Source organism: Glycine soja, chromosome 11, assembly GCF_004193775.1.
Source record: "Glycine soja cultivar W05 chromosome 11, ASM419377v2, whole genome shotgun sequence".
NCBI lineage: Eukaryota > Viridiplantae > Streptophyta > Magnoliopsida > Fabales > Fabaceae > Glycine > Glycine soja.
In genome coordinates this window covers 6886229-6947176 of record NC_041012.1, presented here as the reverse complement: position 1 = coordinate 6947176, position 60948 = coordinate 6886229, and the positions used below count along the sequence as shown (strand labels likewise).

At 32.9% G+C, this 60948-nt stretch overlaps 9 protein-coding genes and 2 pseudogenes across 9 annotated transcripts in view; 6 read left to right on the top strand and 5 right to left on the bottom strand.

Moving 5' to 3' along the window:
* The first annotated feature begins 6713 nt into the window (after positions 1-6713).
* LOC114375279 (probable BOI-related E3 ubiquitin-protein ligase 3) lies at positions 6714-8839 on the top strand. Its single transcript, XM_028333058.1, has 2 exons — positions 6714-7809; positions 7905-8839. Exons 1-2 carry the CDS (start codon positions 7519-7521, stop codon positions 8475-8477), a joined length of 864 nt encoding a protein of 287 aa, XP_028188859.1. The 5' UTR covers positions 6714-7518; the 3' UTR covers positions 8478-8839.
* A 4514-nt stretch (positions 8840-13353) lies between these two features.
* On the top strand, positions 13354-17859 carry LOC114373879 (probable CDP-diacylglycerol--inositol 3-phosphatidyltransferase 2). Its single transcript, XM_028331441.1, has 11 exons — positions 13354-13572; positions 14146-14274; positions 14651-14735; positions 14834-14883; positions 15886-15925; positions 16048-16092; positions 16179-16244; positions 16364-16478; positions 16571-16627; positions 16724-16822; positions 17436-17859. The coding sequence occupies exons 2-11, from the start codon at positions 14208-14210 to the stop codon at positions 17493-17495; spliced, it is 684 nt and encodes a 227-aa protein (XP_028187242.1). The 5' UTR covers positions 13354-13572; positions 14146-14207; the 3' UTR covers positions 17496-17859.
* Positions 17860-18870: 1011 nt separating this feature from the next.
* On the top strand, positions 18871-26467 carry LOC114376816 (arabinosyltransferase XEG113-like). Its single transcript, XM_028335102.1, has 13 exons — positions 18871-19198; positions 19512-19808; positions 19943-20148; positions 20522-20627; positions 21043-21299; positions 21475-21610; positions 22028-22122; positions 22220-22273; positions 22911-23024; positions 24576-24674; positions 24773-24892; positions 25704-25790; positions 25896-26467. The coding sequence occupies exons 1-13, from the start codon at positions 19054-19056 to the stop codon at positions 26061-26063; spliced, it is 1884 nt and encodes a 627-aa protein (XP_028190903.1). The 5' UTR covers positions 18871-19053; the 3' UTR covers positions 26064-26467.
* A 229-nt stretch (positions 26468-26696) lies between these two features.
* On the top strand, positions 26697-29251 carry LOC114375716 (annotated as a pseudogene).
* Positions 29065-30030, top strand: LOC114376850 (annotated as a pseudogene).
* Positions 30031-31685: 1655 nt separating this feature from the next.
* LOC114375577 (ABC transporter E family member 2) lies at positions 31686-36953 on the bottom strand. The gene is made up of 12 exons (XM_028333402.1): positions 36703-36953; positions 36521-36606; positions 36338-36435; positions 36134-36251; positions 35958-36047; positions 34355-34659; positions 34045-34240; positions 33481-33666; positions 33125-33397; positions 32507-32752; positions 32257-32394; positions 31686-32175 (listed from the first exon to the last, which is right to left on the bottom strand). Exons 1-11 carry the CDS (start codon positions 36803-36805, stop codon positions 32275-32277), a joined length of 1821 nt encoding a protein of 606 aa, XP_028189203.1. The 5' UTR covers positions 36806-36953; the 3' UTR covers positions 31686-32175; positions 32257-32274.
* Positions 36954-40239: 3286 nt separating this feature from the next.
* LOC114376608 (glycine-rich protein A3-like) lies at positions 40240-42294 on the bottom strand. The gene is made up of 3 exons (XM_028334794.1): positions 42144-42294; positions 41334-41653; positions 40240-40818 (listed from the first exon to the last, which is right to left on the bottom strand). The coding sequence occupies exons 2-3, from the start codon at positions 41614-41616 to the stop codon at positions 40571-40573; spliced, it is 531 nt and encodes a 176-aa protein (XP_028190595.1). The 5' UTR covers positions 41617-41653; positions 42144-42294; the 3' UTR covers positions 40240-40570.
* A 2950-nt stretch (positions 42295-45244) lies between these two features.
* Positions 45245-48574, bottom strand: LOC114376059 (F-box protein SKIP31-like). Its single transcript, XM_028333973.1, has 9 exons — positions 48256-48574; positions 47889-48098; positions 47646-47719; positions 47172-47247; positions 46816-46926; positions 46252-46426; positions 46011-46132; positions 45803-45863; positions 45245-45704 (listed from the first exon to the last, which is right to left on the bottom strand). The coding sequence occupies exons 1-9, from the start codon at positions 48331-48333 to the stop codon at positions 45634-45636; spliced, it is 978 nt and encodes a 325-aa protein (XP_028189774.1). The 5' UTR covers positions 48334-48574; the 3' UTR covers positions 45245-45633.
* Positions 48575-50164: 1590 nt separating this feature from the next.
* Positions 50165-51250, bottom strand: LOC114376058. The gene is made up of 2 exons (XM_028333972.1): positions 50964-51250; positions 50165-50849 (listed from the first exon to the last, which is right to left on the bottom strand). Exons 1-2 carry the CDS (start codon positions 51147-51149, stop codon positions 50634-50636), a joined length of 402 nt encoding a protein of 133 aa, XP_028189773.1. The 5' UTR covers positions 51150-51250; the 3' UTR covers positions 50165-50633.
* Positions 51251-53053: 1803 nt separating this feature from the next.
* On the top strand, positions 53054-54959 carry LOC114374371 (upstream activation factor subunit UAF30-like). The gene is made up of 2 exons (XM_028332009.1): positions 53054-53429; positions 54532-54959. Exons 1-2 carry the CDS (start codon positions 53157-53159, stop codon positions 54655-54657), a joined length of 399 nt encoding a protein of 132 aa, XP_028187810.1. The 5' UTR covers positions 53054-53156; the 3' UTR covers positions 54658-54959.
* Positions 54960-55829: 870 nt separating this feature from the next.
* LOC114377296 (uncharacterized zinc finger CCHC domain-containing protein At4g19190-like) overlaps positions 55830-60948 on the bottom strand; it is a 6573-nt gene continuing 1454 nt past the window's right edge. Inside the window, exons 5-7 of the mRNA XM_028335742.1 lie at positions 60815-60948; positions 57161-57278; positions 55830-57070 (exon numbers count right to left, since the gene is read on the bottom strand). The exon at positions 60815-60948 is cut by the window's right edge and continues 68 nt beyond it. Coding sequence (XP_028191543.1) covers positions 56109-57070; positions 57161-57278; positions 60815-60948 — 1214 coding nt within the window. The 3' untranslated portion in view covers positions 55830-56108. The remainder of the gene's footprint in view (positions 57071-57160; positions 57279-60814) is intronic.

The window sequence follows — 60948 nt, the reverse complement described above, 5'->3', positions numbered from 1 at the left end:
TAATGGACCCTTCAACACATCTCACGAGTCCTTTCTTTGCGAACTCCTTTCTCTCAAATCTCCCTCCCTCTCTTGCTCCCGTTCATTGCCAATGACATTGTCATCGAGGAAACTTAGATCTAGAATGATGGGATGATGGTGGAACTCTTGAAGCGCAGATTTGGACGAAGCCCATATTTGTTGAAGAGAGACGGTGATGTCCCCTTTCCAACCCACAAAAAACCTCAACACCAAGGAGCTCTACACCGTCAAAAGAGCTGATCAATTATGTAAATATGCATTTTTCCCGAACATAGCTTGATAGAGTAATATAAATTGTAAACTTTTAGTTCTTCAACTCGTCATGTTCATACAACATGCCACCATCACTGATATGCCTCATCATATCTATTGTAATCAGATACTCATTTACTTAAAATTAAAATTGCCCAGACTCTAACATTCAAAAGTTAGACACTTAGCATCATGGTTGGTGGGTCAAGTATGGGAATTCAAAAGTGAAAATCAAGTATAATGAAGCCTTGTTTCTTCGACATGGCTACATATTCTCACATAATCACTTTCTCTTCCTTTAATTTCTCCTATTGCATGTTTGGTCTTCACTACAATCATCTGTATATAGTGTGAGCTTTAGGCATAAATATCTGAAAAATTTAACTTCTATATAACTCATAAAAAATTTTAACTTTTGGGTATGCCAAGATTTGTTCTCAACAGTCATAGCAATGTCCTTGTTTGTTTTCCTTTAGAGAGGCTAAAGCTAGGCCAAGGATGCTAAGGGCCACACTAGGGATTCTTGATTTTGTTGTCTTATATGTTTTGTGTCAATCTGTTTGACATTTCCACAAACATATGTTTTTATGACAAGTGTTGAAAAAGTTACTTAGCTATTGTTTTGGCCCTTGGAGAAGGATACATCATATATGTCGTGACACATACCACCTTTATTTAAGTTGCTAAGAAAGTTTTAAGGAAGCTAATCTGGCTATATTGTGGCTTCTTGTCAAGTTAATTTATATGCAAAGGTTTAATATCAAATATTTTCTAGTATCAGGTAATCATGGGTTTTTTATTTTAAGGTTGTCTTCTATTCTAATATAGTGGAGAGGAATGCTCAGCTGCTTCCACAAATAGATGTTTTTATGACCAGTGTTGAAGAAGTTCCCTCTAGTGCAAAGCCTCAACTTAGACAAATTCAAAAACTCCCCAAGAAAATCATTGCATCATTACCTCAACAAGAGGTTTGTTTTTCTTTATGCTTTTCCCTTTTGTTGAGTGCTCATTGCTGTAAATTTTCTTTGACTTCATAACAAATGTATCCCAAGGGAACAAGGAAGAAGCCTCCCTCTTTGACATGTTTTGGTTATTGCTTGTCGTTGTTATATTTGTGCCAATATTTAAGAAAATCCTTGGAAGAAAAATAATTTAGGTGTGTTTCGTTAGTGTTGAATTGAACATAGTTTATCAAGTATAACAAAGTTGAGTAGGGCTATAGATGATTTAGTTTGAACGAGTTGGCACCAAACTACACATATTTTGGTGTAATGAAACTTTGACGCGAAGATACCGAGTGAAGTATTTAAACATTGGAGGAAATATTGTATTTTGATTGGTGTAATGAAACTAAACATATGTGTATTTGATTCTAATATATTTTTTGTGACTCTAATTTTCCTCTATTATGGTTTTGATCCCTATACTTTTAAAGTTTGGGTTTTATTGTCATAACTTTATTTATTTTAAACAATTATATACTACTCGATTGAAATATGCAACTTTATAACTTGATATAATTTGGTTTCAGACTTGTCTGTAAAAAAATAAAACATCACTTTTAAAAAAAACGTTTTAAAAAATATCATTTCTACAACGATTTTTACAAAAATTATCTTTAAATTCTCATATTTTTAATGAAAAATAACATTTGTTAAGATGATTCTTTTAAAAAATCATGGTTTTTGGAAAAATCGTTTTCAAATTCTCAATTTTTTAAAACAAAAAAATATATAATAAAATGATTTTTAAGAAAATCGATGTAGAAACAAGAATTTTAAAACGATTTAAAAATTGTCATGAAAAATATTGACTTTTGATAACATCATATTCATAGACGGTTAAAAACCATCATGGAAAGCCACAAAAGTGTCTTTTAAAACTTTTTTTTAATAGTGTCCGTTTTTTTTTTATAAGATAACATTAATTGTGTGTGACTAAATGAGCAAATGCTAATTATCCTAGCTACAACTCTTAGAAGCAGCCAGCACCCATGCACATAATAAGGTATATAACCTTTAGTTAATTAGTTTGCTCGGTAGGGAACGGCGAAGTTCTTTCATAAAATAGATGTCGTAGATAGTTTTGATTTTAACTTCCAAATTCTTAACCTATATATAGACTTAAAGATTAATTGCTCCATGTTTAAACCAGAACAAATGGCTATGTAAGCTAGCTTTTTTTAATTACAGAGCTAGTTGACTCTTTGCATGTTTGTGCATTTTGTGCAACAACGTGACTCGCTAAGTGGCTAGCTATTTTCATTCGTTAATTCCATAAACATTAATGCTATGGAGCCTTACAAATTGGGACTTGCTAGCTAAAAGTTGTGCTCTGACTTCTCATTTCAACTCGCAACGTTTAATTAATTTACCTTCACGGCAATGTGATACTAGTATATAGGAGTATATTAATAATATTAATGCATGGTAGAATCACACTACTCTATATATAAAGAATTACCTTGATTCCACGACAATTCCCCATGTTTAATGATTGTTCGAAATCAAAGTCTTAAAGTTAAAAATTACGACGCTGAACGAATATTTTTTTTTTTTTGAATTAGCTAGCTAGGGGATTGAAACTGCCCTTTACGGCACAAGTTCCACCTTATACATAGCTAGCTTTGTTCAAGGTTCAAAAACAAAACAAAAGACAATTGTAGTTAAGAAGTTACCCCCAAAGACTTTTTGCATCAAATACGAGATATGGGGCTAACATATTGGAATGAACATATCCACATCTTTAATGAGTTAAACGAAAGAAAACAAAGCAAAGCAAGGCAAACCCCATTACCCACAAGAGCAAGCGAAAGATACGGGCCTTCCTTGAGAATATTATTGGCATGGCACGATAACAAATATATATATATATATATATATATATATATAAACCCACATAATGTGGGAGGGACTTTACTTACCCTTGGTCTCATTTGCACAAGTACCGCCCAAGATGGATCATGTGGGTGGCCAGCACGTGGGTCCAATGCCACACCTTAATATTCAATTATCATTTATTCATCTATGAATAATAATCATTCAGTTCATTGTCCGTGCTTTCTCCATCTGTCTCGCTTTACATCCAAAACAAATTAATGTTTACAAAAGAAACGAATTAGAAAAGAAAATTAATAAAATCCAACCAACAGTTGATGACTTTTTCTCCAACACCGAGATTTCTTTGTGTGTGCGTGCATGTGTCTATTCAAAATGGTGTTGGCTTGACATATAAACTACTTTAATGTTTCCGTGATTTGGGATTCCACCGGACGACGCGTCAATAACAACGTTGTGGCCTGTGGGTCATGGTCATGGCTTCCATGGAGATGTTTACATCTGTGGCTCCAAGAAGATAGGTCCAAAGTTCAAAACATCCTATTTGGATATTCACTATGCCTGACACCGATATGTTCGTTCTTTTGTAAAGAATAAAAAAAAAACCAGTTACATCATCCCTTTTGCCTTAATTGCATTAAATTATCTCTTCTATATTTTATTTTATTTTTTTATTTCTGTCCCATCATATATATATATTTTATCTCATGTTTTTCTTTTCTTTACCTCAGTTTTAATTATAAAAATTATAGATAATATAAGTACAAATAGAATTTATCGTAAATAAATATGTGTATGCGGATACATATTGATAACTAACTCTTGCACTATTTTGTTTACTTGAGCTCTTTAAGTTAATGAAATCCTTAATTAACTATGGTCTCTGCTTGACTCTCAAACAACGTTGTATTACCACCTGCATATGTAACACAAGTGACTTACGTGTTCGATCATTCGGCTTTAATTTGGCTTCTTCTTTTTTTTGCTTTTGATGGACGGTAAGGTCTATGAATATTGAATACACGCTTTCAATCACACAACAGTCACGACTATTTGGATGGGAGGAGCGTTTGCAAATTTTATTTTAGGTGAATTAAATAAGTTCAACAATTTATATTTTAAAAAGTTATTATTTTTTGCTGTGCATCAAAACTTCAGCTATGGGAGATTAACTTTGTAAGGCATGAAATATCATAAAGTGAGTTTTGTCTCTTTTAAATAAAGTCTTCACACACTAATCGCATTTTGATTGATAAGTAAAAAATTTAAATTTCAAAAACAAAATTTTATACTAAAATTTAAAAATAGTTTTACTTTCATAGTCAAATTTCTAACGTTTGATAATTTGATTAGACAAAATCACGCTTGCAATATATAAACGTAATCCAGACATACAATTAGGAAGCAATCTATCATTTAAGTAGGTTATTGTGTTTGCAAAACCACATTGTCATGATAAGCAATCTATCATTAAGGTAGCTAGACATTTTACTTTCAGAGTTAGGAGACTGTTCTTATTTCAAGCTCAACCAACGGAAAAGGTGAACCCCAATTAACGCCATTTGGTGATATCGCGCTAAAATTATTTGCAGAACCTTATCCTTTACTTTTTCAATCAAAGAATAATAATAATAATAATAATAATAATAATAATAATAATATGGTTTGTTATGAGTTTTTTTTATAATTAAATTTATGATATTTAAATTCTAATATAGATTATATTGCCTTATCTACCATCCAACTTTTTGGGTGGGAAGGGGGTGGAGGAGATGCCACAATCTAAGTGTATATTTGCTAAGAATTGTCTAGAAATAAATCCTTCAACATTCAAATTTCACATAATTAAATCACGTGTAGCTTTGTTTCTCTCTTTTTTTTTTTTTACTTCTTGATAGTATATTTGGATAGAAGGAAAATGATGAAGAAAGAAAATATGGATAATGATGCATTTCTTTGGCTTAATTAAAGAAAAAAAATATAAAAAAGGGAAGAGAAATTGTCACTTATAAAAACAAATTAATATTCGAATGTTTTCTATATATATTTTCATTTTCGTCCTTGTCGTTAAAAAAAAAAAAAAACTTAGTGCTATTAACACAAATGATGTTGCATTGCCATAGCATTGACGTGTATTTCACTTTAACCTTTTTAATGTATATACTTTCATTATTTTTACATTTTTTCCCCATACTTACACATTCTTTAGGTTTTGATCCTACAATTAGAAATTACTTTATATGGGCAATTTTTATTTTTTTTAATAGAAGTGTCAAAACAAGTTGGATTGTACATTTTCACTCACAAACTTATTAACCTAATACAAATTGGGTTGACTCATTCGTTGATCTGTTCAACGTATCAACTTTATTTTTTTTCTTAAACTACATTTGATATTTATGCTTTTTATCATCATCTTTTAAGTATTTTCTTGATTTAGTAGTTTCATAACATTTTTTCATTTATAATTACATTTCATCACAAAATTTAACAACATAGTTTCACAATTGTGTTGATAATGATATTATTTACTAGCTCAAATTATACTCAAATAGGATTAAAATATGAAAAAAAACAGAGAATGTTAACAAATGTTTTTTAAATATGTTCTCAAATGGTCTAGTTCATGTCAATGAGAACTGCTTCACATGTTAAACGGGATATACTTGCAAAAATTTTAACACTCAAGGTAGTATGTAAGAATTGTATGTACCTCTTGAAGCTTGCGATGGTATATTTATAGAGAAGTAAATTATGTGTTAGACAATTCTTCATCATCACTTGGTCATATCTGTTTAATCACACATCTTATACATAATATTTGTACCTGTAGTGGTTGCATGATTTAAAAAATTAATGACCATGTAAATATTCGTATTTTGAGAATCGACAGTCGGCTGTTGAGTAACCCCACTCGAGATTATTTCAAAACATAATATAAAATCAGGTAATTAAAAAATATTTTAAAAAATGTTGCTTATAAGTATATGTTACTATAATTTTTAATAAATATTTATTAATTCCTAAAAAAGAGTTATTAGCAAAAACTGAAAATTTATTTCCCTCACAATGAACATTCGTTTGCAAAAGGAAAAAAAGTTTAAATAAGCACATTATTAATGTACAAATTCCACTCAATTTTTTTATTTACAGAAATTCCACTCACTAAATAGAAGACAAAATTTCTATCTTCATCCGGAAATTGATTGCCGGAGGCCACGCAGCAGTACCCACTAAAACAAGCAAGCTCAAAAATATTATTTATTAAAAAAATGTAAAATTTTCAACACTAAAATAAAATGAATTGTCTGTTGCACAAAATCTAAACTTTGACCAACTTATAAACTAAATTATCTTTTTTTTTTTTAATTTGTTACTTCCTAGTTCCTTCTTTTTTTCACAAATCAGTAGTATCATATTTTTAGCATGTAAAAACTAATTGCACCCAACCAATAAACATTTCCTATCTATCTAAAAATTCTCATATCAACGCAATATTAACGAGTAACAAATGTGAGAAAAGACAGCTAGGAATCCGGAAAGAGGGTTTAGTAACGTAGAAATACGACCAACCAAAAGAAAATTGAACCTGACCATGCTTTCAATCCATTCATTTTCAAATCTCTCTCTCTCTCTCTCTCTCTCTCTCTCTCTCTCTCTCTCTGAGTATTATAGTGTTGTTCAATAAAAACTGACCCTTTCACAGGTTCCTGTGACTTTCTCACTTGCCACCTACTTGAAAAATTCGAATTCAATTCCTTTATTCAAAGCAGAACAAACGCCTCTGAAATCTCTGACCCGATAGATTAGTCACAAAATATGCATGTGGTACGTTGTTGCTTACCACATCTCGCACCTATTTCTTAAATGCTTATAGGACAGGTAAGAACTAAGAACAAAGTTAAAAAAGAAGAAAAAGCAAAAGAGAGAAAAAACTCCACGACACCCTATAACTAATCTAATAGCCTCTCTCTGATCTCCTTTCAGTTACTTTTTTCTGCTCCATCAAAATCTATTCATTAATTGAGCCTCATTATTATTTATTATTTATAATATAAAATGTAAGCTTGAACTGTTAATTTATTCCTATCCTGAAGTTTCTTGACTACTTTTTTCTGTTCCAGCAATTTTGTTTTTATTCAAAGCAGTTTTATTATTAAGTAGTATATATATTTGCTCACCACCACTGGCCACAAACAATTAGCATATCTGTCTACACTACTTGCCATGCCCTATATCTCGCCGTGGAAACGTGGAAAAAGAAAAACTATTTTCAGCATTCAACTTCCAGCAAATATATATAATTTCATTACCAGCATGTGTTACTGAAGGAGATTTAAGGGAAAAGAGGTTCAGGTTCTGATCATTTTGGAAGATTAGCTTTGGTTTGAAAGATTGTGCTAAGATTATGTCCATTCAAGCTCAGTGGTATCCAAATAATAATTCTGCTTCTCCATTCTGCAACAATGGTTATTGCGCTGGTGGGCTTATTGACTCCCATATCAATTTCCAAGCGAAAAATCATTTTCAACAGCAACAACAGCTATCAGAACAGCATTTGAGAGAGTTATATAATGGGAGTCAAGGAATTGTTGATCCAAATCTTCATGTTTATAATTCAGAAGCCGTGAATTCTCCTGTGTTTGCTGTTCAGCTTGAGAAGCAATGGGAAGAGATTGATCAGTACATGAAATCCGAGGTTAGATGTAGTATTTTTTATATTTTGATTATGAGTTAGGATTGTAATTATTATTCACTGCGTATTCTGATAGATTATTAATTTTTGATGGGTAGGATGAGAAATTGAGATATATGATAGGAGAGCATGGGAAACAACAAGTGATAGCATTGTTGAAAAAACTGGAATCTCGTTCACTCAATGTCTTAAGGGAAAAAGATGAAGAAATTGCGCAAGCTATAAAGAAAAGGGTAGAGTTGGAAGACTATTTAAGGAAGCTAGAGGCAGAAAATATGAAGTGGCAAAAAGTGGCCCAAGAGAAGGAAATCATGGCATTGTCCCTCTATAAAACATTGGAGGAAATGACAGAAAGTGGAAATTTTTTGAACAACGGGGTGGTGCCAAATGATGCAGTGTCCTTTTGTGGCGAAACTGGGGGAAAAGAAGAAGAGATGGGAGAAGAAGCAACATCAGAGAAAGAGAAAAAACGTATAGAATGTTGTGGTGAGTTTGAACAGAATACGAGAGGAAGAGGAGTAATGGTTTGTAAAAGCTGTCATTCTAGGAGCTCGAGCTTTCTGTTTCTCCCATGCAGACACCTTTCTTGCTGCAAAGTTTGCAACGCTTTCCTCGAGGCTTGCCCCGTTTGCAGAACACCAAAGAAGGCTACCATTGAGTTGAGACTTTGATTTTCTAGTTCTATAGGCTGATCATATGAGACTACAGGCTTTCATTTTCTAGGCTGATTGATTGATATTCCCGGGAAAAAAATAGTAAATACTAGTAGAACAGATCATAGAGATTGCTTAGCTGTGATGGTTGGATGGATCTGCTGAGATAATACACATCAAGATAGATTTATGGAAATTACTCATTTTCACTGGGTTCAATGTTTCTAGACTTAACTATAGTTTTTTTTATGAAGTTTTCATTCTAAATTTCTAATGCCTGGTTTACTTTTCTTAGGCCCTTTATGTATTTAGATCTAATTTGTTCTTGAAAAGACAATCCAGACCAATACAAGAAAATTTGCTAAATACAATATGTTTTAGACTTCGTCTAGCTTTTGCTTTTAAATTTTCTGTTTTTATATGCGGTCAATTAGTGATTTTTGTTTTTCCCTAGCTACTTAGCTTCCAAATATACTTTCGCTTTAGACTTGGTCTAAATTTTTGCTTTTAAATTCATCCACGACCATGTATAAACTTGATTGTTTCTCTGGCAAATCTGTAATCGAACAGCTTTATAGTCCTAATTTAGTTCCCTTATGTGGTTAATATATATAGGTTACTACTATTTGTGAAATGTGATGACAGCAGCACTTTTCTCAAAGAATGGTTTGCAATTTGGGCCAGTGATAGTGGACATTGATTGGTGATTAGTATAGTCCATTCATCTTTGGGAGATCGATACCATTGATATTTTGTACTGATGATGGCTGCACATATAATATAGACTTGGTTTGTGAATAGATTGAGTGAAAGAAAACTGTCCCATTTTCCAGTTATTATTATTATTATTTTTATTTCATTTTTCAAATCTGATCTGATCAGTAGTTTGAAAAATTAAAAAGTTAAACCATGTGAACTGAAAACAAATGTATTGACACTTGAGTTTTATTTATTAAAACATGTTCTGTTTTGATAAGCTTTTAGGGGGGAAAAATGCTTCTTTTAAGTGTACGTTTGTTTCCGCCTTCATTTTCACGTCAAATTTGGAAGACGACGCAGAAGCAAGGCATTTGTTGATTCCATAGATATCCAAAATGTATGATACGTTACCAAATATGTCTTTCATTGTTTGGAACTCTATAAATAAGAATGGAAATAAGGGAAGAAGAGATTGTTGTGGATCGCATCTGAAAAAGATTCTATCTTTTCTTGGAAACACAAGGGAGGATGAAGTGTATGTATCGATTGAAAGACAAAAAATACTCTTAATTATTTCATAATTTTTCATTTAGGATATTTATGCAATTCTTACAAACATTTTTTTTCACTCTATACAACTAAGATGAAAGAAAGATTTTTAGCCTACTAGGAAAACCCTCGAGTACCTCCAAAAGTGCATTTGTTGTAGAAGTTACAAAGTAGGAGGTTCTTTAGGAAACGTACATTAGAAGTAAGTTCGAGATCAAAGTTACACAAGAGTTGCTTGAGAAAACATACATTAATACCTAAACATTGATTTTGTTTTTTTTTTTTTTGACTTTTTTTACTATTTGTTTTTTTTTTTTTGGAAAATTAATTAAAAAGAGTATTTTTTTTAAATTAATTCTCTTTTAAATACAAGTCATAAAAGTAGTTACCCTTTTTTTTGCTTTAGTAACGGTGGCATGGCATTTCTGCCATTGCATACCAACATTCATTATCTTCTTAATTGTTTATCGGTCTTAATTTCATAATACATTATCTCTTGATACGGTTAAACGATAGTTTATTGATAATATTATCTAACTTATTCAAAATAAGAAAGAAGTTGAATAATTTTATTCTAAAATATTGGTGAAATTCTGTATACACTTAAATATGGTTGAAACAATATTTTTAATTGCAGTGGTTATTTAGGATGTTGTTTAATTTCATTTTTATTTGATTAAGTTAGCCAGCCTCTTATAATATATAAAATCAAACTTGTGGATTTCAACACTTTATTTAATTGTCATTGTTTTTGTTGTTGTGTTTACACCGCATAAATGATATTATTAATTTATCACTTTTGCTTTTAGCCATATTAGCATTTTAGGTTCTGATTCATCTTCATACTTTCCATACTGAGCCATTCCCTTTTGCGATTTGCCTTGCACCATTGTCACTAACTTAAAAAGAATATAGCTAGATCTACAACAACAAAGAGGTGCTTCAAAATGGTTTTCTTAATTGTGTATTGTGTATACCCTGATTGTTTCTATAATCATAGAACTTTATAGTCCAAATTTAATTTCCATACATGGTTAATAGGCTAGTAGGCCACTACTATTTCCGAATTGTGATGGCAGCACAACACTTTTTACTTCTCTCAAAGAATTGTTTGTAAGTTCGGTTGGTGATGGTGAACATGAACAGTGTAGTCTATTAATCATACCATTGATATTTTATAGGGAGTTGCTATTGACTCCAAAACTATTGTCAATGATCCCTTCTAAATGGTTGTTTCTTTCTAAAAATGTCTTTCGCATGAAAATATGTTTCTATTGTATAATTACATGCAAAATCCACAACAAAAACATATTTTTGCTATAGTACAAGGGTTGCGAACAAAATATAAAATAAAAACATGTTTTTATTATTGATTTTGTACGTGAAAACTTGTTTTCGTTTTATATTTTGTATGTAACCAGTACAATTGAGTATTGAATTTTGCAAGTACTACAACGAAAATATATTCACATTGTTGTATAGGAAGTTTGTATAAAATATAAAATAAAAACATGTTTTTGCATACAAAATCCAAAATAAAACATATTTTCGTTGTAAAGTTTGTACGTACCCCTTGTACTACATCGGGATCACAATTTTGTGTGTCTTCAACACAACGAAATCATGAATATATTAAAAAGCAGAGAGAGAGGAGTGGTAAGGTTTGAATTGAGGGGTAAAAAAGTCTTTTTCATGAATTTTAAAAATTTATTGGGACCCATAACAATGGTTGTAGGGACAAATAACAACCTCCATTTTACATTTATGATGTTATTGTCATTGTGTGTGCATATAGACTTGAAAGTGTCCAAGATAGTTGGTTTGTAAATAGATGGAACGATCCAATTAACTCTCGTTAGATTGACTAAAATTTCCTCAAAAATATATTGAGTAAAACTCTAATTTTTCAGTTATTAATATTATTATTATTATTGTTATTTCATTTTTTAAATCTGTTTTGATTAATATTTTGAAATTTAAGTTAACCTATGTGAACCGTAAACAAATACATTGACACCTTAGTTTTATTATTAGTACATGTTCTGTTTTGATAAGTTTTTGATTCAGGAGAATAATTGGAGAAAAAGAGAGATTAATTAACTTTTTAATTTTTTATAACTTAAATAACTTTTTAACTATTAATTTGATGTGGCTGAATGGTTAAGTTTTATTGGGTTTAGTGTAAAAAAAATTACACATACAATCCATATTTAAATTTCTCTAACTTTTATTAATAAACAATTTATAATAGAGGTAATCATACTTAAATATGGTTAGGGATGTACCTGGGTTGATTTAGGTGGAATTTGCTTAAACTCATAATTCAATTTAATCAAATTTGAATGGGTTGGTTTGAGTCGATTTTTTAAGAAAAAATAAAACTCAACCCAAATCAAATAGTTAGTAAACGATTTGAGTTGAATTGAGTCAATGAATCAAAATATTTTAATTTTTCAGTTATTTTTAAAAATTTCATATTTTTTATAACCCATATATATTACTTATAATTGTACATGTAGTCAAACACTAAAAAAAAGTCTAAGGGAAGAGTTGTTGTCATGTTCATCATATAGACTAACAAATTATGTTAAACATGATTTAAAAATTGAAATATAATAAATAAATACCACACCACAAAACTTACAAAGTCAAAAACTAAAATTATTATATCATAATTTAAAAATGTCAATGTTTTCAAATGAGTGAAACTGAGTGAGAAAGAGGACTTTCTCTTAATTAAAATAGTATTTTTTTAATATATAATAGTAATAATAATAATAATAACAGTAATAATATAAATTAACTGTATATGTGTGGGATCATCGAATCGACAAGTTCAAATATTAAAATCTGTGATCCAATAAAAAACTCAACCAATTTAATTGATTGAGTTCGAGTCTAATTCAAATAAAAAAAATTATCCAACCAATTTATTTTAGTTGGATGAATGACTCTTAATTTAATCATTATGACTTTTAAAATAAGGTAAACAAACTTCTTTACTGTTCAAACAAATAAGGTAAAAAATAAGGTCGGCACTCAACACAATCGAACTTAACGAATAAGATAAACTTTTTTTTTTTTTACATAAGCAGCGTGCAAAAGTTGATTAAAAAAAATCCAAATTGAATCAATTCCGAAACTTTAAACAATTTGGCTTCTAAACCAAATCTGAGAATTCCTTTTGAAAATCAGTTCGGTATCAAATTAATTTTAAAAAATGGATTCAAAATCATTATGATTTTAAAAATTGATTCGGCACTTAAGTGAAAATTAATAAATTAAAAGTAAAAACATGATGAGCATGAAGATGAAGGAGCTAACAGCACAAGCTACAAACCACGACAAAAGATACGGCAGAAACATTAATTAATAACGGGAATTTTCTTTTGATGAACATTAATTAATTAATAACTCAAAAAAAAAGTGAAAGTTGTATTACACATTTACACTTCACGACTTATAAATAAATAAAGTTGAAAAGCAAATGTAGTATTATACTTTATGACTTTATTTTAAAAAATGAAAAAAGTTATATACTTGTTAGAATGTTCTTACATTTTTTTTTATAAAAAAATAGAAGTTCTCATTGTAAGACTTAGGCTTATTCTGAATAAATTTTCAAAATGCAACCCCGTTGTAATTACAATTTTAAGTTAAAAAAAAAAGAAGCCCTTATACTCTTTTTGTTGTTGTCTTTGAACGTATACTACGCTAACTTCTCTTTCCCGAATCTTTTCCAATCTCCCTTCGCCGATCCTTCGCGCGTTCCGCCACCACCTCCGCCGTTCTCAGCTCCCCGCTTCCGGAAAATTATGTATAGTGTTTTCTTGGCTGCTTCATAGTCCTCCCTCCCTTGCCACCGGTATCGCAAATTTTTCTCTCTTTCAATTCCCTCCCCTGTATTTCACTTTTAGCTTATAGCATTGGAGAATAATCGATTTCCTTCCAATTTATTGCGTGTTAGGGCTCAGCGTTGTCAATGCAATGCACTTGTACAACGAACTTTCGATTTTGTGACTTGTAGATTCGAATTAGGAACTCTTTTGATTTGGCATCGATTTCTGATTTGACTTTTTGCTGCTAATTAAATTCACAACATAAAAAAAATAATAAAGATTGAACTAATAATTAGGTTGCCAGTAACTGCTATTTGGAAGGTTAACTTATTGCGGAGAGGAGAATTAGTATTTTTTATTTGCTTGTTTCTGCAGGAAAGAATATATACTAAGGAACTTCATTATCAGATGATTTTTAGTTTTTATTATTTGTGTATCTGGATGAATAGTTAGTTTAGGTTAGGTAGATCATTGCGACTTAATGCACCTTCCATTATGGTTATGCTTATATGTGCATGGCGTGGGATGGGATGGGAGTATCTGTGAGCACGTGGCTTTATAGATTTGGATGAATTTCTTACTGGAAACTATGTATGCAGGTGAATATTTGATTGGCAATCCTGTCCTTATTAGTCAAGTTTTAGAATACAAAGAAGCTTCAATGGCCAAGAAACCAGGACCAAGATCCAGTAAATTGTCAGTGTACCTTTACATTCCTAATATAATTGGTGGGTATTTGGTTATACTGGTGGATTTTTTTACTTAGTTCTTGCATATTGCAGAAGCAATGGTGTGTTCTAATACTTAATCTGTTGCTAAGAATAATGGGATATAACTCTGATTTAGGACAGATGAACAGAGTGATACAGAAAATTTATCCCGGCACATTTTTTTTTTGAGGAGAACGTGGGGCTTTGGTACTCTTTATTTGATTATACCATGTGTTAGCAACTATTGTTTTAAACAAATGGATGTTTAATATTGTAATTAGAGTAACACTGTTTATTATTGGATTGTTCAACTTCAAGAGATTTTACTCAACTTCTGGCTCAGTTTTCTGTGAATACATTGTCTTAACTCCTGACCATGTCCATGGTGATGCAGGATACATCCGGGTTCTTTTAAACTGTTTTGCCTTCTCCCAATGTTTATCAAACAAAATCTTATTCTCTATTCTGTATTTTTTAAGGTGGGATACCATTTTATGGGCTTTCTTTGGTATTGAGCTTTTTCGTCATTTATGTTTATGGAATGTGGGACATAATTTGGCTGAATTTGTTTTGCCAGCTTTGTATGTGATGCTGTTGATGGCTGGTGTGCCCGCAAATTTAATCAAGGTATAAACTTTTTTTGTTGATGTCAGATCACAATACATTTATCTGTTATGGTTTTCTTATTGAATTCACTTATAATGTCATTGTCAATGCTCAACTAAGAAAATCCTTGACCACAATTTGTCTATGTCCACAATGGACACTATTGCATTTGCAATTTTGCATACAACACACTAACCTTCTTGGGCAAAAGTTGGTCAATAAATTGAGGGATAACTAATTAACTATGTTTTGACTCCCTTGTGGTTTATAGCATTCTGATTATGATCTGCGTTAATTTTTTTTGTACCCTTAGCTTCCTTCTGTTTTGTGAGAACAGGTAAAGTTTGGTTTTTTGCTGACTCTTTTACCAATTATTGAGTCCTTCAAAATCATCTGGAACTTTAAATCTGGAAAATCAGTTTGAAACTGAGGGAATGCCAATATATGACAGCTATAATTTGCTTAGATATTTCTTTGAGACACATTTACAGTATGAATTTGAGGTAATACTGATTTTCACACAATCCTAAGGTTTATGCTCTATGAACAAATATAGGTATTTTTCTACTACTTTTCACTTAACTATGGGTTATTTAGCAGCAAATTTAGATGAAAACATAAAGCATCCACCAAATGTGGATTCATCTTGTGCTGATTGCCAAGGTTAAGGATGTTTTGGTTTGTTCCCGTGATAGCATTTTGTTGACTGTTTGACTTTCACACTTTTTAATAAAACACTTTGTAGGCCATAAGCAAGTATTAGACAAGAAGATAGAAGGATAATATGGCATATAGGCTAAAGAGGGTTGGCTTAATTGGTATGATCACACAGCATTTGTGAAAAGGTTGGGTGCAAATTTTCTGCCAAGCTCGTAGCATGCCCTAAATGGAATTGGGATAATTACCCATCTCCCTAAAATCCTAAATTATTTATTTTTATTTTGAAAAGACAATTATTCTGTATAATAAATAAATATATTAATCTAGCACTTTTTATTTTGTATTGTTATTTTTTTGATTCAGTGTCAACCTTTGGAGCTGTGCTGGACATGGTAACAGACAGGTTATTCTCTGCCCTCTTTATGCTTGCAGATCAAAGGAAATGTGATGATTGATGCTGTTATAACTTCTTTATGTTGTTCAATTCTTGTGTGCTTTGAATTAATGTGGCTTCCTTAATACCAGAATTAGCACTGCTTGTCTACTTGTAGTCCTTTCCCAACTGTACAAGTAAGATATTTTCCCTTTTAAGTTGTATTTCAGTCACCGTAATTTTAAGCATGTTCAACTGACTTTTGGGTTGAACTTGTGTAAAGGCCTGGCCTTAGCTTCTTGTCATTGCTCGCTTTAGATATTGCCAGCCACTGGCTGCAAATGTACAGGTAATGCATGTCAACTCTGTTTTCTCTTCCCTGACTCTAATTGTATAATTCTGCAGTTACTGGTTTTAGTCTTGATGGAGAGTTCATATTTGGATTTTTTTTTTTACATTAAAATGCAGCACATTCTTGACGGGAAAGACTAGTCATAAAGATGTAAAAGACAGCAGCAGCTGGCTTTTCAGGGCATACTATGGAAATAGGATGTTTATGGCTTACTGCTGTGTCTCATGTGAGGCAAGTGTAATGCCATCTTAATCCTGTTTACTTAATCCTGTTTTATCCTTTCTTTAGGTTCTTTACTTAATCCTGTTTTATCCTTTCTATAGGTTCTTTACTTAATCCTGTTTTATCTTGCCGAGAATCAAACAGAGAAACTGGTTGACGTAAGTGCTCCCTACAGCCTACTGCTGTTAGATTATCTAAGATGTTTTCATTTGCTGTGATCATCATAGTTTCTCAATTTCTTTTTCTATTTCCAGGTTATATCAAGTAATTTACAAAAGATATCATTCCTTTCTCTTCTAATGGGTACTAGTTTATTTGGATGGGCAGTCAAGCAAATTATAAATGTTATCCAGGTTCGTATGTGATATATATATTCTGGATTTTTTTGAGGTGCTATATATATTTAGATTTTGACCACCCTACTCCATAACGAAAAGATGAGGAAGAAAAAACAATTAAAAAGAAGCAACACATTAGAGAAGAAAAGAAAATCTATTCAAAATCATGTGCATTCTAGTTTGCTTTTTCGGTTTAATTATCACAAACCAATCTTTTTCCCAAACAAAAAAAGAAGAAAAGAAATTCACTTGCGATCAAGTTTTTATATTTTAAGTCAGCACAAAACTTCATAAACTGTATTTTATTTAGTACAGTTTTAAAAATGTATTATACTGCAGATGGTGATTAGTTATGTCTAAGGATTGTATTAGACAGTTAAAATGTGGATTAAGATTCAGCACAATCAGTAACTAGCAGGTTCTGTGGTGCCTCAATGCACTCTTACTTGATTTTGAATATATTGACTCTTTATCAATAACTTAATATTATGACTTGGGAATTGAAAAGAGTTGTCTTTACATTCTTGCTATATAAAGAGAGTCTTGGAATAAGAACTGATTATTCATGTGTTTATCTGATGTTTTTTATTAATAATTAGTTGTTCATTAAATACACTTGTGATTTTAGATGAAGACAGCAGCAGATGCGTGTGTGCTTTATGACATCGAAAAAGAACACAAGAACTGATGTTTCTTCCACGACCAGGATCCCCTTGTCTTTGTTTTTCAGTACCATGTGCGCTCAAAGATTAATATGAATTATCCCAGATGGCAATTGGGCTTGAATTGTTCAGTTTTCTATAATTTGTAATGAAAGAAAAATAACATACTGAACTGAAGAATCTACCTTTCTATATAGCAAAAAGATTCTGTAGCGCAAGGTTCAGTTCTTTTTTGTTTAGCCATTGTTAATCACACTGCGACGCTAAGAAAGATTTGTTCAGTTTTGAAATTGCAAATCCTTTTATAGGATTGGCTGATCGTGTACTTACTGCTTGTACTTGCATGCGTTTGATGAATTGACACGATGTCATGCCATATGTTCTAATTCTAATATGTTTTGTTGCTAATTTCCGGTAGTCCGCCATAGATGTCTGTGAATCTTATTCCCTGAATATAATAGGTGATAGATTAGTTGGGTTGGATAATGCTTGAGCAAGATAACTAGTACACAAGATTCACATAGAAAAGTTATATCCTATTTTTTTTTAATATTTAGATTAATACAAATAGATATCGTAATAATCAATCAATTGAATAACATTTTATTAAGGTAAAAATATGTTTGGGTATCGTGTAAAAGTTGAAAAATATCAATTTAGTCATAATAATTTTTTTTATTTAGTCTCTGTAAAAATAAAATATTTTTGTTAATCACGTATAAAAACATCTAATGGAGTTACCTTCGAGCTGCATACTTGTATATGCTCCTGCTTTCTGGCTACACTGCGCTTCATCAGTTTTACTTAGGGTGTATTTGATTTAAAGAAATTTTTTTTTTGAGTTAAAATAAAGTACAAAATTTGTCTTGGATATTATTTCTGTCTCAAAACAAATACACCCTAAATGAAAACATACGATATAATAATATTATACACCTTTTGAAATATACGGGTTTCCAACTCGACCTTTACAAGAAAACCCGTGGAAGAGCGATATGATACAATAATATTACACCTTTAGAAAAGCAATGACTAATTTTTCATCCTGCGTGCATAACATACATCAGTAACAATACTACTGCATGAGTTCCAAAGCATAATGCAATGCATATGCGTAAACGGAATATTGGAAAAATTAATCGAAATCTTCAAATGAAACAGCAAGATAGTTATGGGCTTGACGGCAGAATTTTGTAAGAGAAGTAAATAAATAAATTTCAAATATTTAAATATTTATAAAAAAATAAAATATTTTAGTTATTAAAATTTATCCCAACACATCAAAAAAATTTATACTATGGATAAAAATCATTATATTTTACTAAAAAAAATTAAAATAATTATTTTCATGACTTTTAACAGCGTTTGTTTGTTTTATTTTTTTATTCCCACTCGCACTCACAGTGTTTGTTACAGAGTAGTTGAGATTCATTCTGGCAGAGTATTTTCTCAATGTTCATGTTGAACTGAACAGGGATGAATTGAGGGTTGACCTTTCATCACAGCACAACACAATAAGAGAGTGAAATTGGAAAAATGCCAATCTGAAAGGACTCTCTCTCTCTCTGATTTGTTCTTCGTTCGATGGCGTGTGAGGAAGTGGCTCATTCGAGGCCTCTGTTCCTCACGATCTACACTATTGTCATCGTTGGCATCGTCTTTTCCTCACTCTACGTCTTCTCCGCCATTCGCCACCCCTCCGCCATTCCTTCTACTTGGTCCCTTTCAAGTACCCTTTTTCCACACTCTCATTCATTCATACTTGTATTGCTTCCCTAAAAATCACACCTTTTCTCTTACTTCCCTTGAATGTCAAATACTCTTTTGGGAGAAGATATATAATGTTTGAGCATTTGACATTGGTTTCACTTTTGTTCGTGTGTCTTTTAATGCCTTGTTATTTGTTAATGGTGCCTTTTGTTTGTTACACTTTTCAATTCATTGAGCTGCTTCATGTTTTTTTTTTTCTTTTTGACCCTTTATTTTGTTTCATAGTATGTGGTTGTGATTTCAAACCTTAAAAAACTGCGCGTGTCTTTCAGATGAGGATGTTCGTCTTACAGAACAAACACTCAACGGTTCTCAGTCGGAAACTGTGCATATTGTGCCTTCTGTTCCTCAGGAGGCACGAAAAATGAGGACAAGGCCTATTTTGAGTGTTCCTCCACGCAATAAAAAGATGCCATCTTTGAATGCATTCAGATTGACCAAAGAATTGGTTCAGCAAAGGGTGAAAGATAATATTATAATTTTGACCTTTGGTAACTATGCGTTTATGGACTTTATTCTGACTTGGGTTGAACAGTTGAATGATCTGGGAGTTTCTAATTATCTTGTTGGTGAGTCTCACGATTTAAGCCTTCTATTTTTCTCTATCATGTGCTTTTGTTGAGTTTTGTAATTGCCATTGTTAGAGATGCGTATCTGGTAGTGTACAGTTGACTAAAAAGGGTTCTGAAAATCTACCTTTTAGGTGCAATGGATATCAAGTTATTGGAGGCGCTTTATTGGAAAGGGATACCGGTTTTTGACATGGGCAGCCATATGAGTACAGATGATGTTGGCTGGGGTTCTCCAACATTTCATAAAATGGGGAGAGAAAAAGTTCTTCTGATCAACTTGATATTGCCTTTTGGTTATGAGCTATTGATGTGTGACACTGACATGGTTTGGTTGAAGGTACCTTTCTCCATTTCTCAATACAAGTTTAGTTTTTATTTTTAAGGGTGATTCATATGCTAGCTTTGTTTTTATGAATCATCCAAATTTTAAAAGGAGCTGTAAAATATGTAGTGATTAGGGTGTTCCCTTTTTTACTTTCTTTTGTCATTTATGTTGTAGTAGTTTCTTTTCCAGCTTGCTAATTCTCTGTTATTATCTTGCTCTCACTTTTGTTGGTGCCACTAACAAGACTTTTTATCTGTTTTGTTCCGTGTGCATAGTCATCTTTTATACTCATCTTTAAGGAAATCGCCAAGCATATTATATGATTGTTCTTCTGAGATATATTTTATTCATAAAACTTATATGCAATTATGTGATTGTGGAGCAGAACCCACTTCCATATCTTGCTCGTTATCCCGAAGCAGATGTTTTAACATCCAGTGATCAAGTTGTTCCAACAGTGGTTGATGATAGTCTGGAAATTTGGCAAGAAGGTGAATATGTCTTGGAAATGATCCGTATATGAATGATAGAGAAGCTTTTATATGAACTCTGTTTTCAGGCATTATTTTAGAATATCCTGTCACTCTTTAGCTATGGCTTTACATTAGAAGCTAGCAAAGCACTTTCAAATATGCAAACTTTGTCCAAGAGTCTGAAGTTTTTATTATATTATGTGTCTTCTCTCTATTTAGAAAAGAAAGATAATCTTATTGAACTTCAGGCATATTCTTTAGCATATCAAATTAAATACCACACTTTGAAGCTGTTTTCTTCCTTATTTTTGTTTTGAATCTCAATGCTCTTTTTCACTTCTTTATCTTTATCTCTCATTTTGTATAGCATCACAATTTCTTAGCTTTAATGGAAGAGATACTTATTGATGATTGTGTCTATCACCTTGTATAGTTGGTGCTGCTTACAACATAGGAATTTTCCATTGGAGACCTACAGAGTCTGCGAAAAAATTAGCAAAGGAATGGAAGGAACTGCTTCTAGCTGATGATAAGATATGGGATCAGAATGGTTTTAATGATATTGTACACAGACAATTAGGACCGTCAGTTGATGAGGACAGTGGACTTGTTTATGCTTATGATGGAAATCTAAAGCTGGGAATTTTGCCTTCGAGCATCTTCTGTAGTGGACATACATATTTTGTCCAGGTAGGATCTAGTTAACAATTACAAATTCCTTCTTTTCTGATTTTATACAATATCTACTTTCTGTTTTCTTTTACACAATTAACTGTCCAAGTGAATCTCGCTTGGACCCTGTGATGTAGAGAAACAAACTGTGTGCCAGTTTTTCCTAAGAATGTACTTGCATTCATGATTGTAGGCAATGTATCAGCAACTCAGATTGGAGCCATATGCAGTGCACACAACATTTCAATATGCAGGCACTGAAGGAAAGCGCCACCGACTGCGAGAAGCCATGGTTTTCCGTGATCCACCTGAATACTATAATCCTCCTGGTAATTAGTTATTTCTTGCTCAATTTTGGTTATCATGTAATTTGCTTCATATTCTTGTTCAATGCATGTGTGAACACACTAATTCCATTATCTGTCTTGTCTTAGTATAAAATTGTCAATCTAATGCAAAAACAGGGTTTTTTTTTTTGCTTCGAGTCAAACATGCTTTTAGGAACGAAATTCTGCTAGAAAACATCCTAAAAATAATTTTAGGAGCAAACTAAAGTTTGAGATTTCAAACACTGTGCTAGTGTGCTTGGAAGACCCAAATATAGATCCCAACAAGCATACAAGCTAGCATCATACATTTATACCTTTATGCTGAAAACCCAAAGTTAGCATTTAATTTTTCAATGCATTATTTTTATTATCTGCCTATGATTGATATGTTGACTCCTTGAAAGGAACTTTTTGCAGGGGGCTTCTTGTCATTTAAGCCATCTATTCCAAAAAGCTTGTTGCTAAGTGGGAATCATACCATTGAATCGCATTTTAGACTTGTTAATTACCAAGTATGCATGTATCGACCTGATCCTTTTCACTTCTGCATTTGAAACAGAAACTATGATGTTACATCTTCTAATTTATGTTGTACATGAATTTTTCCAGATAAAACAGATTAGGACAGCACTTGCAATTGCTTCCCTTTTGAACAGGACACTGGTGAGAACTATTTTCTGGGATCATAATGTTGAATTGCAAATATCTCATATCAGTAATCTCAAGCACTGTTAATTAACTTTTCTTATGAGTCCTGTAAATTATAAACCATTAGCAACTACATGAAATTTGCAATGAACTTCTATTTTTTGGCTCAATATTACCCATTAAGCTTGTTTGACAGTCCCTTAATACTTAATAATTCCTTTGCATTCTCTCCTCTTTAATATTGATGTAATTGATTTTTTACTAATCAATTCAATTGAAAGAACTAGCATACTTTCACTGCTCATTTCTCCCCCCGCCCCCCTCCCTATCATTCTCACCCTTTTCATAAATAAGATTCCATTAAAAAAGGCCAAAAGGCTATCGGTGTGGAAAAAGTATGCATGGAATTGACTTTCCCATGATTAAAGTTGCGAGCAGTCCTACCATCTAAAATAAAAAATGTAATAAAAACAATCTTTACAGCCTAACATGCTGCTATGGTTGATATATCTGTCAACTTTCTTTTAAACCTGGGGCATTTGATACAGCTGGTTTGGTGATTAAGATTGACGGTTTCTCCTTTGTAGTTCATTTTCACTTCATAAATTATATAATTTGATCATAACTCAGTTCTTTATGTGTATATGTTTAGGTCATGCCTCCACTATGGTGCAGAATTGATAGGTTATGGTTTCCCCATCCTGGTGTTTTGGACGGGTCTATAACTAGACAACCTTTTCTCTGTCCTTTGGATCATGTATTTGAGGTACTTCTAGTTTGACCAAGAAGTTCCCAAATTGTTATTATTGTTCACTTATTCTTTAGATCGACTGGATTGATGAATAACAGCCTTAGAAATTTTGATGTCAAGTACTTAGTCCTCTCCAAAGCTTTTGAAATTGATGTTTTACATATTCACGTGAACTAACTGTGATGGTAGTACTTGCTTTAGATGTGAGAAAATGAAAATTGTAAAGCAAGCAGTAATGTTCTTAGTATTGGGGACAATGGGTTTCAAAAGGCATTAAAGCCATATTAAATGTCAATTTCTTACAGATTTTTGTCCCTGTGATTTTTCCTCCATGCTTATCCAAACTTGTGAACCAAACAAGGGTTTTCTCATCAAAATTTCTCCTTTTCTCTCCAATCAAATAGTATGTTAAACTTTTGGATTTCAATTTGTGGGATGACAAAAGAAAAAAATTAGTTCATATATATGTAAATAAAAGGTTTTTCGTTATAATTGTAGTTGTAGTAATGAAAGAAATATTGAACAAAAATGGGAAAATCTAAGTCAATGATAAAGTTATAACGAAGAAGTATTTTAATGGTATTTGTATTTCATAACTTTGAAAAAAGGTAAATGTAATTTTTGGCTTGAAAAACTTGTCAACATGTTTCTAACAGCAGCCCTCAAAAATCACAATTAAATTTGAGAAGCTGCTTACAGAGAATGGTCAGACACTTAAATATTACTCTATAATAAGCACTTTTCACCGAGTAAAAGCAACATACGTCTCTCAAAAAGTCAAACTAAGTTGCTATGCCAGAACCCCTGCCCCACACATTAGATTTCAAAGTTCTTTTGGTTTATTAGATCAGTAATATTTTACATTTATCACTATATATATAGACGACAATTTCAATTTTTTCAATGGTTCAAACATTTTATGTTTTGCTGCTTCAATAATTTATTAGTTCTACCTCCAGAGAAACATAGACACCAAGTTTGGTTGTGTGCTAATGGTTTGTCATAATTATCAGTTACTGCTATTTGATACAGAATCAAAAGGAAATGACCTTTGATGTGAATAGTTGTGATCAAATATGCCCTTATAATTTTAAGAAGCGCAAGGGATCTGGAGTCAGCTTGAAGAGTGGACATGAGTTTTCATTTACACTGTATTGCTCACCACTTCTAGTCCATAATATACATGACTACTTAGGTGTTTGATTCTGGTTCAAACATGTCCTGTTGATGATCCACATAAAATCAAATAAGGAAATTCTATGCTTTATTTTATTCAATTAATTGATTTTTTTTGTATGGTTTTAAAGTTTTGGGCTTTCACTAATTCTGATTTAATCTGTTTTCATGAATTAGATGTAGACATTAAGTATTGGATACTGAGATAAAAGCCCTGCAGATTAGTACTACAGAATATCAAACCTTTTTAATTCCCCGTGCACATTAGATTACAATATTTAATGTAACCTCTTCCCTATCTTTTATTCGTCTCTGCCTCTCCCCTGTTTACATAATAAAAAAACATTTTGTCAGTCTTATGCTCAGCTATGGAAATGTACTCTATTGCAGGTAAATGTCATGTTGAAAGAACTCCCAGAGGAAGAGTTTGGCTCTGGAGTAGATATTAGGGAGTACTCAATACTTGATAATCCCTCCCTCCCCTCAGAGGTGAATAAATTTCATTTCCATCCACATTTGAAATTGTGAATTCTCCTTTCTTGTTGTATCTCATTCACTAAACTTATGCCCGGGGTCTTGACTTTCAGGTGAAGATGTCATGGCTTGATGTTCAGCTCTGTAAGGATGGAACCCAAGATTGTTTTGCATCAAATAATACCACTGTTGGGGGAGTACTCAAATTTCCAAGGCATAGCAATGAAGAAACGGTATTTCAAACTTGATGCATTTAATGGTTATTTCAGCTCTAGACTTTTAAGTTCTTCTAAATCTATACCCTATAAAGTACATTGGTATGACTATGACAATCTTTGTGTGTCAGATCTTTTTTGGTTGTACCAAGTCTATTTCATTAACTTGCATTAAGGTTAAGGATTAGGAGCTGGTTGGAAACCTCACCTAGAAAACATGGTTGATTGGTGGGGAAAATTTTTTAGTGGCCAAGTTGTCATGTATTACTGCGAACCTGAAATCTAATTCTGGGTCCTAGAAGAAATGATACTGGAAGTAAGAAAATCTTACTTTGGGTCAAAAGTTATTTTAGTATCTTCTGTACCAATTACCCAAAATGACTTTTGGATGAATATTCCCAAACATAAAACTCATTCTTCTTTCAAAAGTAATTCCTTAAAATTACCCTCAAGTGAAGACTTTTTTTCTACACCAATTACCCAAACATGTAAGATGATTGGTCTCTTGCGTGGGCAGTTTTTTTTTTTTTTTTCGTGGAAGATGAAGACCATTGTTCTAAGAATTGCAGAATGGGGAATTCTTTTCGTGTAGGCAGTAACCACCCTTACCAGTCTCATGCCATCAAAATTGAGCCCTTCCTTTATCAGATAATCATAATGTCATTGTTTTTTTTCTTCATGTTTTTATCATATAATTTCATGGTTGTTTACAACTATTTTTTGGTTGAGGAATGGATGAGGGATAGACAAAGAACTACAAATAGACTATGCACAATTTTCAGTGTTTTATTTAAAATATGTTGAATCTGGTTGGTTTCTACATTTGCAGTACATGAAAGTATTTTTATCATTCAAGGATATAAAAGTCATTCAGTTCTCTTCAATGCAAGATGCTTTCTCAGGTTTCAGTGACAAGGCAAGGACTAGTACACTCATTTCTTTTGAAGTTTCACTTTTTGTGTGTAAAAAACGCAAATAAATCCACGTTTATCATGTCCTGATCTATGCATTATTTTATCAGGAAAGGGAAGATAGATTCAGAAAACGTGTTAAACGGTACACGGGTATATGGTGCTGCGTGCTGGATCACACTCCTGGCCACATTTATTACGATATGTACTGGGATGAGAAACCTGAATGGAAGCCAATCCCTCCTCAAACTTCTGCAGATGATCATCCACCTTGGTGAGGCCAACTTCAGGATCATGTTTGTTAAAACGCTATGGACAGGAGATACGTGGAAGAGATTTATTAATGATGGTTTGGTTTCCAACTAATTGTCAAGACCAAGATGTATACTTTCGGAAGTAAAGAATATGTATCCACATTGAGGATGTTGTTGGAGACATGAGACAATATGGTTCATGTGTAACAATGGGAAGAACATGCTTTGTATCAAGTTTCCAACATTGCAAATTGGAGAAATTGAAGCTGACATTTTCCTAGATAAGGATGCAGTTTTTGAACGCTGATGTCTCAGTTGATATTGAATTGCGCTTGTAATTAAAAATAAATAAATAAATACCGAAGACATTCGAATGTACCACTCCTCTCTTTTATTGCAAACAGGAAATTAGATGTTGCCTTTTCTAATTTTGGTCATCTAATTAGCTTTAACTGTTGGGAATAATGGCTTAAAAAAAAAAGTTGGGAATAAATTCCTAAAACTCCCTAATTAAAAATGTTACTAAAATGCAAAACTCAATTAGCACTATATTCTCAAAATACATTGGCTAACTTGACAGTTTAAAACAAAGTTTTTATTTTTGGGTACAAAAACAAAAGTATTTGTAGCACCTAACTATATTTATAGACAGTTGCTTGCATCACACTTAAGAAGAGCGATTGAACTAGTTTCATCTCTAGTGACATGTGACTAGACCAAGACAACAAAGTCATGAACGCAAAAATATTCGAGTTTAGCAACGTTCAAACACCGCTACAATCTTCTTTCCTATGAATAAAATAGAGTAATTACGTAGGAGCTATTCTGCCGCTATGCACAGCCATCGAAATTGCAAAGTTCAAAAATTCGTGTTCGTCAGCGCAAGGCGGGGTTTTTCGTAGCTACAATCAAGAATGAAGTGAAAATGAGGACATTGGTAGTTTTCCGATTGCCGCTGAAGCACGTTGCAAGATTGGCCAATGAAAATTTAGCCTTGTTTGGACCAAGAATGTCACCATTATCCCATTTAATTTATAACCAGAACTACCAAAACGAGAACTTCAGCATTGTTAAGCGACACAGGGTTTCCATATACACTCCTCCCATATTATGCAGCGTCATTCAGCTGTTTGAGGAAATGCCATAAAGACATCTACTTGTGAGAGATATCCATTTTGAGCTTGTTGATTACATCAAATTGTGCCTCAAAAAAACCCAAAATTGTGACTGCTACTGTTTCCCATTGTGCAGCCTTAAGGATAGGTGCTCTAGCTCCCCTCCCCACTTCAACATCTCTACTCACTGATTATTCCAAGGGTTTGTTTGACGAGATTTACAATAGAGATGTGCTTGATTGGAATGCTATTGTTTCAGTATCTCTTGAAAATAACTGCTATAAAACAGCAATTGACTTAAAGAAAATGATCAAGGCCCAAACTGGGTTTGATTCCACTACTCTATTGCTTATGGTTTCAGCTTCGTTTCATGTGAAAAACTTTGATCAAGGACAGGAAATTCATTGTATGAGCATAAAATCTGGGATGCTTGTGGATATCAGTTTAGGCAAATGCTCTTATTGACATGTATGCTAAATGTGGTGATCTAAGCTCTTCTGACTCTATATGAAGAGATGGAATGTAAAGATATAGTTTCATGGAACTCAATTATGAGAGGAAGTCTTTACAATAGTGTTCCAAAGAAAGCATTGTATTACTTCAAAAGGAAGACTTCTTCTGAAGAAACAGCAGATCATGTCAGTCTATCTTGCGCCATTTCAGCATCTACAAGTTTGGGAGAGCTGGCTTTTGGTCAGTCCATTCATGGGCTGGGAATCAAGCTAGGCTACAAGTCACATATTTCAGTTGCCAACTCTCTCATTTCATTATATTCACAATGTGAATACCTCAAGGCTGCTGAAACAGTATTCAGAGAAATAGCACTTAAAGATATTGTTTCCTGGAATGCAATGATGGAAGGATTTGCTTCAAATGGAAAGGTTAATGAAGTGTTTGATCCTCTGGTTCAAAAGCAAAAGGTAGGGTTTTTCCAGCCTGATATAGTGACATTAACTACCATACTTCCACTTTGTGCAGAAATGATGCATCCCAGAGAAGGAAGAACTATCCATAGATTCGCAATTCGAAGACAGATGGTATTTGATCATGTTATGTTACTGAATAGCCAGATAGAAATGTATTCAAAGTGCAACCTTGTGGAGAAAGCAGAGCTCTTGTTCAATTCTACCACTGAGAAAGACTCGGTCTCATGGAATGCAATGATATCTGGCTATTCCCATAACAGGTATTCTGATGAAACTCAAAAATTGTTCAGAGAGATGCTACGTTGGGGTCCAAATTGCAGCTCATCAACTTTTTTTGCTATTTTCATCCGGCAACTCCCTTAATATTTATACTATCCATCTTGGAAAATCAGTTCACTGCTGGCAGTTGAAATCTGGATTTTTGAACCTCGTTCTTTTAATAAATACTCTCATGCACATGCATATCAATTATGGGGACCTTACAGCCAGTTTCTCAATTTTGCATGAGAATTATGCTTTAGCAGATATAGCTTCATGAAACACTAATTGCGGGGTGTGTGCGATGTAACCATTTTAGAGAGGCTCTAGAGACTTTCAAGTTGATGAGACGGGAACCTCCTCTAAACTATGACTCTATAACCCTTGTTAGTGTCTTGTCTGCCTGTGCAAACCTGGAACTATTCAACCTAGGAAAGTCTCTCCACGGCCTTGCACTTAAGTCTCCTTTGGGATCAGAACTCGTTAATTACAATGTATGACAGATGCAGGGACATCAATAGTACCAAAGTAGTGTTTAAATTCTTCTCTACTCCCAACCTGTGCTCATGGGATTGCATGATCTCAGCTTTATCTCATAATAGAGAAAGTAGAGAAGCACTGAAATTATTCCGCGATTGATAGTGGGCCGCAGACCAACAGGCCCATTAGGATTACCTCCAAGCCATATTGGATGAAAGATTTTTACCAGAAGTGAATTGGGCCTTTATGTCCAGTTACTTTGGGCTTTCGTTTTTATTTGTTTTTATTTCCCTAAAGTTATCCACTGATTGGATATATATGTGTTTGTATTGTGAGATAGGCAATGAATGAATTATTTACGTTTCTTTTCTTTATCAGTAGCTTAGTTAGTGTAGTCTTTGATTGGGCTTACCCTTGCTATCTATAGCTCTCTATCAGCGATCTTCAGTTCGAACCAAATGAGATCAGCATCATAGGTGTTCTCTCAACTTGCACTCAAATTGGTGTCCTAAGACATGGAAAACAAGTCCATGCCCATGTGTTCAGGACTGGCATTCAACATAATTCTTTCATATCAGCAGCTCTTATAGATTTGTATAGCAACTGTGGAAGATAGGACACTGCCCTCCATGTATTCAGACATGCCAAGGAGAAGTCAGAATCAGCTTGGAATTCTATGATTTCTGCATATGGATACCATGGAAAGGGTGAGAAAGCAATCAAACTCTTCCATGAAATGTGTGAGTCAGGAGCAATGGTGAGCAAAAGCACTTTTGTTAGCCTTTTATCAGCATGCAGCCATTCAGGACTTGTGAACCAAGGTATTAGGTACTATGAGTGTTGTTGGAGAAATATGGAGTACAACCTGAGACTGAACACCAAGTTTATGTGGTTGGCATGCTAGGAAAATCAGGTAGATTGGATGAGGCTTATGAGTTTGCTAAGGGGTGTGACAGCGCAGGTGTATGGGGAACTCTCCTAAGTGCATGCAACTACCATCTCAAGTTAGGGAAACAAATTGCTCAACGTCTCTTTCAACTTGAACCTCAAAATGTTGGATATTACATATCATTGTCAAATATGTATGTTGCTGCAGGAAGTTGGAAAGATGCTACCGAGTTGAGACAATCTATCCAGGACTTGGGTTTAAGAAAAACCGCAGGTTATAGCCTTGTAGAGATGTTGGTTTGTGATTAAAAAAAAAAGAGTTGTTGTTTTCTATAGAGAAAGCTATTCCACTTCAAGTTCAAGGAGTAAATAGTTTATTTACAGATTGCAACTTTTAAAGAACAAAATTTAGGTAGGTAGTTTTACTTTTATTGCGTAAGTTGTCGAGACGAAAGATCAATTTTAATTAGAGAATAAAATTAAAAAAAAAAAAAAAGCTATGAAACTACATGTAAGTTGCCTTTGATGAAAATCTTTATCCAACATGGTACAGAAATATAATGATACATGACAAAAAATAGTACATACATGTAAATAATTTTTATATCATCAAGCAATCATAAATGATAATTTTGTTGGCTTTGACAATCTTAAAAATAATCTCTAGCATTATTTGTGATGTATTGGTTGAAAGTAAAAATCATACATCTCATCGCATGAACCATTCTTTTTTCTATTAACAACTGTTAAATTTTTCAAATAATTCACATCTGACAGACAAAAAAATCAAGCCGAGCCATGATCACCAGAAAAAGACATCTTGGGTTACTCCAAAGTCCAAACAAAATAATATTGCAGTGAGAACCGCAATAATCCAACATTACGGATAAGCAATTGCCTCATGCACCCCAAATGTTTTAAAACTCTGATTTTACCATCCCTTTATTGCAGAATGGTCATTTCACAAGTGTATTGATATTTCGAAATAGTTATTCGAGAATATGATTATATTTTAGAATAGCTATTTTTAAATAAGTTTTCTGAATTACCTGTAAACATTCAGAATAATTATTCCAAAATAGGTTGGCAAATTTTCTTTTTCTTGATTTTCGATTTGAGGATGTTTCGTATTGAGAAAGATGGGTTTTGTGACGAAGGAAAGACATGATGGTGAAAGGTGTAACTTGAATACATAGCTGCAATAGGTTTCCCTCTCTTCCTCCATGGTTCTATTCACATACATGGATGATGAATTCAATGGGGTTGGGTTCGATAAAGGCAGACAGAACCAATAAAGCCATCATTCACATGGTTGCTTTGAGTTGGTGTCTGAAACTAATTTGGAGAAACTTGTTTTTGTCAAGTAGGTAGTAGTGAGGGTGTTGGGTGGGGCATGGTGGTGGGTGAGGTGCGCTGGGTGCAGGTGAGGAAAGGGGGTGCTGACCATTACACAAAGAAGGATAATTTTGTCTTTTAATTATTATTTTGGGTTGCAGGAAGAAAAAAGTAGTGAAGGACGTAATGACCCTACTACATGTATCCAGCTTACTCATTACTCAATGTATTACCCATCCAAAAAAAAAAAAAAAGCTTACTCGTTCTGTCTCAAATATAAATAAAAAAATCAATTTACGTTAACTAATTAAAAAACATTTTTTATTAGACCTTAATATCATAAATAAAAAATAATAATTAAAATTAACACCTCAGTTAAATGAAAAATATTCTAAAAGTAATAAAATAAAAAAAATAAAATTTTCTTATATTTAAAATCGAAATATCTTTTTTTTTCGGAACAAAAAAATATTTTGAGACCAGAGAAAATACAGTTATATTATATTATTTTTTACATTAATTTATTATTCCTTTTATTCATCTAGCCCAACTGTTGAATCATTAGCAGATAATAATCTCCATTTATTTTGTAAAATTATTTTCCGACATTGAGAGGGAATATAATAAATAACAACCACCCTTCAAATAAAATCACATAATAGCCGCAATTTCATCTAAAAAATGTAATGATATATATCCACGAAGATATCAGCCTCAACGACAACATATTCCAAACAGAAGACATCTATCTAAATTAAGTAACATGGAATGAACGTAAACTTCGTTACATACTCAACTGAAATTGGCGATAAACTCAGTCTGACATTATGAATGTTCCTCTGGACTTAGGACATCGAATGAAAACCATGACCAATATAAACTCATGTAATATTCAGATTCACCCACCCAAGTCGTAGCAAACCTGGTGATGAGTAACTGCACTAAATATAAGGGTAAATATACAAAATGCACCAACCAACATAGGGCTTGCAATTGCATGCAGGCTCCTCTATTCATTGAGAAAGATGCTTTCATCGGCAAAAATGGCAATCTTATATTTCAAGGCATGAACTGAACCAAATCTGAGATCCCATGAAAAGCTCAAACAGATGCAAGGTTGTGTTGGTGAAAGAACTGCAACAATAGAAAGCATAGTTAGTTTCCATTTGCCACGAAAAGTATTCTAAGTGGAATTACAAATGCACAAGGACGGACCAGCCCCAAAGTATGAACTCAGTCATCAAGGTAATAATAAGACCCGGCAGACTTTTGTTCTCTGTCCTTGGTTGAATCAAGTTTGTTGATCCTTGGGCGAAAATTAGTTGGGTCCCTTCTAAATGTGATATCAAGATGCTGCAGAAGTGATGGAATACTTTTCATATGTCATGCATGTATAATAAGCACAGAACACCAAGACATTGAAAGGAAAAAATTAATGGAACCATAGAAAGGTAATGAAACTTACTGATAAGAAAAGGTTCATCCCAGACAACAATGATTGCGGAGTATTTGCAATACAGTCAATTGATGGTTGGCCCTCATAAACAATAACTCTGTCTGCAAGATATGTTGCCATGATGAAATCATGCTCAACGACAAAAGCCGTTTTCTTTGCATGAAGAATAAACCTCTTAATGACTTTGGCAGCAATAATTCGCTGTTCAGAATCTAGATACGCACTTGGCTCATCTATCAGATAGATGTCTGCAGGCTGTTATGGTAGGAGAGCAACAGATCAGAAAACTTAGAAAAGTTATTTGGTTTGACATAAAAAAAAGTTAATGGACACATAGACAGCACACAACAAAACCAAGTGACATAGTTCAAAAAATCTGGCCACAACATCAGCATTAGTAAAACAGCAATGAATCAGGAAACGTTATTGCTATTTAGATTTAAGAGACAGGAAGTAGTTCCAAAAATTTTGACAAAGGATTAGCACTAAACTCATTTTCATTATCTGGAAAGGCATCGCACTTGACATCACCACCTTATAGAAAACTATGCAAGAATGTGAGGAAAGAAAAAGGGTTGAGGTGAATAAATAATGTCAAGCAGTTCTCACGGATGAAGCTTATAATACCTTTCCAAGACAGAGACACAGAGCAACTCTCTGCAACTCTCCACCAGAAAGATTCACAACTTCTTGGTCCATTAACTGTTCAATAAGAAGTGGCTTCATCACATCTGACACAAACTGGGGATGAGTATATGCATCACGTATTTTTTGATGTAGCAAGTGCCTAACAGTTGATTGGAACTTCGGGCTAATCTTCTGAGGCTTGTATGAAACATTAAATTCAGGCATCTCCACCTCAGATCCACCTTCTATGGTGTCAGGTTTCAATAAACCAGCCTGGATAATACCGGAGCAAGGTGAATAAATGTGTTGAAGAATTACTTAGTTCCATTAAGAAACAAGAATGACCAAAAGAATACCAGCATTCGAATAAATGTCGTCTTTCCTGTCCCATTCTCACCCAGCATCACAATAATCTGAGAATCAGTAAATTCTCCTTCAGCTACACGAAGTCTAAAATTGCCTTGAGTTTTGCTCATGGTTGGGTATTTGTATCGAGCATATGTCTGAGCTTCCTCAGCAGTTTCCTGTGGAGTCTCAGCAACCTAGACACAACATGAGACCAGGTTGTGTATGATAAAATTGAAAATTTTGTTTGGATTTTAAAATTCAGTAGAGAAATTTAGAGTAATGAATAATTAAGCACTGATTTATGATGTTTGAAAATACTTTTGTTTTAAGGTGCTGAAAGTATGAGCATCTAATAATATAAAGAATGCAACAGTAACACTACATGAAATTGTTGCTGGATATTCAGTGACCTCCCATATGATAAATATTTTTCAGCTCTTCACTCAATTATATTTTTGGCATGTCAAAACAAACACCACTAAGTTTCAGTGTTGAATATTTTCATTTTCATCACCCAAATTGGGTTTATGATCAGAAAATGAGAGGAAGGGGGATGCATAAATAATATATACCTTGAAGGTGAGTGAGTCATCACGGAACCTAAGATTTTCTGTTGGAACAAAGCCAGCCAAGAAAATGTTAATTCCTTCTCTGACTGAGAAAGGAAGTGTCACCACTCCATATGCACCAGGTTTACCATATAGACAGCAAATAAAGTCCGATAAGTAGTCCAAGACACTAAGATCATGCTCAACAACAATTACATAGCTGGAAAAAGTGAAAAGCAAACAAACTCAATATTTATCCTGAGAAGTAATTCAGCATAGAACAGATGATATAGACAGATTTCAAGCAGATTTACTGAGAGAAAGGGGCTCCAACCTATTAGGCCTAAGCAATGATCGAATAACTTGGGCAGCTTTCAGCCTCTGTTTCACATCAAGATAACTAGAAGGTTCATCAAACATGTATATCTCAGCATTCTGGATCGCAACAACCGCAATGGCAAACCTTTGGAGCTCACCACCCGAAAGATCACCAACATTACGATCTATAACTTGATTAAGCTCAAGATCAGCACAAAGCTCCTCCTTCTTCTCTCTCTCATCTTTCTGGTCTAGCACCTGCCCCACATTCCCTTGCACAGCTTTTGGAATATGGTCAACATACTGAGGCTTGATGATAGCCTATATATCATATACAAATATATTAAAATATAAGCATAGTTGAGCAATATGGCCATCATACAAGGGCTTGATGATACTATATATATCATATACAAATATAATATTATTAAAGTTAGTATAATTAGTAGCATGAAGAAAAACTATCTTCTAATCAGTATACTATATGATCAGAACAAAATTCAAGCAAACTTAAAATTAATGAATGTTCAGAAAAAAAATGTATGCACAACACTGGCTAGCCTATCAAGTAACAATAAAAAGGAATTTTCAGCAATAAAGGTTGAAGAATTCTGTAGTATAGCTACCTAAGGATTACAATGCCTTCAGTTCAAACGCACATCTATATATATTACCAGGCCTTCAAATTTTGTAGTAACATAATAATAGTTTGATGATATGGTTAGTGTTACATTCAGATAAACACAAACACACACATTGTTGCATTCCGAGAAATATATGATACAGTCTCCTTCGCAGTACTTTGGTGAACTACGACTACTATCTAAACATACTAACTAGGGCAATATAATGCTACAGACTACTGAAAGAACAAATATTATTAATCAAAGCAGTTAGTAATTAACTTGGACTTTTCCCAGTACTTTAAACAATATCTATAATGTAAGTTGTAACTGCACATTGTAACTTCTACATATCACTGCCAAATGGACTCACAAGTCACCACCTTTTCAGCTATGCTACGTCAGTGTCAATGTGATATGCTGTATAAGTTAGCCATCTCAAGGAGTAAATAGAACACTGTATCGAATAGTGACCATATCATGGTAGAATCTCAGAAACTGGCCAATCAAGTTTATTGTTCTTCATATATGTTAATTTTTCTTTTATTATCATATTCTGCAGTTTTTTTAGTACACTTTGTATATATATATGTATATTTTTTTCATTAAAGCCTCCATGCTTCTCCCACTGTCTATAACACCATCTTCCATAATTATATGAGCTGCCATCCACCATAGATAACACTACAATAGAATAATAAACTTTTTTGACTCCATTCCCAAACAATGCTAAAAATTTCCGTACTCTCTATTCCCAACTCCCAAATTTATTGTATCCCTTCTCAGTTGAAGCAATTCTAACACACTAGGTTCATGGACTCACATATCACATAATTGGCTATTGGTCCAGTAAAAAGATTAGAAAGAAAACAATAAATCCAAATTGGAAAACCACACTAGGAGCGCGTCATCATTTAGTCAGTTTTACACTGCCAGAATCCAAATAACTAAGACATAACGACATGCATACATATTGAACAAGGATGCAGACATCACCTTCAAATCATCCTCTAGAATCCGAGTAAAATAATTCTGCAGTTCAGATCCTCGAAAATAGGTCAAAATTTCCTGCCAATCAGGGGGATTCTGCAACCAAAAACCCAAAATCAAACAAACGCAACAAAACTCCCCAAACAATTCAGCAGCAAAGAAACACAAATTCCGGCTATTACAGTGAATCGACCCAAGTTCGGCTTCAGTTTCCCGGCCAAAACTTTAAGAGCGGTGGACTTCCCAATCCCATTAGTCCCAACCAACCCAAGCACCTGCCCGGGCCTCGGAACCGGCAACCTGCCACCACAAATCAGTCCATCACAAACCAAACAAAACAACCACAGCCTCAAATTTCTCCAGTGAAACAAATCAAATCAACTCACCTATGCAGCTTAAAAGTATTAGGACCATATCTATGAGTAGTATCCCTGTCCAAGTCCTTCGGCAAGTTGATAATCTGAATAGCTTCAAAAGGACATTTCTACACAAAGCAAACAACAATCTCATCACATAAACAAAACCCCCACCAGCTTACAACACAATAACAGTATCTCCAATAACAATACCTTAACACAAATACCGCATCCAATACACAATTCCTCCGAAATGAAAGCAATCTTGGACGAGGAAGTAACCTCAATACACAACCTCCCTGCAATCCAAGTAAGTCCCCATAAAGCTCCCATCAGAATTAAGACAGAACCAAAAAATTAGGGTTTCGGCGGAAAAAGGGGGAATTAGATCTTACCGGTTCTGACGACGGGGCAACTCTTCTTGCACTCCTGGCGGCACTTTTTGGGCTTGCACCTGTCGTTGCTGACGATGGCAATACGCGTCAACCGATCCGCCATGGCGCCTCAAACACTTGTGAAGTTTGAGATTCGTTTTCCCTTTTGGAAGAAAAAGAGAGTTGCGATCGAAGAGTGCAATGAGTAGGCGTGTCGTGAGAACGTTCAGAAAATCATATAGCATAGCATTAGGGTTACTTGCTTCACCGTGCAACTGAAATAGGGTCGGATGGGTTTTATTTCGGATCGGGCTTTGGACAGATCCTAATATTCCTTTTCTCTATTAAAATAGTTTTATTATATATGGTGAAACTAATAAAAGGTGATTGTAATCCAGACTCAATTTTATTTATCCTAAATCAATAAAAAAAATATTTATATATTAAAATTACATCATAAATAAATTAAAAATTAATTTTAGTGACATTTTAATTTTTTATAGTAAAATTTTAGTTTATTTTAAAAAAATCAAATATTAAACTAACGAAACATACAACAAAAATAAATGCAAGTTTTTTTTGCGAAATGAAAATTAACTGCAAATCATTCTACATTAAATTATTCATTTGATTTCTATAATTTTACATATTTTTTAGTCTCTACAATTTGTATTTTAGCCTCTAATTTAAAAGTGATTTTTTAATCCTTATTATTTATATTTTAATTTTTTTAGTTCTTGTAATTTATATTTTAGTCCTTACTACAATCAATATATATATATAGAGAGAGAGCTACAAATTAGTTATAAATTATTAACTATTTTTTTATTACAAATTATCTGACCATAAATTAGTTACAAATTACTTATTAATATGTAGTTAATTACAATTGATAGTATTACTCATATTTTGATGATAAAGAAAAAAAGAGAATTAAAATATAAAATATAAGAGTAAAAAAATTACTTTTAAATTATAGGAATTAAAAAGAAATTAAAATACATCAAAAAACCACTTTAAAACTATAAGGACTAAAAAAAAAAAAAAGGTAAACTATAGATATTATAAAAACCACTTTAAAATTATAAAGACGTAAAAGTACAAATGATAAAATTATAAGAATAAAGTAATTATACCTTAATTAAATAACTCATTATTAAAATAAAATACCAAACCTGCTTTAGCCCATTTTACAATGTGAAGAAACTAAACTCAAAGGATTTTTTTATTGAGAGTTGTATATTTGAATTCATAATTTTTAAATATTTTGTCAAGTTGTATATTTAATTTTTTTAATTGATTTTAGTAAAAAAAAAAAATAATCATCTAAATTCATCAATTTTTGCCTATTTACACGATGATAACCCTCTTTATTCCCCAAGAGTTAATACTTCAGGAGATTCAAAGTACTCAAGGAGCCTTTATTTGGGGCGATCATTCAGGGCATGGGAAAGTGCAAACAGTTAATTGGGCTACAATGATCTTGCCAAAACAGTTTGGAGGAGTTACAATGTATAAATTATGAATAAAGCATGCTTGGGAGTTTCGATCAGCCTCTAGGAGCCTATAGTATGAACGTCCGACACTGAGCCAAGATAATATAAAATGCTTAATGAAGTCAAATTGCATGATTCTTGTCCATGGAAAACCATAGCCATTTAGCCAAAAGCTTCGGCATGTCTTGCTACTAATTAGGAGGTTTGGTTTATAGGGAATAGAAGGACATTGAATGTATGAGCAAGTGCACGATATTGTTTTAGTACTAAAAAAACTTATAGTTCCATCTCAGAGTTATTTATTCTCGCCTATCAGACTTTGTTGTTGTGATTGTGTATCAGGGGCCGCACTTTTGGCTAAGTAATTATCACAATCCGAATAACAATTGAACAATTAGAAAAAGAGTAAGGATTGAAATTTGATTAAGAATAAAGATAAAAAATTTAATTGGATAAAATTCAGACTTAGAAAACTTTCAGAGAGGAGGCGTGTGGTGAGAACGTTCAGAAAACCATATAGCATAGCATTAGGGTTACTTCTCCACCATGCAACCGAAATCGGGTCTCTGGATCGGTTTTATTTTCGAATCCGATTTTGAACAGATTCTTTTTTTTTTTCTTCTAATGTAAATCAAAATGTTAGTGAAAATAAAAAGAAAAAAATGAATCTCTTGAATTGGAGTTAGAGCCTTGAAATTGGGCAAAAGCTGATCAAAGGTGATTGTAATCTCGACTCAATTTTATTTATCCTAAATCAATAAAAAAATATTTATATATTAAAATTACATCATAAATGAGTTAAAAATTAATTTTAGTGATATTTTAATTTTTTATAGTAAACATTTAGTTTATTTTTAAAAAATCAAATATTAAACTAATGAAACATACGACAAAAATAAATGCAAGTTTTTTTTCTTGCTGAATGAAAATTAACTGCAAATCAAACTACACTTAAAAAAAAATATTAAATAAAGATTAGATTATTCATTAATTTCACATATTTTTTAGTCTCTAGAATATGATTTTTTAGTCCCTATCATTTACATTTTAATTCTCTTTTAGTTCTTAGTTTAAAAATGATCTTTTTAATACTTATAATTTGTATTTTAATTTTTTTTCCTATAGTTGAAAATGATTTTTTTTAATTCTTGTAATTTGTATTTTAGTCCTTACTACAATAAAAAAAATATATATATATATATATATATATATATATATATATAATTAACTACAAATTAATTATAAATTATTAACTATTTTTTTTAGTACTAAATTGCTTGTCTTTATGACATTTAGCCAAATTGCAATGAAGTCAAATTGCAATGATTCTTGTCCATGGAAAACCATAGCCATTTAGCCAAAAGCTTGCTACTAATTAGGAGGTTTGGGCTATAGGGAATAGGAGGACATTGAATGTATGAGCAAGTGCACGGTATTGCAGGTATTGTTTTAGTACTAAAAAACTTATAGTTCCATCTCAGAGATATTTTTACTCACCTATCAGACTTTGTTGTTGTGATTGTCTACTAGGGACCGCGCTTTTGGCCAAGTAATTATCACAATTCGAATAAAAATTGAACAATTGAAAAAAGATTAAGGATTGAAATTTGATTAAGAATAAAGATAGAAATTTTAGTTGGATAAAATTCAGACTTAGAAAACTTTTAGGATTGGGGGTTCAAGAACAAGGTATATGAATCTAACTAATTAATGACAAGAAAAAGGTCGTGTCAAGTATCAAACCCTTTTGAAGTATCCCATTTCAAATAGCATTTTGTTAAGCAGTGGGTAGAAAAAAATTTTACATAGACAACAGGAAAGCATGGCTTTGACTTGTCACTTAGCCCAACATCCAAGTTTTTTTATGTTGAATATGAACCAATAGTGTACTGTCTCCAACAAAAAAATATTTTCACCAGAACACTATAGTCTATACATCCAAGTCTCCAAATACACGTAAAGTCTTTATATGAACGACTATAAAACATATTACGTGTATTATATTACGTGTATTTGGAGACTTGTATAGACTATAAAGACAATGAATGTGATGACTCCGTTCTGTCTAAGAAAGCCAACAAAGGTTAAAACTAAAAATGGTATACAAAGCAAAAAAACAGAAAAGGCATGAACAAGTCAATGCTTTTCTAAAGCAACTGCAAGCTCGCACATAATATCCAGAGCATCATCTATTTGACGTTCACTTTCTAGAATAAGCACTTTCTAGAATAATAGAATATGAACGGGATGATACATCTTTGACTATAAAAAAAAATACTAGAGTTCCACCAAAATATAGATGGACATCAAACAAAGTAGAGTTTATTATAAAAGCAATGTGCAGCAGCATCCAGAATCGCGGTTTGTATGTACAGAAAATTAATATAATATCATCACTTCCACTTCTTGAACATACCCTTGCCAAACTTCCCATGCTTAAATTTCCCATGCTTGCCGAACTTTCCATGCTTGAACTTGCCATGATGTTTGAATTTCCCATGGGGCATGTGTCCATATCCTCCATATGCACCATATCCATGATGGCCATGGGAAACATGGTGAGCCCCATACGCAGCTGCTGCCGCAGCAGCACCACCAGCAAGCAATGCCCCCATACCGCCGTGCCCAGGCGCATGAGATCCTAATGACAAATCACTTAAGTTAGATCCTTTCAACCATGTTACTATAAATATAGTCAGCAGAAAAAACTTTCCAATAGGCAATGCACAAGTAAACTGAGTTTGAATAAAATACAATCATATAAACACATAGCAAGTTTCAAACATAATAGATGACAGCCAAAATAAATACAAAATTAAACTACGATAACAATTGAGGAGAAAAATGAGGGGATAATGCATTCACAAATCTAATTACCATTTACCATTTACCAAAGGTTCAAGTTAGAAATCTCACTAATTATGATTTTTTTTCAGCTAAAGGCTAAACAATCCGCATGTGATGTGGAATTTGCAACGTAAATCACACGTATTATATACTGGTTTAGAAGACACCAACACCAGTATCTCAAATCTCAAAAAGTTCCAGTTAAACCATTAGCCCAAAGTAGTTTCAAGAGTTATACAACGGAATTGTAATAATTAGTGTTGCTGATTAAAGATTTAATAATGAAGAATAAAATTCGAGAAATCATACCATGTGGAGCAGATGATCCAGGATAACCATGTGGAGGGTAACCAGCAGGGGGGTAACCACCAGCAGCAGGAGGATAGCCAGCAGGGGGATAACCAGCCGGAGGATAGCCACCTTGTGGAGGGTAGCCATGAGCAGGTGGGTACCCTTGGTAAGGAGGGTATGCCCCAGGAGGTGGAGGGTATGCCCCTGGAGGGTAACCATGAGCAGCTTGAGCTACTCCATGAGCCAGATGTGAGAAAACTCCTTTCTCTTCTTCATTGTGTTTGTCCTTGCCACCTCCCATCTTTCAAGGGAAAAACTGATGATTCAGGATCAGAAACCTGCTAATTCAAAAAATTAACACATTGATTACACAACCACGAGGAAAAAATCACGCATAGCTTTACAAATAACAATATAATGGGCATTCTCCAATCCAAGCCATAAATATTAAACAATCCCCGAGCTGATCTTGCATGCAAAAGCAGAACTTTTGTTTTCATTATTGACTAAACAATTGCGAACACATAGGTGATGTATTTCAGGAGAAACCATATCATCTAACCTAAGCATCTCGAAATTATTAAATTGAATTATAAACTATAATAAAGCAACATTGGTTGGTCTATGAATCAACAGAAATGTAACACATAAATACAACATATTGGTTTGGTACATACATTTAAGAAGAAGAAAAAAATCAATGGTTTTCTTCAAAAATAAAAAAGGAAGAAATTCATATGCAGATCAAGAAGGTAGAAAACATATTCCACTGAACGATTGGACAGTTACGGGTAATTGGAAAAGGATAAAGAGAAAGAAGAAACTCACGGATTTAGATGATTTTGCAGAAAAGCGAGGAAGAAACTGAAAATTTGGAATTGGAATAGGGATTTATTGTGAACAGAGGAGAGAGGTGTGCGTTTTATTTATTGATGAATGAACGAGCGCCAAAGAAACGAGTTAGCGTTACACGGCAGCGACGCGTCTAGGCATGCATTTGAACCCCTCATAGAGCGACACGTGGAAATTCCCACTTTCGATAATAATGATTATGATGATTATTATAGGATCAGGATATATTCTATAAAATATATAAAAAAAAAGGATCAGGATACTGAAAAAAAAAACACGCACAGACACGTTACCTTACTTAAGGAAATAAATTTATTGATTAGGGGATGGGACCTAGAAAGCCACCTGCTACTTGCTTCACCTTTTCCTTAAAACTTTTTTTTGTTTGCACGGGGAATTTATGTATGGAATTAATGGCAAAATAAAATTATAAACATTTTAAAAATAAAAATAATAAATTATGAATATTTTAAAAAGTCATGTAATTGTTTTATTAATAATAAAAAACATATCCATACATTAAAATGTTTAAACTTTTACTTTGAAAATCTTAAAGAATAAATTAATTAACAGAATATTAGTTGAGTGATGATTTGTAAATACTCATTTAATTTTGATTGATTTGAATGATTAAATATTTAAGAAAAAATATATTTATGAGCGGAAAAATGTTAATATAATTAAAGCAATATTTGATTAAACATATACTATAGTTTAAATTTAAGAGAAATATTTAATCAAATATAATTGAAGATAAATATTTAATCAAATTTAAGAGAAATAATTAAATCAATATTTAATTAATATATATTTATGAAAAAATCTATTTAATTAAACATATACTATAGTTTAAATTTAAGAGAAATATATTTGAAACTAACTTTTTGAAAGAAAAAATTTATTTTAATTAAATAATTTTTTCATTAATACGTATAAATTATGTGATAGTTTTGTAAATATATAAGAAATAAAAAAAAACATGAGCTGGATTGAATTGGATCGGTTAATAAAACCAAATCCAATCCAATGCAATAAAATATTTCATTTTTTTTATCTGTTTGATTTTCAATTCTTTGGATTTTTTTTGTTTCTCATTAGATTGTATATTTTTTTTTTACTTCAAGATTGTATAGGTTATGAGTGTCCCTAATTCTCTTAAAAAAAACGAATGCCCCTAATTCTGCCTACTAATGCATGCTATAATCTCAGATTAGTATGGCTAATGATACATCATTTTGTTGAGTGGATATGAAATAAATACTTAAATTTTGTTAAGAAAGGGAATAAATTTCTTTGAAGAAAAAAGTTAATGTAACGTTTTGTACGAGTGAATAAATTCATTGAGAATCTTACTTTTAAGAGTGAAAAAATTTATAATATTTATGCTATCACTTTCTTTTTTCTATATCGATTTTGCTTGATTTAGGGAATCCATTTATATATATAACAAGGGAAAGAGAAACTAGACCGCTATAATGCGATTTTTATTTTTATTAAGAGGGTATCTGATTCTTATATATAATAATATGAGAGGCTCAGAAATACTCCCTTGATTTTATGTGGTTTTATTGTTCACAATTTTAAGAAGTGGTGGATGCTTGCCTACTATCCGACTTGGGTTTACAAGGTCTAATAGGAGAAAGTCACCTGATATCATTGAAAAGAGGTTGGATGTGTTTTGGCAAATAGTCCTTGTTGAAGACCTGGAAAGAGTCATGTGTATCAAATCTGACTAGACAAAAAGCAAAGGAGAAAAAAAAACAAATTGTACTGATTTGAACAAGTATGGCTTGATAAGGAATGTAAAGAAGTGATCTATAACTCATGGCTTATGGTGGAAATGTACCTAAGAACATGGCTCGTGTTGGGGCAAATTTGGAGGCATGGGGTGAAGAATTATTTTGGCAGATTCTCAGATGAATAAAGGAGACATGAAGAAGAAAAAAAATGATATCCTTCAAAGATAGCAAATGGGTGCGTAGGAAGCTAGCCAACGAAAGCTAATTGAACTACTTAACCAGGAAGAAATTATATGAACTTATATGTTTGCATACGTGTTCGAAACACACTTATTTACTTAATTTCCACGTCAAGTTCTTCAAAAGATGCAAAAGCTTATAGTGCATTTGTGTCTGCATTCTCCTAAATGCAACGCGAAAATAACTCTTCCTCTGCTTTGTAATTTTTGCATTAGAAAGTGTATTTTTTCATTCAACATGATTCTAACGCATTCCCAAGCATGTACTAAATGTGTGTTTAAAGACACATAGAATCACGTTGAAAAATCATGGTTGCCTTAAAGCTACTCTTCATTGTTGTGAAAAATCATGATGAAACATCGTGATTTGGGTCCTTATCACCCATCCAAACACATTGTAACTTCTTCCATAGTAAAGCTTCTCACCAAAAAAAAAAAAGAAACAAAATACAAAGATTAAATATGAGGTGGGAAGAGTATTTGAAGAGAAAGAAGGCAAACCAGGAGTTTTATCAAATTATTTCTCCATTTTAGTTACCTCTTACCCACATCATTATCATTATCATATGCATCCTAAAACAAGCTTCAGGTTTTAATTGTACTCAACTTTGTTTTACATTTTTTGAAATTTTTGTCAAGATAAGATAATTCTAGCTCTAGATATTCTCAATAATGCTTATAAAAAAAAATACTATCAATAATGCTTATAAAAAAAATACTATCAATAATGGAGCGCAACCGCCAACAATAAAATATTTACTACCTTCTTAATAAAAAAAAGTGGTGCATTCGTTCCAGATAGACTTACCACAAATGCATTGGTGACTTTCGAGTGTTTTCACTACATGAGAAAAACAAGAGCTAAGGTCTTTTGACTAATTATAATGTAACGCCAAACAAGTGATAAGAGAAAACTTTGAGAACGTAATTAAAAAATTGAATAGAGGGACTAACTCTGCAAATTATATATATATATATAAAAATATTATAATTCATACTAATATAAGATTGTCAAAAATATCTAACTCAACATGATGTATAAGTTATTGTAAATCCCTGATATTGTCTTCAATTTCAACGGATAAAAAAAATACCAATATAAGAATAAATTAGATTTCATTAATTTGAAAAGTACAAATACTTAATTTAAGCAATTAAAATTTAAAACTATACGTGCCAAAGTCACCTATGTTCATACAATAGGTAGTACATCGCAATTAAGCCTTTGAGTGGGAAGCAAGTAATACGACTATTGACAAAATCATTTTGGTGCATACCAATCTAAAAATGTCACACCAATGATCACTTTTGTAACATAAAGAACCAACAATTGCAGTAACGAGAAAAGAAATTGTTACTACTGAAATTCAACTGAGACTAAGGAAATATTCTTCTACCAAGAGAAACTGCAAAATATTTAATGTTAGATACTAATAGGTAAATGATGAGACATAGGATCATCCACTCTAGAAGAGCTCAAAGTGGGGATCAGCAAAACCTCAAAGTAGCTTCAAGCTCCTTTTCATCAGCACAATTGTATCCCAGCAAATAAGCTCGTGCTGTTAAAATGGATAAGATGAGTCAGAATAATGAGATGCAGGTGCAAGCTGATTCCCCTCAAAAGAAAAGGGATCCAAAGCCAAAGAGACAAGTTTACCAAAACGGCCAGATCCCATAAATGGCTCTGCCTCATCAGCCACACCACCTTGCTGCTGCTCCTGAAATTTCAAAAGAATAAGAAACCATGAGGAAGATAAATTATATAGAAACTGACATTAACTTAATTTTGATAAATAAGTTTAACTATAACTTTAAGTTTACAGTAAACAATATACAAAATTATGTCAGAGGACTTTCAGACTTACAGTATCAGGCTCCATTTCTTCCGAAGGTGACAATAATCTATCTAAACAGTGCCCTGATATTGTACAGACCAAAAGCCCGTTTGTGGGATCCATAACTAATTCTCTGCATGTATCGTCACAAACTACAAAATAAATGCAAATTATAAGCTCTACCCCAGACCAAAAGATTTAAAATTTAATGTTAAAAAATTCTTTAAGTAATTAAAGCACAAAGGAGCATGTCATAGTTAATGTTTCTCACCATGAACTTGTCCAGTCTTCTCACAAATAAATACATCTCCAATATGGTAGTAAGAGCACGTTTCCCCAGAACAAGCATGATCAGTCACCACTGTATCACTTAGACCCCTGCTGCTTTTCCATGATGACACTTGATCAGCTAATGTTTTGTCAAGGATTATCCTATCGTCCTTCAACTTCACATGCAAAATATACGGGGAGAAATAAGAAATGGTTAAGAGGCATCTACTTTATAGAGGTATAAAAAAAGCAAATAGATGAAAACTTAAAAGAGGTCATAATATTGAAGATACAAATTTACTTTGTGACACAACATTAGCAAAACATTACAAATATCAATTAGGATAGATACACTAAGAGCACAAGCAAATACGCTTACTATATAAAATTAACATCTATCCCTTTCTCTTCCCCACTTCATGTGAAAGAAGGGACGGCTGGGAAGCATGGAAAGTTGTATAAGGACAATCAATGTTATATGTTAATCTACCTTTGTTTTTGAGATAGCTGAAAGGTCTAAATATATCAGTATATATTTCCACACTATGATAGTTTCCATTATTACCTGTGAAGGATGAGGTGCTTGACTTCGCTTAGCTGCTTGCATTTGAATGTAGTACTCCTTAAACTCATTTTGGCAGCTTCTAACAAGTTCAACCATGTCCTCTCCATCACGCTGCATAATGACAGCACAAAAGGTGAGATCCACAAATAAATTCACAAAGCAAGGTTGACTAATTCCATTTCAGTTTCCAAGAAAATGAAGTTTGAAATGGGTTCAACCACTTGAGTTTAGTATGTGTTTCAGACTTTCAGTTAATGCCATCAGCATGCTCACCCAAAGATCACCAATTGATGAATGCACAAAAGAGAAAAATGAAACATTACTACAACAAACAGAAATGTAAAATGTGCACACACCTGAATGTATAACTTTTTCCATGGGCATTCCCTTAACTTCCTTGTAGGGGGAAGAATGCCCCATCGCATACAGTACCTGAACAAATTTTACCATGACAATAGGCATAAATAAGATTCATGTATTTTAATACATATCTTTAAACAAGGAAACGTAAATAACAAGAACTATTGAAATAGAGGAGAACCAACTCCTCAAAGCCAAGCTGATAAAATAGGGGGGAGCCTCCACTTCAAATGGGGGAGTTCCGTCTCTCATACCCAGCAGATATGGGACCGGCACTCCTGAGTCAAGTAGAACATCAACACTGGCTAATTGACTGAGATCAACTCCCAAATCAAAACAATATATAATTCAAAAACCAGTCCATATAACCTATCCTATCTGAAGCTAAATCTCAAACAAATATCATGTCAACAACACTTGAAAAGTTTCAACTTTGAGTAGCAAAAAGTAATACAACAATATGTACTTACAAGCGACGCCATAATGCCTCATCCGATGCAGCATAATTCAAAAACCTACAAACTAAGGAACAAGAAACAAGGTCCTGCACCCATCACAAAACCAAAGTCAGCTAAGCTAATTCATTTACCAAGGCAGACAAGAAAATAAAATCCATATACATAGAGAGCCACAATTAAAGGGATTTCTCAGTTAAAAACTATTAAAAAAACACATTTCCACACGCGCACAAAAAAAAAGTGCCAAGAGGTAACCTCGGAGGACAAAAATTTAAGGATATGATTGAAAAGCTCAGGTGGGATTTGACTGAAATAACCAGTCTCAATCCTTCTCAGCACCACCCCATTACTGACAACAATGTTCTTGGGCGCAGATGATGAATCAGAACTTTGTTTTTGCTTAGTAATCTCATCCTCCTCCACGCGCTTTCTCTTTGCTTTCGGTTCCTCCACATTTTCCTCTTCCTGCAACAACAGCCGCTCAAATTAAACCCACCACGCCACCATTTCCAATAAAACCAATTAAAAAACAAACCTTTTCTTTCAAAGCCCCAAATCAAAACCCTAATCTACCATTTAACACGCGAAAACAAAAAATTAAAATCATGAACAATCGGAATACCTTGTCAGAGACCTCCGAGAGGACTTCTGATTCCAGAAATTGAGCTAGATTCTCGTCTTCGTCATCGGAAAGAGTCATGTTGTCAATGAAACCCTAGGAAGGTGCAGAAAGGGGATTCGCAAGAGATCGAAGGAAAATCGGAATTGCAGATTGGCCGGCCGGAATTTGAAGGACGGCTGTGGATCAGAAGGGAGCGGCAAAAGAGGATAGGTGATTTGATGAGATAGATGCAAAGCAGAATGGACGGTTGGATTTTCTCGGATCTTTTCCTAGCTAAATCTAGATATCTTCGGAATTGAAAAAGTTGTCGGTCTTTTTTTTTTTGGTAAAAAAGGTTATAGTATAATTTTGTATTTATGATTTATGTTAAAAAATACTATCTTAGTAGATATTATAGTTGTTGCATAAGTTCTTTTACATTCAGATAGAAGAATGTATTTAATAGAAGAATTTGGGATCAATTTTCATTTTGTGTAAGTTTCTTTTGTATCAGTCACACAATATGATTCAAAGAATTAAGAGACTCATAATTTTTAATTTAAATAAAAAATATATATATCATTTTTTTATTCCTTTAAATTTAAAGTAATTTTTTCAATGCCGGTAAGATGTTCTTTTTTAAATTATGAGTCAAATAACAAATAAAATATTCATAATTTTTGACATCTTTATCATCAAAATTTAATTTTATATTTTATATTTAAAGTATGATTTTATGACGGTTTGAAACCGTTAGAATTACCTTAATATAAGCAAGTTAGAACTATTGGTGGATTTTTGTTTTTTTTCTGACTTAATTATAATAGTTTTTAACCGTCAGAAATATACTTTAAAATATAAAATAATAAACAAATTTTAACCATAAAAAATTGTCACAAATTGTGACTTTTTATTTCATGTTTTACTTGTGCTGTTGAAAGGAATTAAAAAGAATATGAAGGAGTAAAAAAATAATTTTAAATTTAAAGGATTAAAAAATATTGCTCAAATTTAAAGGATTAAAAACATAATTAAGAAAATAGTATATAATAAATTATTTTATAGATTCTCATAATTTCATTAAAACTTTAAATAAATTATCATACTTAAAAGTTTTTTAAAAATATACATTTATAAATTAAAATAAATTAGTAATTAATGACCTTTGAAATTGTAGAGGCAAACATTATTAAAAACAACTAGTTTATATTTGTTTGCAACCGCAAACAATATGATTCATGTCAAAGTGGATTAGAATGTAGCACATAATTTATTTTTATTTTTTGTTGAATAGAACGTAGCACATAATTTAAAATAATATTTTGTTTTAAGTTTCTCTTCCATCTCATCTCTACCTCAATTTTCTTCCTATCTCTCTCATTATTTCTCATCATATTTATTATTTTCTTTTCTTCTTTTATTTTTTCTTCCATCTCTTTTTCCACTCATTCACTTCAAAAATTTAACATACTCCTAACGCAAATGGCTTCTATTTTCACATCCAATGCAGTAAATGACATTGTAAATGGCATTCACATTGAATGGAAATCCTGCTCTCACAAAGCATTCATGTTCAACGGGAATTAACGTTAATTCAACACGCTACTAACCTATTGAATTGATTTCCCTAAGCTGCAAGCAACTTCAACTTTATAAAAAAATGATTACCATGCTTTTTAACTCTATATCAAGTATTGCACTACCATATCTTATTATATGCTAATTGTCAAAATGGATTAATCACCAATTTACATAATATTATCTTCAAATTTAGTTATCATTTATCTAACCAGTTTAATTATATACAGGGAGTATAGTAATGCTTTATTTTGGTACATTAGAAAGGAAACAAAGAAACTAGGAAGTAGTAACTAACAGTCAATAGAAGAAAACTGATGTTTATGCCACATGACATGCAGCCATAGAAAAATGAAAGAAAAAAACTCCAAATCTAATACCTTTAAAAGAAACAACCACAGAACTTCTACAACATCTTTGGCTACTGTTCATAGTTCATGACAGCACTTCATACAATGAAATGCTAAATTATGGTTGGGTGGTTTGAAGATAGCAAGCAAGCATTGCAAAATTGAAATGAGAAGATGACCATTCTTTTTTTCTTTTTTTTGCCATTTCCCCCACCCATTGATGGGCATAATATCTGAATTGTTTAACTTCTATGGCAACAAACAAAAGATCAAAAAACAAAACAGTTTTTGCTGTTCCTTGAACCAATGAACAAGCATATCATGTAAGTAATGGATGCGCTAAAATTATTGTGAAGACAACAACACACAATACCCAAACCAGTCACAACAGGCTAAAATTTTCAACTTTCAAACATCAAACTTAATTGGGTCATAGAAGAAGGTGATTTCAAAGCATGTGCAAGTCCTATCCTACTTCTTAGAGGACTTCCCTTTTTTTTTAGGGCCTTTCCCCTTGGTGGCGTCCCCGGAAGAATCCCCAATACTACTGTCCTTCACATTAATCGCGCCATGACCGAATTCCGGAGACAGTATCTTCGCAATCTCAGGAAAACCAACATTGTTTCTGCCACGCAACAGTGTCTGCAAATTCTGCTCCCAAATCTTGTCCTTCTTAATGCCGGGACTCTGCACACCACAAATCACTGTCAATACAAAACCCTAATTTCAACATTACTAACCACAGTGTTAAATAAAATTGGGGGGGAGGGGGGGGGGGGGGGGGGGGATGTGTGGGTGAACCTTGAAATTATAGAGTTTGATGAACTTGGAGAGAATGAGAGCGATTTCGGAACGAGATTGGCGAGGGATGCCGAGGAAGGTGCAGAGCTCGCTGGAAGATTTGCGGATCTTGGTGTTGCCAGTGCCGGTGATTTCCTCCACCGCTTTCGCCACAGTGGACATGCTTCTCCGACCAAACGACCCCATCTCAATCTGATTCGCTACCTCTTGCTTGCGGCTGCTCCCACCCTTCCTTCTAACTTATAGAAATCAACAAGAACATTGTGTTCGTAACAAATAATTTTAAAATACCTAATATTGAAGGAGTTCATTTTTTATTTTTGCTGTGTAAGTACTATAAAGTATAAAGTATAGACATAGTATTTATTTTTTAATTTTTTTAGTTCAGTATATTCTATAAAAAAATAATGGATATATACTATCGATATAAATTATCAAACAATTGAAATTCATGCCTAAGCTATATTTTAATATAATTGTTGTATTATAAAAACTAACAAAATTATCATAAGCTAGTTTCTGATTGTAAATGCGTATTTTAAATTAGAATTGAATGATCATGGATTGTAAAACTTACACGGTCAACATATTAGAATTATAAACTATTCTTATTATTATGATTTTTAAGATAGGTTATTATAAAAGATTACAAATTTATCATAAATCATCATTTATGATTAAATAATGTGGTCGTATCAAATTATTGTCATAACAAAATTGAAATGTTAATTTTATTAATTTTTAGATAAAGTATTAATATTAAATATTATGCCATTATGATGTTTAAAATTATATTCAATTAATTGTTTTACACTATATTTTACAAATAATAATAATTAAAATTAAAAATTTTATAGATGTGTAATTAAATTTAAAAATAATTTACTACACTTTGTTTCATTAATAGTTAAGGATAAAAATTATATATATATACATACTTTATTTTTAAATTTAGTTAATAGGACAAAAATGATTAATTTTTTTAAAATATATAATTATATTTAAAATGATTAATTTCCTGAAAAAAATAGTCATAATATTATATTTTAATTAATAATTAAAGAAAAAAATAAGAAATGCTTAACCGTTGATGAAGACTTTACCTTTATGTTGATTGGATCCAAAGATATTTAATAAACATAACTATATTCAATAAAGAATTAAAATTCTTGCATTAATCTTTTAAATTGATAAGTTATATTAATATATATGTATATAACTATTTACATTAATATATATTATAGTATGTATACCATAAATATATTAATATAAATTTACATTTTCTTATTTCAAAATATGTTTACAAACTAAATCTTTAGTAAGTAATAAATGTGGTATTTAAAATATAACGATTTCTTGGTTTATTTTTAGATACAACAAACTGCACATTAGTCATTTTTGTTAAAAAAAAAATTATGTGGTTTATGTTCATGCAAATAAAGTAAGTGCTAGAATAAAATTGTTCTGGATATTGTTGTTAGAAAGAAAATGACAATGGTATCCAGGGAACAATAATCCAACATTATATAAGAGTGCATGAATAATTAAGAACTTTTAAAAAAAAGTAAATTTGCATATTAATAGAAAACAAAAAACCCACCTTGAATCAGACTTAACCAATTTCAGGTCATTAACAAAAAAAAAGAGACTTAAATAAGACTAAAATCTGACGTCGGACATCCTCAATTTAATATGGAAATGAAAAACAAACGTAACTTATGTGTCTGCCACAATATTTTCACTATGCTTTCTATATAGAATAATAATAGATAGGGTCAGTTACAAGTAGGGGTAATCTATTACCCGTTACAAAAGATGATAGATAAAAAATCACGTTAAATCTAAAATAAAAGTTAAAAAAACTGTTGGAAACAATATCATCAGGAGGCACAGGCGGGAAACGGAGGGGGAGAAAAACTCACAAAAAGAAAAAACTCATTGTAAAAATTCAAATGTAGGCGTTGGGCACCACACGAATTCGAGCACGTCAGCCTCTACAAACTCATCAGCGGCTCACGACCAATAGAAACCAGCCACGTCATCCCTAAATGTAAGAACCGTAACAATGGAAAAGTACCGTGGGATCATCGAGGAGGGAGGAAGCCGAAAACCTCAACTCTCACACTCTTATTACTCTCCCGCACTCTAGGGTTTACAGAATCAGAAAACGAAAGAGGGTTTTAGCGAACGATCATGGCATCTGCTAGGGTTTTCGGAGCGATCGCCGGGAGAGCGTTCATGGCCGCGGCGTCGAAGAGTTCGGCCAAGAAGAAACCCGTTCCGTCCGGCGGAGCCGCTGCAAAAGCCGCCGTGAAAAAGCCGGCCGCGCCTAGGACCACCAACTCCGGCATACAGAAGGTGGTTCCGGTGTCTTCCGAGCTCGGAGACTTCCTCGGCGCTCCTCAAGTGTCGCGAACCGACGCCGTCAAGAAAGTCTGGGCCTACATCAAGCTGCAGAATCTTCAGGTCTTGTTTCCGTTTTCGTTCAATGCTGTTGTCTTTCTTTACGATTTTCGTTTTTCAGTTTTTTTTTTCTTCCATTTCTCGGTAGAGCTTACTTTTCACACTAAAGATAAACGTGTTTGGGTTGTATAGGTTGATTTGGTGCTTATTATTATGTGTTAGGTTTTCATTTGTGGTGATTGCTATATTGTGTTTTGCTTATTATGTTAGGTTTAACTCTTGAATTTGTGTTTGTGCTTGTTAAGTTGGGGCTGACTAGTATTGTTGCAGAACTGAGGCTATTCGTTTGTTTTTGTGCTTCTCTGTATGCAATGTTGAACGTTATCTCTGCTTCATATAATTAGTGTACTAACGAATGCAATGTGATGACATTATTTTGTTGCTTTTGGCATTTTGCACTTTAGGGTTTAGGCTCGTAGCTGTAATGTGCTTTCAGTATGCTGGGTTTTTTGTTGAAACCACTGAATGTTTGTAAAGATGTGAATAACTGAAAGCTATATTTTGTTGCTTTCCATTTAATGTGAAAATTTGGATCCGATTTTTTCTAACGTGAAGCAAAAGCAAACACACTGATTGTCCTTGAAATTCCAAGGGTTACTGTTGGAATAAGTGAGTCATTTTAGCTCTCTTTCACTTGATTTTACACTATGCACCCAAAGGGGTTGAAGGGAATGATTATTTGCAAAGTCATGGACTAAAGTGAGACTAATTTCAGCGACTAAAATAGGCATCGTTTTGTATTAAGATAGTTATTATGCAATAATAATATGATTTTTGGAAGGGGGATATATTATTTGCGAGCTGGTTTTGGAGTGTCTCTGTTTGATCATGATCTTTGAGATGCTTGCTGCTTTAGTTCAATTGTGAGCTGCTGATAGCAATCTCGATCATTGTTGGCTTTTTCTCTTTTTATGCTGGCATCTTTCTGCTGTATGTTTTTCCATTTTTTTTATTTGTTTTGTATCATGGAAGTTTTCATGGCATTAGTTATAGAAGTAGGATAATTTATTTTGTTTCATGGAACCTTTTTATCTTGTCCACACCGTTCATGTCTTTTCATTGTTGGCTGTCTATACAATGGCATGACAGAGCTATTCTTTTGCAGAATCCAGCAAATAAGAAGGAGATCTTTTGTGATGAAAAGCTGAAGACCATTTTTGAGGGGAAAGATAAGGTTGGGTTCACAGAGATTGCTAAATTGCTGTCTAGCCATTTTGTGAAATCTGGCTGATATTCACAGCTTTGATGGTACTGTTAATGATTATAACTTGTTCTAGTACATTAAATAGGTCATTTTGTCTTCAAGTACGTGGTCTGTGACCAAACCGGTAAGAGACATGGAAATTTGTGGTATCAGACTTAGGGTTTTTTGAAAGTGGTGTTATTTTGTCAAAAAAGAAGAAAGTGGTGTTATTTGCTCCACTGTCTTGTTTCACATTTTTAGGGTTTTAGTATATATGGATGATATTTCCAAGCCTGTGTTCATCATCACCATGGTTATTCAGCTATTCATGATTTTACATTACACGATTTGATATATAGGTGTTTGCATCTGAGTCAAGGATATGTGTTTTCCAACAAATCAACGTAAAAAATTTCAAAATGAACAAACAAGTAATTTTTGTTTCAAAGTTGATGCATGTTCACAACAGTGAATGCTCAACCAAACAAGCACATAATTTGACTATCCAACAATTTGCATCACATGAATCTAATGACTTTGAATCGTGCTATTCATGAACTAATGTGATTCCATATCACCCATATAAATTACTCGAGTTAACGATTCATTATTTTTTTTTGCTTTCACTATTCTTTATAAGAAATTGAAAAGTAAACTATTAAAGGAAAATGAACTGAATTGTCATTCTCTCGTTCTGTGTTGTATTCGGCTATTTCATTATTTTCAGTTTTGTGAAATAAGGGCTTAATGTCCGTTATTTCTAACTTCGGTTTGTGATCGCTTTCTAAATTAAAATTATTAGTGTCATATATCATGTGAGTCAATGGGACTAGCTTATAAGCTAGCATTCAAACTTTCTCAGTTATATTCACATCAAGAATGTGGATGAAAAAATAGCTTAAGTCTAAATTAAAAAAATGACAAATTAAAGCCTAAAAATATTAAATTGAATAAAAAGAAAAAGAAAACATAAATTGATTGAGTTTAAACGTGTTTGAATTCAGTAGTTGAAGAGTCCCATAGTCTATAAGTGTTTGAGGATGAAAATGCTTTAATTAAGAGTGAAAAAAAATTCTGGATTTAGTTTTCATGTAATGAAAGGTAAAGAACATATTCATGAATTATACAAAGATACATAATGTCAATTTTTAGTTTTCTTATTAACGATTGGAATTATTTTACCTTCTAAACTTTAAAAGAACTTAATCTAAAAATTCTCATAGGAGCAAAAAAAAAAATCTTTTATTAAAAGGAGGAAATAAATAAAAAAGGGAATGCCAACTCTGTAACACGAAGGTAATGTGGCAAACAACACAAATAATACAACGAATTCATGGTGCACTAATTTTTACTTCCTCTTTAATACATCAAACAACTATTTTGTATGGACACACTGCCATAACGATGGCATTGGTGGTTACTATTTTGGCATCCCTTACGAAGATCTACTCTGCCTTGTCTAATAATTTCTGTGATGCTTGACAGTTGCAATGAACTATTCAATGCTTGTAGCTGCTCCTTCTTGACTTATGATGTTTCTCACGATGATCAGAATAATCAGATGAATAAGAATGCTCATATCTACTTTTTTCACTTCTATGATATCCATCAGCACTAGAATCCTTCGATGAATACCACTGCCTTTTTCTGTTCTGTTTATTCATATCACTCTCAGGATACTCAGAACCCTTGGGCGTATCACAATACTTTTGTTTGATTCTTCTATTTTGATCATCCTTGTGGATATCAGAATCTTCAGATGAATAAGAATGCACAGCTCTGCTCCGATTTCCTTGGTAGCGATCAAAACCATAAATTCTGTCATACTTTTGAGAATCACAATGGGCTGTTGATGAGTGCTTATGGTTGCTCCTCTTAACCTTGGGCTGTCTTTGATGATTAGAATCGTCAGATGAATAAGAAAGTGCATCCCTGCTCCTGTTATCAGCATGATCACAGGCAGGACCAGAATCCTCATATGAATATGAATGTCTTTTTTTGCTATCTTTGCTCTTGTGCTTTTGTATATTCTTTCTACTTTGATCATCCCTCTGACTGTCAGAATCTTCAGATGAATAAGCATGCTTTCTTCTGCTATGCTTACTCAGACCATGCCTAGAACGGTCAGAAACTCTGGACGAAAAGGAATGCTCTCGTTTAGTCCTACTTCGATCATTCCTGTAACTGTCCGAATCTTCTGATGAATGGGAACTCTTCTGTCTGCTCTTTCCATGACCTTCTTCAGAGACTGAAGTTTCTGATGAGCTTGACCTTGCACGATCTCGCTTCTTTTTGTTTACCTTAACCTTTTTTTTCTTAGACCTCCGCTCTCCATCATCCAATGATGCTTCACCATCTGAATTTATTTGTTGCTGCTTTTTGTGCTTGCTCCTTTTGGACTTCTTCGGTTTTTTAGAAAAGTTGGTTAATAACTCGGGGATATTATCCATACCAAGAAAACCTGAAAAATAGGCAATAATTATGGTTTCCTTGGACAAATATGCAACAGTTAAAAGGCATAACTTAAAAAATTAGAGCTGCTAGTACATACCTCCATACTCATCAAATATGTCCTCCTCAGCAACTATCTGCTGGTTTGGATCATCTGGTTTGAACCCTCCTCGAGGGGGACTGATTCCTGGCCTTTGCTTGAGCTCCCATTTTAGGGGCTGCATCATTTGCCGAACAATACCATAAAACATGTCAATATTATATCATCTTTTTAGCATAAGCATAGTAATACACATCTTCATTGCATCAAGACTACAATTTGCACGACATAAATATAAAAATGCAGTTCCCAGCAACAAAATGAGCACAATAAAGAACATTGGCGGGAGGTATGCTAAAATTGTCTATGGATTTTAGAAAACCTGAAGGCAATCTAAAATTGCCTAGCTAAGGTTGAATTTTCAAAATCTTCCTGAATTCACATTTTCTCCCCATCATCTGTAAGGGATAGTGTTTCCTTTCCAAGTTCTTAACTAACCTTTTCATCCAAATTAATGCATATTCCGTTTTGATTATTTCACTCAAAAAAGCTTTCCAGGTAAAATCTCTCTCTACAACATTTTCATTTTCAGCTATGGCAAGCAAAAGTAAAACAAGCTCACAGAAATCCACTCTCATCAGAGATGGGCATAACTTGTAAATGATAGGGCAGGAATCTATCAATGAAGTAATAGAAATGAATGGACTATGGATAGTGTAGTGTGATGTATAGGAAGCATTATCCCTTGAATAGTATGAAAATATATAATTAGAAACAGCAGGATACCAAATTACCAAATTTAAATTCTTAATTGCTTGCTTAAATTATCACATATTCAACAATTGGCTGCACGTGAAATTATGTCCCAGAGATCTTGAACTAATTAGAGACTGGGATTGAGATTAAAGTAAGATAGGCAGAAATGACATTTTTGCAAATGTAATTCTCAACATTTGTGAACACCAGTTTGTGATCACAAGTAAGCCATCTCACAGTGACACGAGTTATATTCATTTTATAAGCAAGTTACGATAAGTATATTGCAATTCCGTAGCTTCAAATATTGTAATGGACTTGGAGAACAATGTATTAATTATTTAATAGAAGAGTTTAGAAATAAGAGAATACCTAGAACATCCATTTTCAAATTAGTTAACTTGTCAACAAAAAATGAAACTAAACTCTACCGACACACAAGTGTACCAACCCAAAATGTAACATCCCATTTTTCGTAAACTAATTTAAAAAAAAAAATTGTTATTTATAAATAAATAGAGTTTTAAAAAAATGATGAGGTTTTTGTAATTAAATGAATAAGGAGAAATAACTTTATTAAAATAATGATTTGAGAGAAAATAAAAAGGGTTATTCATTTGATAGGAAATAAAATAGTTTCTTTCTATAAAATAATAAAAATAAATAAATATAATAAATATTAGGTTGTGAGTACCCTACCTATAAATAGCATTAGGTCAGTTTTCACACAGACAATACCTCCTCTTTTTCTCAATTTTGTTTTCTCCTCTCCTCATCCCAAAATTCTCTCTTTTTTCTGCATACCATCAAACTTGTCTCAGAAAAACGATGATCTTGGACTCATTCACCGTTGGATCGTTGTGAAATTTGAGCACCAGGTTTGGAATTCATTTTCGAACATTCTCACTATTGGAAATTTCGAAATCATGTTGGAGCTGAGAGAAATACACTTTGCATCGTAGCCTTTTCTTTTCTCGCAGAAACCCAAAACTGTCTCGGTAAAACTACGATCCCGGATTTGTTAACCGTTGGATTGTCGTAAAATTTTGATATGTGGTTCGCGATTCATTTCCACACATCTTCACTGTTGGGATTTGCAAAATAATGTCTGTGGAGGGAGAAATACTCATCGCACAGTGGAATGAAGGCTTCAATCTCTTTTCCTTCTTTTTAACGTTTGGAAACCCTATTAGAGCAATTAGAGAAAAAACTTGAGAAATCTCAGAAAATCATTAGAGATGCCGCTATCACTGTCGCAATACACACGTGAGCCCGCTTAGAGGTAAGGGATGATTTTATCGCAATTGGAGTTTGAATGAACATGTGTATGGATCCTTAAAGAATTAAATTGAGGTTTATTTTGGGATGTTTATTGAATTATAATTTTTCCTTTAAGATTATAAATACAATATTGTTATGTTTTACGTACTAATTGATGTTCTTATGAGAATTGATTGATAAATTTGAGTGTTCTTGATGTTTTTATGTTTTTGATGTAAAATACATGTATAATTAGTTGTGAGCTATGAATTGTGCAATCATACAATTGTAAGATCCTTTAAGGGCGACGAGTATTGTGATGGGACCCACTGTGAAAACCCGACGAGTTAAAATGATTTTAAAAACAATTGAGTAGTTGCGTGTATTGCATAGTTCATAGGTAAAGTGTATATGATTCATGAGGTGTGATAACGTGTTAAATTGAGATTATATCATTGTGATTGAGATTGAGTGTATGTGATACATTGAGTATGTATGTGATTGAGATGTTGTATATATTGAGTTATGAACTATGAATTGTACAATCGCACGACTATAAGACCTTTTAAGGGCGACGAGTTAATGCTAAGACCCTTTAAGGACGACGAGTATTGTGATGAGAACCACTATAGGGACCCGACGAGTTTAATCGAGATAAAACTATTTTAAAAACAATTGAGGAGTTGTGTGTTTTGTACAGTTCATAGATAGTTTATAAATAGAATCTGTGTGCTAAAATGTTTTCTGGATTGGACCCGAATCAGGAGGAAGAAGCTCTGACGGACTCTTCGGAGTGTAGGCCTTGAGGGTAAATACACTCGATTTGAGTGCTCCTATAAGCCTGTGTCGATCCCACATGGTTAGAGCATTCTCACAAAACAATATGATCCTGACTGGTCTCCCTATAATTTTACCTAGTGAAAGTAACCTAACTTACTAGTGTTTGGTTTGTCTTGTCATGTACTCCTAGGCGCCTAACGATGTTTTTCACTGACATGGTACCACATTGCATATAATATTGAGTCTTAGTGTATATGTTGCATAACGCTTGTGTATTTATCGATATTGATTGACTAGGTGATATTGTGTTTTAATCCTTGAGTACGTAAATGTTGTAAAAATGAATGAGATGTGTTGTGTTGTGATGTTGAGTGACAAAATGGTGAAATGACGTGAATTATGTTTAAATAAGTTTTATTTTGTTTATATGATATTTATACTTACATGTTATCTTATTTCTCTCAATTAGTTAGGAATGTGATAACTCACTCCCTGTGTGTTCTTTGGGTTTGGATCCTGTGATGATCTTAAATTGTGTTCGGAAGAACAGATGATTAGGTAAATTACTTTAAGGAACCTTGTGCTGAAGGACGTCGGGACACGATGCTCTGATAGGATGTGACATTGGAATATAGGTTTCTATATTAATTGTATGAAGTCTTAGACAGCCTTATTCGAGCCGAGATGACTTTATTATTTATTTGGACAAATTTGAATATGATGTAAAAGAAAGTGAATGTGAACCTTTTACTCTGTTGAAAGGATTTTTTTTAAATGTGTTTTAAAAACTTTTAATTAATTATGATTTTTTTTCCTTTTATTAGTACATATATGTATAAGGTAGAGGGTGTCACATACAAAGTCAAAGACTAAGTTGTAAATTTGAAAAACAATTGTTCAATTAAATGAGCAACTAACCTCAGTAGGTTCTGTGTGGGCAAGGATAGCATTCAAGGGATCATCTCTTTTCAATCTGCTTTCCTCATTAGGCATTATAGCATCCTTCAAGGGACATTCGCGATCACCACTTTGGTGACCATAGTTCCCACATC

Bases quoted from the DNA above. Each gene is read 5' to 3' on its own strand.
- LOC114375279 (XM_028333058.1), top strand. From the start codon at position 7,519: ATGTCCATTCAAGCTCAGTGGTATCCAAATAATAATTCTGCTTCTCCA. The intron at 7,810-7,904 runs GTTAGATGTAGT...TTTGATGGGTAG, and splicing joins ATCAGTACATGAAATCCGAG to GATGAGAAATTGAGATATAT.
- LOC114376608 (XM_028334794.1), bottom strand. From the start codon at position 41,616: ATGGGAGGTGGCAAGGACAAACACAATGAAGAAGAGAAAGGAGTTTTC. The intron at 40,819-41,333 runs GTATGATTTCTC...ATTTGTCATTAG, and splicing joins TGGATCATCTGCTCCACATG to GATCTCATGCGCCTGGGCAC.
- LOC114376816 (XM_028335102.1), top strand. From the start codon at position 19,054: ATGGCGTGTGAGGAAGTGGCTCATTCGAGGCCTCTGTTCCTCACGATC. The intron at 19,199-19,511 runs GTACCCTTTTTC...CGTGTCTTTCAG, and splicing joins TTCTACTTGGTCCCTTTCAA to ATGAGGATGTTCGTCTTACA. The intron at 20,628-21,042 runs GTGAATATGTCT...CACCTTGTATAG, and splicing joins TCTGGAAATTTGGCAAGAAG to TTGGTGCTGCTTACAACATA.
- LOC114374371 (XM_028332009.1), top strand. From the start codon at position 53,157: ATGGCATCTGCTAGGGTTTTCGGAGCGATCGCCGGGAGAGCGTTCATG. The intron at 53,430-54,531 runs GTCTTGTTTCCG...ATTCTTTTGCAG, and splicing joins TCAAGCTGCAGAATCTTCAG to AATCCAGCAAATAAGAAGGA.
- LOC114373879 (XM_028331441.1), top strand. From the start codon at position 14,208: ATGGCCAAGAAACCAGGACCAAGATCCAGTAAATTGTCAGTGTACCTT. The intron at 14,275-14,650 runs GTGGGTATTTGG...ATGGTGATGCAG, and splicing joins TTACATTCCTAATATAATTG to GATACATCCGGGTTCTTTTA. The intron at 16,245-16,363 runs GTAATGCATGTC...ATTAAAATGCAG, and splicing joins CACTGGCTGCAAATGTACAG to CACATTCTTGACGGGAAAGA.
- LOC114376058 (XM_028333972.1), bottom strand. From the start codon at position 51,149: ATGGGGTCGTTTGGTCGGAGAAGCATGTCCACTGTGGCGAAAGCGGTG. The intron at 50,850-50,963 runs GTTCACCCACAC...TGTGGTGTGCAG, and splicing joins TCAAACTCTATAATTTCAAG to AGTCCCGGCATTAAGAAGGA.
- LOC114375577 (XM_028333402.1), bottom strand. From the start codon at position 36,805: ATGGCGGATCGGTTGACGCGTATTGCCATCGTCAGCAACGACAGGTGC. The intron at 34,241-34,354 runs GTTGGAGCCCCT...CACTTTTTCCAG, and splicing joins TCATTGCTTAGGCCTAATAG to CTATGTAATTGTTGTTGAGC. The intron at 33,398-33,480 runs GTATTCTTTTGG...GGTATTATCCAG, and splicing joins CGACATTTATTCGAATGCTG to GCTGGTTTATTGAAACCTGA.
- LOC114376059 (XM_028333973.1), bottom strand. From the start codon at position 48,333: ATGACTCTTTCCGATGACGAAGACGAGAATCTAGCTCAATTTCTGGAA. The intron at 47,720-47,888 runs GTTACCTCTTGG...TGATGGGTGCAG, and splicing joins TTAAATTTTTGTCCTCCGAG to GACCTTGTTTCTTGTTCCTT. The intron at 46,927-47,171 runs GTGTGTGCACAT...GTCATTATGCAG, and splicing joins GGAAAAAGTTATACATTCAG to CGTGATGGAGAGGACATGGT.